Below are 71,646 nucleotides of genomic sequence, written 5' to 3'. Positions count from 1 at the left end.
AAACAGAAACATACACTCCCTACAATGAACTCTTTTTCCTGCTTACTGCAATTCAGCCTAACCACCTGCAGAATGCACACCCGGTTTTTGTATTGCATTGATGCCTGGCTCAGAGAGAGTGGTAGACTCAGGTCCTTTCCAGGTGTATCTGCAATTGTGAATGTCAATAAATTACCCTGAACCACATGGGATCAGTGAAGACCTTTTTACTCGCCTTGAAAGAGCTTGAAGTCTTTTTGCCTGTTTTTATCCATCATAGGATATTGATCTGGAGCTCAAAAAAGGAAAAGTGTTAATGTGTCATGAGAAATTCATACTGCAAGTCAGTGTGCACCATTTGTGTGTTGTTGATTCGCTGATATGAGGCACAGTTTTAAAAATCTCTTGATGGAACATCTGCCTCTCCCTGAAGTGATTGTTGTGCTCCTGGGCCTGAACACCACTTACTTTGGAAGCAAGTAAGTACAGTTCCATTAAAATAATCAGGACAGTACTGATTTATAGTACCTAGGGATCTGCCTGTTCTTTACATAAATAAATGCAAAAATGTGTGTTCTCTGCCCTTGTTTGTCAGTTTTCCAGCAAGGACAGATGGAAATTGTCTGGAAGTAGAGTTTTAACTATATGAACAATTTCTTTATAGGAAGAAAGCTGGAGAAAGCCCATATCTTCTGCATTATTTTCCCCAGCTATTCTCTTGCCACATTAATTTGTACCTGTGATGGATATCTCGGGTAAAGGACTTCAGTCTTTACCCAAGTACAGCAGATTTTTAGTAAAATATCTGTTCATGTGCACATATGCATACGAAGAGAGAGAGTCCTTATTCATGTGTCTCCTGACAGAGGGTCAGCAGAGACAATAACAGTTTTTCATAAATAACAAAACATAATTATCCTAGGCAAAGAAAGTTTGGTGATGCCTGGTTGTTCTATTATTTCTTCACATATTTATGTGTGCTATTTCTAGTGTATTATGAGACCTTCAGGGGTTTTGGCTGACAGCTCTGTCCTCACTTACTCCAGTGTGACTCCATCAGCTTCCCTGGTACTGAACCAATTGTCCTGGGGTGACTTTATGACTTTACACCTGAGCATACCAGTAAACAAATATTAGTTTCCATGCTTTGTTACACAGATGTGATGCAGAGCAGAAACAAACTGATCCTCAGGCCAAACATGTGGTATGGATTGCAATTACAAAGATCAGTAATGAGGACAACACCCTTCACTTACTCCAGTGGTTTCTGGTAAATCCTCCTTTTTCCTCCTCTGTAAAAAATAAAAATACTATGAAACACTCCACTCCTCTTCATATCCTAAGCAGTGAATCAGTACCCACAGATGTTTAATAGAACTGGTGAAAATTTACACTATCAATCACTTTTTCTTGAGATAGGAAGGAGTGTTTTGGTTCTTGCCAGACACAAATGTGTCTCAAGCTCTGCTGCTGCCATGTGCTGCCCCGGTGAGTCTGCCAGCACTTTCATTAAGAGCTGCTGCCTGAAAAAGTGAAGCCTTGGTGCATGTATGACATTTTGGACTATTTTTTTCCCTTTGGCTATGTTTTAAAGCTAACCACAGCTTCCTGTGCAACCTGACCTCTGTGTTTCCAGCATACCTCGGTGTCATTTCCGTGTGACTCAGATCTGGGCTGGTGTTTGCAGCCTGGCTTTCTCCTCGGGCCTGACCCACAGTGCCAGCATGCACAGGGAGTGAGGTCCCTGCTCCTGGTGGTCCAACCACGTGTAGGTCTTCACTGGTACACAGCAAGAGGTTGTCAGAAGTTTGACAACAATAGCACGGGAATATGCTATTCGAGGCTCTGGGACCAGTTGTTTCAGAATGTCAACAAGCAAGGTTTGTATTTGGGTTTGGTGTTATATGAAAACAAGAATATTGAGGAGTAAATAACCAAAAAAAATATTTGGAGAGGTTGCAAAATGCCAAGTGTTGAAGGCTTAAACCAGTCATCATGAACTGGCAGGATGTCTCTGTGGGGAACTATTTATTCTGACCAAAGTTTCTTGCAAGTGTTCCCAAACTAGCACTGTTAGGGTCAGCCTATAGGCTCCACTTAAGCTGCCCACTGGCCTGATTGATTTTTAGGTGCCAAGCTACAGAAAATAAGATTATGTCAGAGGTTAACCCATGACACATATTAGTGACCACAACTGATGTGACAGACATGATGTACAATTGCAGCAGAGAAAGCAAAACCATTTTCATGAAAAATAGAACGTGCCAACCAAGAAATTACTCAGTCTTTGCAGCATTTCAGAGAAAATATCTTTGACATCCTGCCTGTACCCTCATATATACTGTGAATAGTTTAAGACACCCTATCTTGTCTCACAATCTCAGGTCAAAAGGAAATCACTCATTAAAGGAAAAAAAAAATGAAATTATTTGAGCACTTTTGAAAGGTGCTGTGCTGGCATGCCTGTGGTATCCAGAAATCAAGCACAAAGTAGATGGATACATTTCCCTACACTGACATGGTGTTGTTCCTTGCTCTGGTCCCAAAGGATGGCCCCACCTGAGGGTGAGAGCTTTGGCTGAGGACATCAGACAGTACCCAGAGCAGCCCAGGATGTGATAGATCATCCTGGCCCCAGACTGAGCCTGCACAGGCTCCCATCAGCTCTGGGACAACTGCCCCCACCTTTAGCCTCATGACCCCGGGAACTCTCTGTATCCCACTTGTAGGGCCTTGAAACAATACTCCCTCCCTGCTCAGCTACAGGCACTCCCCAGTGCCTGCTCAGCCGCCCTGCACGCTGCCTGGGGGCTCTCAGTGCACACCAACAGCTGATTTGCACAGCTGTTGGCCTCTCCATTTGATAGTCAGCAGCATTCAGCATTCTGTCTCATCCTGGTGACCTGCCCTCTGCCAGGCTGCAGCTCCAGGGTGGAGCTGAGGCCCTACGAGGATGTTTCCTCAGCAGGCAGCCATGGAGGCTGCCAGCTCCTGGAACTGGAGGAGAATTTGGCAGCACTGGTCATCACCCATGCCTGAGGCACCTGCAGCCCCACCAAACAAGGCCTGGTGAAAACACCCTAACCTGTCCTCAGCAGCAGGATGGGTCTAGATTAATGCCAAAGAACAGAAGTGCAGCTGCAGCTCAAGTACAGAAAATACATTCTGCTTATTGTTACAGCTCTCAGTGACATCAAAGCATCAGCTCTTTACTCCAGCCCTCATCTGTGCTTTTGTGCTGTTCTCATCTTATCTATAAAGGTCTTAAACAGATTTTCCATCTCACTTTGTGGTTTTGACACTTGTAAAACAGGTGTGGTTTTTCCTGGAGCTATGATCTCCAAACACAGCACAAGGAAGATGGTGGTGCTTAGATGGAGATCTGGGTCCACCTGACTCAGCCACATTGATTGGTGTTGTGTAGCCCTGTGGTAGCTTGTAGGTAGCAAGCTACTTTGTTACTCTGAAAGAATCTGTCCTCTTTTAGGCTTAAGGTGGGAGTTTTAACAGCCATTTAAGTGGGCTCTTAAGGAATGAGTGATCTCTCACTTCAGTGGTGAAAAAACTCTTCATAACTTCTCTCTAATTTACTCATTCACATCAATTTTGAAGATTATCTGGACTGTCATACCCATATTACAATGAAACAGCACTTAATAATTGATTAAAAAAAGCTAAGCATGAACAGAAACAGAAAAATTACCAGCTCAGTAGACAGAGTACAGGAGTCTGCTGAGTTAGGTATGTGTACAGTTATTTTTAACCCAGTTAAACATTACATGTTCATATGGCATGTTGTGCAACAGATATACACTGGTGTCATGACATTCTGTCCAGACACTTGTTCTAAATTTAGTTCTAAATTTAACCTGAGATGTAGGGCAAATAATTAAATGTCAGCCTTGTGAATCAAACCTGTTGCTTTGTGATTTGAACTTAAAGGAGGCATAAACCTCTGCTTTTCTCTGGTTGCATGCTCAGTCAGTGCAGGACAAGGAACCTTTCTCCATGGCAATATAAAGGACAGTTCATTTGACCAGGGCTTCAGGAATCGTATTTATTCCATACAAATTTGACAGCACACAAAACCAGCACTGGGTAAATAGAGAGGCTGGTGCAGTGTCCTTTAGCACAGCCTATTCTGGAGCCTCTGCTGCTCTTGCAACCACCCATGTCCCAGGCCTGGCCACCTCATCAGGGGAGTGGGCCAGCACAGCAGGATCGATGTGGTGTCCCCTTGCTTTCAGTCTCTGAGCTCCACAGCAGCAGAGTCCCTTGCAGATGAGTTGTCAGCAGCAACCTCCAGCATCCATCCCAAGCCAGGCTGCAGCCCCTCTTTCTAGAGTCCTGCATCCCTCCCCTGGGGCTGTGCACAGGAGGGTCCTGCTCTGCCTTGCCTCTCTGCTAGCACCTGCCTCAGCTTCCCTCCAAGCATACAGGGACCTGCAACTCCTTGGACTTCATTGTGGTAGAAGCTATGGACATTACTGCAAGCTGCTGAATTTAGGCAGGGACATTTTTTGTTTTTTGAGGTCTGTTTATCTGTGGCAAGAGTAAAGCAAAGACAGATCCATATGCAGAAAGCCTCTCATGTTGTTGCAGGAAGAGGAGAGCCATGCAATAGGTCTTACTGCACACAGCAGGCACAGCAGTTAAAAGCAAATCAGTCTGAAAGGAATTAGAGGGTACCACAGAAAAACTCCAAGAGAGACTTTGTTAATAAACTATCCTAAGAGACTAAACAGAGAAGTAAACAGCCATTGCATATATCCAAGGATTCATTTTTAAAACCTATTAAAAACTCTTTTTCCATAAAAATTGCTTTTCATCTTTCCATCAATTTGGAGACACTGTTTTTCCCAGGACCTTTGATATTCACAGCAGCTTGTGTCTCAGGTTGCCATTCCCATCCTCCTGCTCCCCTGCAGGAGCCTCAGAGCCCTGGGATTGCAGCAATATCTCTGAATTTTGTGGATTTTGTAAAGGTCAAGGTAAATGCAAGTCTTCCATTAGAATTCTTACTAACATACATTATAACATAAATTATATTTGCACAGCAAACAGAACCAAATGATAATGTTTGTGATTTCACTCTTCCTCCAAGGAACATGCATTTGTTTATACAGTCTTTGGGTTGTGTTCACTTCATATTAGATTTTCATGTTCCCTCTGACTGATTCTTCTTTCAGGTTGAGTCAGTGGATGTGACCTTATGGTGACATTTGCAGAGTGGCATTGACTGTAGTAGCTGTACACTCTTACAAAGCTCACTGGCAGGGCTGAGTCATTGGATACCTAAAAGTCGTCTTAGGACCTGGATACTGGGTGTTCCCCTTTGTGCTCATGTCACATTTCCAGAGGAGTGAGGACTTCATTTTGATTGGGTTTGGAACAGAAAATTTTCTGTGAGGAGCTACTGTGCAGAGGTGGAAGTCATGCACTGAGGCAAAGTCTACCCTAATTCAGGATGTGTGACAGCAACCACTGAAACTGAATAAATTCCTCCTGAAAGGGGAAATATAATCATGGTAGAATGATCTCAAGACAGCTACATCTTTCCATCAAAGAAGTATTTAGGCAGCAACATTAGTAAGGAATAATGTATATCATATTCATTACCCCTGGGCATGCATGACATCCTGCACCTTTTCCCATACAAGTTCCTCTGGCTCCTCTCCTCTCTCAGAGTATTGTAGCCAAAGCAATCATTAGTTCTTGCAAAGGAAATTGAAACCATTTTTTCTTGTGGGAGTTTCTATATTCTCATTATTTGAAGGTGGGTTGTGTAGCAGGAGGCACAGGAGAGGTGCTTGTGGTTCTGGTGTTGGCATTTAATCTTTGGGACTGCCCGATGGAAGCACAGCATGGCAACCCTGAGTGCAAAGCTCTGCTCACTGGATATGATGGTAAAGGATGTGTACTCTAGCTCTGTGCACTTAGGGAAATGTGCCACTCAAAATACCTTCCTGTCCTTCTGCAGGAAAAACCTCAGACCAGATGTAAGTAACAAGACAACGGTTAGAGGTAACTGGTGCACAAAGACATACTCTGTTCTCAGGCAAGGTATTATGAGGATTTTCTGTGCAGGAACTGTTACTACCAGAACTAGTCAGTATTTTTTTCCTTTCAGAAGAGCCACACATGTGCCAAGTGTTTGGATGCAGCAATGAGTCACCATTGGTAGACACAGGCCATGGACAGCAGTTTGTGCTGGTGCCCATTCTCACCTTCATCACGTGAAGGCACATCTGTGGCAGCTCTGCACACAGTGAGTCATAACAAGCTCACTGGTCTCCTGGGATGCACAAACCAACTTTGTTTCTTCCTCCAGCCTCAGCTGCCAGACTGAGCTGTGTAGCTTAGTAGAGCTGAAGGGCTTAGTAGTGATGACAGGCTAATTAATTCAACTAATGGAAGTAGAGACAAAGGAAAGAAATTTTAAATGTGCTTTTCTAACTGGCTTCTTCTGGCTATTTATTCCATTTGCTTTCACATGGTCATCCTTCTTTTCTCCTCCCAGATTTAAATCTCTTCTACTGTGCCTTGTTTGTGACACCCTAGCTGACTCCCCCCCATCAGCATGGGTTGGCCATTTCCATCACTTCTATTTAAAGGAACAGATCTAATATGCAGTGTCTGAGTTTGAAATCTGTCCCAGAAAATAGTGGAAATTTACATATTTATTTTTGCAGGTGACATTTGTAATCTATTGAAATGTCTCAGAGTCAAGCTGAAAATGCAGATCTGTAACTTTGCATGCCCCAGGGGAAATATTAGCCAATCTGATGCAATGCTAATAAATCATGATTGTTATTATTATGCTTTGGATGTGTTGTAATAAAGCCACAATATTGTTTTATTGGGAAAAAAAATCAACTCCCAAATGTATGATTTCATTTCTGTATAGTATTATTTCTGTAATTAAAATTCAAACTTATATGAGGTTGTCTCTGAGGATTTCACAGATAGTAATTAAATAAGGTCTTATTCAGCAGTCTCTATCCATATAAGTACTCCCATTCGCTTCCCATCTACAAGGAATTTTGGACTGTTCTCTGAAGTTAATACATTTGATTATTTCCACTTCACTAATGTAGAAAATGATGCACAGAGGAGTTAAATGATTTACTCAAGACAAAAGGGAGAGCTAATGGTATCTGAAAATAGATCTTCTGAAGCAGAGTCCCGTGCTTTTATTGGAAAATGGTGCATCAGCATTCATAGCAGCTTCAAATACATCAAGGGTGCAGAGTTTTGCAAGGAAGGCCAGAAACGTGGGAGGGAAGGGAATGCAGTGTGCCTGCTGTGAGTGGCATGGGGAGCCTCCTGCAATGTTCATAGCCCCTGGGACCTCGAGCCCCAATGTCTTTTCATAATCAAACAGGCCATCCTGGAAAACCCAGACACCTTTGCCTTTGCAAAGCATGAACCTGCATCACAGTATCAGCAATTTTTCCTGAGTTCAGTGATCAAGGGTGAGATATTGCCAAAAAGCAAGCAGAAGGGTTAAATGTGGGAGATGCTCATGGTTTTAAGCCAAGGCTAGTTACAATCTTGAAATAGTATCGAGGAAAAAAGGAATGGGTGTTGTTTAAAAGTCACAGAGAGTTGGCTGACATCTTGTCAAGGGTGTAAGAGTTTATCACACTCTTGGTGATGACATTCAGGGCTCCTTCTGTCTGTCACAGTAACTGCTGAATGACTTTAACTTTGGACAGAACAATCCCAGCACTAGATATGAGGGGCAGATCGTTTTTCAGACAGCAGGGAAGGAAGATGTGCCATGTACTCACCATATCATGCTGGAACAAGATGGATTCAGAAGCAAGCACGGAGAGGGAATGATGCTGGTCCTAAAAGACTCTAAAAACAAAGCAGATTAGTTGAAAGGAATCATATATCAGTGGATGATATGTTCTTGCTATGTTTTTTCCCTCTAAGATTGCTCTTGCTAAGCCTTAGATGGGGGTGTTCATGCATTGACAGGGTGCCTTCAGTGAACCTGAGCCTCCACAAGGTACTCAGAAAGGGCTCCAGACCCACTTCCCTCTAGGCTTTATTCTCGGTGTGTGCAATGTTTTGCCATGGAAATGAGTGAAAGAGGAGCTGAAGGAAAATGCATAGGCATAACTTTGATATCCTATTATTATGGTTTCCCTTCATTCATTGTACTAGCTGGACAAACACGTGGAAACCTTCCCAAAGTGAGCACTATTATTCCCATGACCCAGATGATCCAAGGGTCAGTTTTCCTATATGTGCCTGACTCTTTTCTAACTCATCCCTGGATCAGTGCTGTCTCCTCCTTGGCCAGCTTGCCTTCTTCAGGATGTGGGGAAGATGTGTACCACTTCACATTTATGGCCTTGAGAAGTCTGAGAGAGAGGCTATTGTTCACATTTAGGTGGTATGAGAGCAGTCCTTTTCCACTAGTAAGCTCTTAAAAATACTACTTGGAACAGGTTCACAAGTGCTGTTGTCATCTTTTGGAATCCTGAAGTCTCCAGCTTCCAGCCTTAAAAATGTATGAACTCCAAGACATCAGTAAATACCCAGTAATGTTTGGTTGTTTTGTTTAAAAAGCATCAGCTAAAACAAAAGTAAATGGAGGTCACTTCTCCCCAAGCAAATAAAACTCTCCAGGACAGCATATTTTACTTGAAAATTATATGGCAATTTTTTTTTCTTCTTTAGGTTCCAGAAACATATCCATATATGGTCTACTTGTCAGGGACAATAAATAATGATGTAATAGAAAGGTCAGCTTTGTGTCATTTAGCTCCAGGATGTTGATGAAGTGAAGTTCTTCAGATAATGCAACAAAGAAGAACTTCAGGATTGGTACAAGTTTCTGCTGTGCATCTTCAAACAGGAAATCTGAGATTGGGAACAACTTATATTTTGGCTTGTATTCACTGATCATGGGGTGATCCAGAAATAAACTCCAGGCTTCAAAGTGAGCATGTTTCAAAGCTGTCCTGCAGTTGATCGAAACATCCAGGCAAAGCAGGGAGACAAATACCAGCGAGGATTTTCTGAATTAAGACTTAACCAAGGAGATAACCCATTTCAACACTATTCTATATCCTTTTATTTCAGAACAAAAAGGTAATGCAAATCTGCATGTTTTGAACTTATTAAGTACTTTCAATCTCTCAGTTCATTATGTCTATGCAAATATTTATTCCTACAGCAGTTTGTAACCTAACACCCTAACAGTCTTGGGAGCTTTGTGATTTGCTTTTGTTTGTTTTGGGCTTTGGTATTTTTTTCAAATATGCCATAAAACACTGTCTGTTAAACAGAACAGTAGCTCTGTCATTTCCTTATTTTCCTTTTACTCGCAGGTGGTGCCTGTATCTTTGTCCCTAGAATATCTTGCTCAGAAATCAATGCTGTAGCTACAAGATACTGAGGTAGAATGTAGCATGCAAGGCACAGTGTGAAAGAGGAAAGATTACATCAGCAAATAATTTCTTTAATTTTTAAATTTCTAGTTGGCTTGACATGAAGCTAATATTGCACTAATTTCTGTTTGAATTAATATGTTCTGAGGAGAAATAAGAGCTTGCAGGTGTATGATTTCCAGTAAAGAATTTGCACAGAATCATGATTTGGTGGCATCAGGGCATATGCCATGCTGATAGGTGACCTGTTTTGACAGCTGGGGCTGAACATGGGGATTTGTTTACTCAGAGGATTCCTTTGGGAAGCCTGGCTTTGCTCCTTCAGCACTGGGCTAGAACTTGAGTGGTTTGCATAAACTGTCACTACTAAGAATCCTTGCCTGTTGCCTCAGCAGGACAGCTGAGGTGTCATCCTTCTGATGTCTCAGCTCTGGCAGATCTGATGGGCACTGAAATCTTTCTGTTTTTAAAAAAATCATCTGCTTCCTTGTAACAACTATCCAATATAATACCCTTGGAAAACTGCAAAGGTTTATCAGGAAACTGATCTAAAATGCAGCAAAAATGCAAGCACTTTAAGTGGTGAAAGTCAGTCTGGTTTCTGTTGCCCACGGAGGATCTGAGCTGAAAGGTGCCACAGTAAAAGCTGAAGTAAGGCTCAGTTTGCTGGGAAAACGTCCAGCCTCTGTGCCTTCCCCCATGTGTGTTCCTGCTGCTTTCAGAAGTAAAGACAAACATGTGGAAAGGCAAACACGGATCTGCAGAAGCAGGAGCTCAACCATTCCTCGCAAAAGGCAAAATGTGAAGCTGCTCCTCTTCTCTCTGTTTTGCAGCCCCCAAAGACTTGGTTATGTTTTCACAAATGTGGTTTATTGCACCCTGAGCCATAAATAACAAGGTTCTGTATTCAGTTACAAGCTGACTGGAATAAACTCAGCGCAAAGGCAGGCAAAGTCTGGCTCTGTTCCCTTAATGACCTTGTCACTTACCTGCCATCCTTCTCTGACAGAAATAAGTAATTCTGCTAATTCTGCTGCCTGGGATCTATTGGGGGGGGGGGGGGGGCTAAGCTTTTCTTTAAAGAAGTGGTATCAACGGGGACCAGTTGTTTCAAATGCTAATGGTATTGAATTGCACGGTTCTGCATGTTCAAAGCCAGCTGTAATCCTTATTTACGTTGCATCAGGGATCAGAGGCCCATTCTCCTAAGCAGTGTGTTGACAGAGCTTGTAGTCTGAACATAGTAGCAACCTAATTGTGTTTGTCTCTGGCTTTTGCCATCGTGTAGGTGATTACTAGTAGTCCCCCTTGTGAGTAGTACTTTTGGTTTCAGAGATCTGCCAGGTACAGCTGCTCATCAACACAGGTTAGAAGGTCACAGCATGGTCCTTGCACAAGTATTTTATTTCCAACCTTACCTTCTGGTCACTGGATGCATCTAAGTTGCCTCTGTATGGCACAGGCCTGAGTACACATCTGAATTAACTCTCACTTAAATCAGGATGGCAAAATTAAAATCAAGATCAGACACTATGTGGAAATGGTGGTAAGTTTAGATTCCAGAAGATCTTGTCAGACTGAGTTACTAAATGGCAGCACAGACAGCAGAATCCCAAAACATGTCTCTGCCAAGACAGAGCACTAGTGAAGCCATCAGACCTGAAAGGAAAGCGCTCTCTAATAAGTAATATGGGCCCTATACCCAGAGCTTTAAAAATCAGGTTCTGCAGTCCCAGTAGATGCTGTGTGCTACCTGTGTGTGAGGATGGGCTCTTGGGCTGCCAGAGAAATGCAGAGTATAGCCAAATGTTAAAATATTCCCCCAAGATCTGAAGTTAGGATGAAGAATAAACACAGCATTTAACTTTTAAATCTAATTCAAATACTTTAAACCTACAGTAAGCTTGTTTAGAGCAAGGAAATAGATTCAAGATGCATTTAGAAAGACCACTTTGGCCAGATCTTACTAATCCAGACCTGTTCAAATATTTCTAGCAACAAATATCGATTTTTTTTTCATACCTTCATTACAGAAGGTGGAAAATATTTAGCTTATAGCACATTAGCCTAGTGAGTTTTTATAAGTCCGTGGTTGGCAGTTCACTGATGGCCTCAGATGGGGTAAACTTAGCCCTGCTGTGTCAGCTGAGCCAGGCCACTGCCAGGTGATGCCACTGAGTTTGGCTCAGGGAAAGAAGGGTAAACTGAATTAGGCTGTTGTGCATTAGCCTCCAGCCAAGGGCATGTGCTCAGCCTGTTATTGCAGCTCAGCTGTCTCACTGCAGCTTCTCACAGACATAACTCAGACCTGTGCCCCTGCCCTGTAGTCCTGCAGCTTCACACAGAAGCATCCTGAGGTGGAAGGGGACGGTGGTGGCTCTGCTGTGCTCTTCTCTGCAGGGAGCTGTAGGGAAGAGGGCATGTGCCCTGCCTCCTGCCAAACTCAGTCACAGCACACAGGCAAACTGCACACACACACTTGTCTGAGCAAGTGGAGGCAGCAGGGGGATGCAGGGACAGCTTCAAGCCCAACTAGAACACTCTCTGCAGGGGCTCAGGGCAGCCAAGGCTGTCCCTGGCTCTCAGTAAGGATCCAAAATCTCCTGCAGCCCAGGATGTGACCCGTACACCTTCACAGTGTCTGTGCAGTGCCATGGGCAGAATGGAAAGCTTTCTCTATTTTGAGCCCTATGAAGTTTCTCCCTGCAGGATGAGTCAGTGATGGGAGCTGCAGCCAACACTGTTGTTTCTGCACTCTATGGAACTCCTGTCAAAATATTTAGATTAGCGAGGCTCACCAACACGCAGGAGAGGTTCTCCCTTTTCTCTGCAAGTGGGTTGGACCCAGTTAACCCCTACAAAGGATAAGAGGATGAAATAGGAGTGATCCCCACAAATCTAAAATCTTCCCTTTTGCTCCCTTTGCCTTAAGAACGTGTGAAACAAAAGGAGGGAGGGGAAGAAGGTCCAGAATGGGCCTTTATACCTAGATCCATTTGGGATGTGGTGCACAGCTGTATCAGTTAGCTCCTCTGTGCCAGGCTGTGGAGCTGTGTTGGCAGAGGTGTTCTGTACAGTACTTAAAGCCCAGGCTCCCACAGAAGGCACTGCAACACCCAGCTCAGATCACAGCAGCAATGGATTCACTGCCATGAGAATGATGGCAATGGGACTGGGGGGACACAGAGGAGGGATCTGTCCCCACCTGCACTGGTTCACATTGTCCTCAGAGGGGAGCAGCTTCATCTCCATTCTTGCCTTCTCCAAGGATTCACTGTGCATCACCTCCATTAGGAGCTTAAGATCAGATCCTGCCCTCCCTGCTGACGGCTTTGTTTAAGTTTCTGAGTCACCACTGGGGCCAGGTCCCTACATTCAGGCACTGTAGTGCTGGATGCTGCAGACGACTGCTGGATGTTCCTGCCAGCTCCAGCCTGTGATTCCACACATCTGCAGCTCACCAGGCACCACGTGAGTTCCTAGGCTGAGACTGTGGGAGTACTGCCCAGCATGCCAGGGGCTCAGCAAGCCCAACAGCAGCAGAACTTCTGGACAAGCAAAGCTGTGTCATGGTTCCTAGCCAGCTGCTGGCTGGAGAGCAGCCAAAGGCAGGTACTGGAGCAGCGGGGGCACAGGGAGGCTGTCAGCAGGGTGATGCCTGGGCTTGGATCTTTGGGACAGCAAGGGTCATAGCAGAACTGAGGCACCAACTGGAAAAAGGAAGCAACAGCAGTCATGACAGATCTGGCTGAAAATAAAGGGGAAAAAAAAAACCCGATAAACAAAAAAACCCCACCAAAACTGGTTTGCATTATTTACAGCAATTGAAGGTTTTATTTTGGCATTTTTCATGGCTGTAAAATACATCCTCTGTTGTTAAAAGTCATAATGTCAGTCTGAAATCTGCTGGGCTTCCCTTTAACCTGAAGTCTTCCCACTTTTTCTGGAGTGGGCTTAGACCCTGAAGTGGCTGTTGATGTGGCAAATATCACCATGTCTGAAGCAAAAAGCCTAAATCCAAGATTTTAAGTTACTTGAGTGATTCAAGCTCTTGCAATTTCTTCAAACTGTATTTGGGGAGCTGCCATTTCCTCCAGGTCAGGACGTGGCTGTGCACACAGCAGCAGGGGCTGCTGCAGCAGGGCACTTTCCTGCTGGTGTGAGCCTTGTGGCCTGCTGGACCCCTCTGGTTTCACTGTGAGTGCCCAGGAAACCAGGCTGAGCTGGGTACTGGGTGGGGAGAGCAGCTGTGCAGGGCAAGGGAGCTGACAGCTCCCCTGAGGCAGCTCCTGAGCAGTGGGGAGCTGGGTGGTTCTGCTGGCCCCACGCTCATGGCTCTGCTGGCTGGCCCACATCAGCAGGAGCTGATCCTGGGCAGAGCAGGGCTGTGAGGAGCTGAAGGCCAGCCCTGCTGTGGCACTGATGGGACAGGGACTGGCAGCCCCAGGGTGGGGACAGGAAGCTTTGCTGGCAGCTGCCCTGGTACGCTCAGCCAGCCCCTCACCTCTCTGCTCCTCATGTCCCCACAGTCCTCTCCTGCTGGGCCCCTGTCCTCCCCTGTCATGTCCCTGTCCTCCTGAGCAGCTTGTTCCCATTTCCCCTCACCCCAGTGGCCCCTGTTATTTTACACAGTTCTTGCTCAGTGCTTATAAAATCAAACCTATTCTGCACTGGCTGTTATCTTCTTAAAGAGGCAAGCTTTTCCACCTCCTCCCATAAAATAAACCCTTAGCCCTTGAACACTGATGGCCAGAGTGCTCTCTGGCATCGAAATGAGATCCTGCTAGAGCATTGTACCATTCATGGTATCGGTACTTCCCTATCACTGCTGGAAATTCTGCAACATTTTGATTGTCTTTGCCTTTTAGAGTCCTGCAGTGGTGGTTCACTGTCATTCTGTGATTGCAGAGTGTGCCCAATGTTTCCCACTTCGCTCATTCGCATCTCACTCATGACCTTGAACTTTGTTCTGTGAAAAAGCAAAAAAATCAGAAGTGAAACAGACCAGTGTGGTGTTGCTCTCCTCGCTAAGTGAAACAAAGCCACTTCAAAGCATAGCTTTGTATGTTGCTTGAAGATCTCCAGATAAGGTGGAAAAAATTGCAAAGCCTCTTTGCACTTCATGGTGGAGAACCTGTACTTACAGAAAACCAGCAAAGAGAAAACCTCTTCCCTTAATTTCCTTCAATTACAGCAAAAAATAAAACAAACAAAAAGAGATTTCCATTGGTCTTCTCCTAAATAAAATTCAAAAACTTGTCTCTTTAATCTTAAGGGGATTTCCTTTACCTATTTTTGTCTTGAGATGTGGTAACTAGAATAAGCAGATAAAAACTTGCCTTGCTTGCAACAACTCCCCCTTTTTAAACACCAGCTAAACCAGTTATTTCTGTGTAATTCAAGGGAGATAGTTCACTAACTTTACATGCAGATTTTAGCTGATAATATGAAGGATTTTTGGTGAAGGATTTCTGAAGGGTTTTCTGGTCAGCCTAATTAAGTGGCAGACCCAAATGACAGTACAAGACAATTGAGTTTTTTTTTTTCATTTTCCAGATTTTGATGATTACAATTTTCCTTTTACAGGAAAGCAAAGAATTATAAAAATGGCCACGACGGCAGCAAATACTCAAAGGCAAACGATAGGCTGCGAGGAGTACAGTCTGTACAGCAGCCTGAGCGAAGATGAGCTGATAAAGATGGCCATCCAGCAGAGCTTGGAGGAGGACACAGCAGCTCAGCCAGTGGCCCAGAGCCCCCAGAAGTCGCTGGTGGCCCGTGCTGGTGAAGCGGCCGCGCCAAGCCGTGCCAGCCCACACAACCCTCCCTACCGCATCTACCCCTGGCAAAGGTGAGCGAGTGCCCCCCGAGCTCTGCCCAGAGAGCCCTGCCCGGCAGGGGAAAGCAGGATCCCTGTCCCTGCCCTGTGGGGAAAGCAGGCTCCCTGTCCCTGCCCTGCAGGGGAAAGCAGGCTCCCTGTCCCTGCCCTGCAGGGGAAAGCAGGCTCCCTGTCCGTGCCCTGTGGGGAAAGCAGGATCTCTGTCCGTGCCCTGCAGGGGAAAGCAGGATCCCTGTCCGTGCCCTGTGGGGAAAGCAGGATCTCTGTCCGTGCCCTGCAGGGGAAAGCAGGATCTCTGTCCGTGCCCTGTGGGGAAAGCAGGATCCCTGTCCGTGCCCTGCAGGGGAAAGCAGGATCCCTGTCCGTGCCCTGTGGGGAAAGCAGGATCTCTGTCCCTGCCCGGCAGGGGAAAGCAGGATCCCTGTCCGTGCCCTGTGGGGAAAGCAGGATCTCTGTCCCTGCCCGGCAGGGTAAAGCAGGATCCCTGTCCCTGCCCTGTGGGGAAAGCAGGCTCCCTGTCCCTGCCCTGTGGGGAAAGCAGGATCCCTGTCCCTGCCCTGTGGGGAAAGCAGGCTCCCTGTCCCTGCCCTGTGGGGAAAGCAGGATCCCTGTCCCTGCCCTGCAGGGGAAAGCAGGATCCCTGTCCCTGCCCTGCAGGGGAAAGCAGGATCCCTGTCCGTGCCCTGTGGGGAAAGCAGGCTCCCTGTCCCTGCCCTGTGGGGAAAGCAGGCTCCCTGTCCCTGCCCAGGAGGGGAAAGCAGGTTCCCTGTCCCTGCCCTGTGGGGAAAGCAGGTTCCCTGTCCCTGCCCAGGAGGGGAAAGCAGGCTCCCTGTCCGTGCCCTGTGGGGAAAGCAGGCTCCCTGTCCGTGCCCTGTGGGGAAAGCAGGCTCCCTGGGTCTGCCCTGCAGAGGAAAGCAGTCTCCCTGTCCCTGCCCAGGAGGGGAAAGCAGGCTCCCTGTCCCTGCCCTGTGGGGAAAGCAGGCTCCCTGTCCCTGCCCTGCAGAGGAAAGCAGGCTCCCTGGCCGGCAGGGCAAAGCAGGTTCCCTGTCCCTGCCCATGCTCTCTAATTAGCTCTGCCAGGCGGCTCCTCTGCGAGTCTGTCATTAGTGTCAAAGCCAGAGCCTGCTATAAATCCAATGAGGTCAACAATCTACGTGCTCGCAGCGAGAGGAGGATTTGCTTGATGTTGTCTGTTTTAAGCAATAAAAAAAGGGGCACAGCCACAAGCTTTCATGAACAACAGAAGCCCTCCCAAAGCCAGCTGCTCCTTTCCCCCGCTGTATGCCAAGCTTAGGTTTTGTCAGAGAGGGAGCAAAGCATTTGTTATGAGAAAACATAAAAGAGGCACAAAACCCAGGTATATAAAACAGTGAGACCTGACTACCTGTTAAATACTTCAGTTTTTAAAGGATGTGATTATTTCAAATCAGTCTGACTTCAAGCACACCACTCTTAACCAAGAGCAACTCCAGACACCAAATCGTGGCAGCATTCCCCTCCCCTGCAACACTGAGCTGTGGTCACAGAGACCTGCTGACAGTTTCAAACCCAGACATTGTTCCCCTTTCATTTTATAAAAGGTAGATTTCTCAAGGGGGATGGGAATAGATTCCAAAGTCACCTCCAAAGCAAGGAAAAATATCCTTTTAATCTTTTAAGTTACTTTAGTTTTCCCCTTCTTAATAAACTGAGAGTTACTGAAGATCTGTTCCTCCTCCCTTTTCATAACTCGACCACCCTCTGATGCCTTGCTCATTACCACCTGTGGTTGTTTGGTTTCCAAGGCTGGGAAATTGGGGACAATTTGATGAGCAGCAAGCATGTACATAGGTGTGGAATCAGGATGCTGTGTGGCCAGCAGTCCTGCTGCCAGCAAAGGCTGTGGTTTCTCAGTGTGGTTACTGTGCACCTCTCCAGCCAGCTCTCCTGTAGAGACCTGATGCACAGGAGAATAAGGACTTCCCTGGCCATTTGGTCCTGTCCTCGTTGAAGGTCCTTTGACACCTGCTATTTTGGCAAAAAGCAGCATTAGCAGTTCTGTGCATCATCTGTCCTGTCTCAGCCCAGCAGTGTCCGACCTCTCCCCAGAGGGAAAACATTTGGGCTTGAAGCACCAAATCTGTAGCATTGCTGAACTCTTCTGCCACCTGGGAGAGCAGAGATGGAAACTGAGCTGACATCCAGCGGCTCTGGATCCTCCTCTGCCCCCACCTCTGACTTGTCTGCATGGCACTTTGGAGGTGACGAATGTCACCTCCCCTCACTTTGTGCCTGCTTCCTGTGTGGTGGTGGTAGGGTTAACCACACTGTTGTCTTATATGGTCATTTGAATCCCCTGACGCTTCCTCAGAGGGCCAAAAATAAACTCGAGCCGAGTGAGCAGCTGAATCCAGCGCAGAGCAAGCCGTGGCCATCTGCTTTTATTCAAAGCCCTGACCGGCAGGCTCGCTCTGTCTCTGTGCATGTGTGTCTCTGCTTCTGCCTCAGCATGACCTGTTTCTCCTACTCGGAGTATTTCTCCTTGTTTCATTCATGTCATCGCCACTCCAGATTGGCCCAGCAGACAGGCCGTGCTCAGCCGTCCAGCTCGGGGGCAGCCTGGGGGGTCAGGCGAAGGTGCGACAGCAGCCAGCTCAGCACATCCCAGGCCGTGTAAGTGTCTCCCTCTCCCTCTCCTGCTTTTCCCTGCAGCCACAACAAGCCTTGCTACATCTCTCTCCCCGAGACATGTCTTCTGGGTGGTGATGGTGCCTGCTGGGGGGAAATGTGGTGTTCATCTGGAGGAGGTCTCACTGACACCTGCACCTCCCCCTCGCTGCACTCCCGTTCTTCCTTCCAACCTCCCCGCTGCCCCAGGCCATGCCTGTGCCCTTGCAAGTGACCCACCTCAAATATCCCTTGTTCTCTTCTCCCTCTTCATCTCTCTCCATCCCCCCAGTGCTCATGTCCTGGGGACTCTGGGTCAGTCAGAAGCTCTGAGGTGACAAGGACAACAGGGAAGGGATGTTTGCACTGTGGTTAATTTACATAGGCTGGCTCACTTATCAACAGGATAGACGAGGCAGGCAGATGCTGATAGTAACTGCACTGGTATTAAGTTCAGGGCTCAGCAATGGGCAAAAGTATTTTATAAATGCTCCCAAGATGCCATACCTGTTCCCAGCCATACCTGTGCTGTCCAGTCATACAGAGGAGGGCTTACTTGTCCAAGGAGGAAACTGTCTTGGCTGACTGATCCTCCTGGCCATGTTTTGCTGTTGGCAGGGGCTGCAAATAAGCTTAGTTGAACACAGTCATGGATGAGAAAAGCAGACAGTGGCCCAAGCTCTGTCCCAGTGCCTGTGTGTAGTGGAAATGTGTGGACCATGACAGGTTTATTACAGCTCTCTGCCGTGCAGAATAGATACATGCCCTTAGCTATCAGATGACAAGAGTAACGTGTTACAGGCAGCACTTCCCTGTGTCCTGCAGAAAAGCAACTCCCCACCTTTTCTATCTATCCAATAAAAATTTTGTTTAATCCATCTTACAAGTCCCTCCCTGGATGCAGGGACTACCCTTCTTCCTTTCTCCTCTCACCCAGCTCTACAATCTCCCCCACCTTCCCCTGCATACTGGCTGATTCAGACTCTGTTCCTGGCCCTTCACTGGCATTGCACTCCCTGACCTTGTGAAAACCTCTTCCTGCTACAACATGAAGCCTGCCTTATCCTTGTCACCTGCCAGCTTCCCTTGGCCACACTGAAATCACATCCTCTCACTAGGTGCTCTGCACTCCTTGCATGCCTTTTTTATGCAGTAGAAGACTTGAGGGCAGGCTGTTCTTCTCCACCAGGTAGCTGCATAGAGTTCAACGTACAAGAAACTAGCCCTCCTCTGCTGCCAGGTAGAGCAAAAATATAGCTGGGAAGTCCTAGGAGAGCATGATGGCATGACTGGCATTTTTACAGCCTTAGTCTCAGATCTAGGCAGGGATGCTATTTGGCTTCACCTGTGGAAGTGGTGTTCCTTCATCCTGCCTGCATCTCTCCAGACTGTCAGGAAAAGAAAGAGCTTCTTGAACCTTTCCATGCTCCACTGAACCTCTTCTTCAACTCTCAGAATTGACCTCACCATACATCTCATCTGCAAGGGGTATTTATTATCTTGCCTACTGGTCTTCGAAATGCAGTAATTCTTTTGAGTTGCCTATAAGGTTAAGATTTGCTCATATCTTCAAACTTCCTCCATAGTTTTAATGCTAGTATTTTCTATAGCTGATGAAATCCGGGCAGCAGAACGTGGTGGGTTTTTGTAACAGCCAACTATAAGTCAGGCAGAAAACAAGGATTTCACATGGAGATTCATTAAATCTTCTGTTCTGATCTGGAATTTTCTTGGCTAAAGCATCCACAGCCTGGTCCAGCAAACCCCCTCATCTTACTCAGGAATCATTTAAGGTCAAGGAACCCGACAGAAGTTTGCTTCATTCAATATCTGAGGGCTTAAGCAGAATAGTAACTGATTCTTCACACATTTTTAACTCCAGCACAGATCCAAGGTACCCTCCTGCTTTCCCTGAGGTCTCAGATAATGTGATTTACCTTGCATTTGCTGCCAGCCGGCCCATGCGCAGACCCCTGCCATGGCCCACCTGGCATGCAGTAATTCATTAAGCACCAGTAATTATATCATGTGCCCAAATCCTGAGGTCACAGCCCTACATGTGTAACTTGAGCTTTTGTACAGAACAACAGATGGTTTCAGCAGCCTTGTGCAAGAGGTGTTGAAAGATGAAGATACCCCACCTCCGCCTCCTCTCCCAGCCAAAAATGCCAATAGTTGCTGTCAGCAGACTTCAACGAAATGCTCAAACACCTGTATAAAATTCCATTGTATGTACACAATTAGGAATTTTGGGTTTAGTCCCCAGGGTACCCTAAGCAGTATGGAGATACAGCTATGTCCCTGGGACATGCAGCCAGCAGATATCAGAAGGTCAGTCGATTCCTCCCGGGGGAGCTCTGGCCAGGACAGCAGCTGCCTGTTCTAGCTGTTATCTTCTCAGGCAAAATGCCTGGCCTTGTGTCCCATATCTCTTCTCATTCCAGTGTTGCTATTTTTGTGACCCTACTGTCTTGAAATCACTGCTTCCAGCTATAGAGAAGGAGCAGGTGGCACCAAGTACTATTTCACCTGGGAAATGGTGTCTTTTCCCATTCTCTGGCACAAGTGTTGAGATCACCTGTTCCACTCCTGGCCCTGAATTTATCCTCAGAAAACCAGCTTGGTGACTTCTTTCAATGCTAATATCAGTGTTCATAGCATAGATTGTGTGCCTTTGGGCAAACTGAAATTAGTGAGACCTGTGTGAGTTTCAGACTGTTGGTCTGTCCAGCCCCTCCAAGCAACGGAGTTCAGTGCTGGTCCTGTAACTCCCACGAGGTGCAGAGCTTGCACCAGTATACTGCTTTGTGAGGACTCCTGTGCTGACCTGCCCATATTTTTCTGTCTCTGATCCCACTCTGTTGTGGTATTTTAGACTTTTCTCTTGTCATAACTGGAGTTTCTGGTTGTTCCCATCATCACTAGCCTGCGTGACCTCCATCACATGCTGTATTCCTGCCCTGGCAATGGTAATAGACATGCACTTCTCTCCTGCATCTCTCTGTCTTCAGGACTGCAAGATTTTCTCTGTAGAGTTAGTTCAAACCACAAATGCTCCAGTGCTTTCTGCAACTTCTTGTTTTCTGTCTCTGAAACTACAGCCCACGTTCATTTTTTGCAAGTCCCCATTAGAACTGGTAAAGTGTTTCCTTCCTTCGTGCTGAATCTTAGTCATTTAGTGCCTCACAGTAGCAAAGCTGTGGCTGCCTTGTCCCAGCACAGCTCAGCTGGAGCCCAAGCAGATGTCCACACTGGAAGGCACAGCTCACCAGCATGCACAGAGCTGCTGCCCAGCACGGGCGAGGGTCCTGCCTGCCTTGGCTGCAGGTACGAGCTCCCCAGCTCCCTCCCTCTGCCATGCTACCAGCAGCATCAGAAGGGGCGGAAGGAGGGTGGCAGGTCCTGTTCAGGTGCTGCTGACTTGGGGAAAAGTGGCTGTCAGGCAGTGTTGGGACTCCTGCTGTGTGGGGAGACTCACAGGAGCTGTCAGTGTTGCTCTGCAGTGGGATTGGTGTGCCCAGGTCAGCCATGCTCTGCAAACCCTCAGAGAGCTCAGAGAAATGGGTTGCTGCCCGGAGTGTGCAGAATGCATGCTTGGCAGAGGGAGCTGGGTAGGTGGAATTTTTTCAATTTTTCAATCCTCCCTGGATGGAGAAAGGAGAGCCAAGGCCAACACCCCAGTGTTCACATGCTCTAACCAAAGCTCTCCCTACTCCATAAGTGGACTGGCTAAATTCTGAAAACAGGACTGTGTGAGGAAATAAGAAGTATCTTAAAAATACGAGAGTAAGATTTATTGATAATTTCTGTTAAAGCTACCCACAAATCAAATCTAAAAATTTCTTCAAGGATGAGCAGGGGTAATTATCTTCAAAGCTGATCTTATTTGAAAGATCTCACATGGAAGCACCATGCCACATGGGACAGTGTGGTGATGCAACTATCACAGTCATGGACACTCCACAGTGTATAGAGCAATGTGAGAGCCAGCCTTCCATAACTCCTGACACCTAAAATATAAGTGTTTGTGTCAGACATTTGTTACACCTACCTAGTTCCCTTACATTCTGAGGAGAGTGATCAGCACCTCCACACAGTGATTCTTCTGATCTGCTGACAGTAACAAAATTAGAGAAGACAAATTTTACCTTTACAGGCCTTATGGTGTCTCACTGTATAAATACATGCTATATAGACTGCAGGGGTTCACTCTTTTGGGCAAATAGTGATGTTGCTGCAGAAAGCTTCTCAGTAATGAAGGAAGGAATAACCAAGTTTTAATCTTGTTTTAAAGAGAAATTGACCCTGTAGTGGCAGCAATCAGGGATGGAGATGAAAAAGCAGTATTCAACATGATGAAATCAGGAAAAAACCTTTCTGTACCTAATAAGGATGGCTGGATACCCCTCCATGAAGCTGCATACTATGGCCAAGTGGGCTGCCTGAGCCTGTTGCAAAAAGGTCAGTGAAGTTAAAACTAACTAATTACAATAGGGAAAAGAAGAACATGAATAAACTAAAAGGCCAAATTATCAGTATTTCAATCCTAGCCTGGGGCTGTATATGAAGCTTCTTTCCAATCTCCCTGCCTAGATACTAATTTCATCTTCTCTTGGAAAGTAGGTTTCCAGACTGAAGCCTCTAAAAGTTAGGATAGTTGGGAGAAAGTGATATCAGATAGATTCTGCCAAGCCCTACATTTCTCATGCATCCTTGAAGCTGAGCTCTCTCCTGCTATGAGCTGCTTGGCTGCTGCAAGCTGTCAGAAGTAACCCCCTTTTCCCCTGGGGGGAGATCCAACCCGGCATCTCTTTGCTGGTGCTTGAAGTTAATTGCTGTAGTTTGTTTTCAAACTTCAGGTGAAGAACAGTTGCTCAACAACTTTTTGCATGACTAGTGGCCAAAGCTGGACATTTTAATTTAAACTGAAGACAGGTTTCGATACTCAACCTGAGTTATAGTAACATTATATTAGTATACATTATATATATACATTAGTGTGTATATTGTACTATATCCATTAGTATATTCCTAAATTACACTGCTTATGGAAATGAATAAACTAAAAATATGTAAAGTAAAGTAAAAACTGAAACCCTCAAGGACTTAGAAGGGTGGTGGTGCTGCAGATCCTTTGCACTACATGCCACAGTGACTCTGGGCTCCCCGTTCCTCCCCAGCGTACCCAGGCACCATCGACCAGCGCACCCTCAATGAGGAGACAGCTCTGTACCTGGCCACCAGCCGGGGCAACCTGGACTGCCTGCTCACCCTGCTGCAGGCTGGGGCTGAGCCTGACATCTCCAACAAGGCCAGAGAAACGCCGCTCTACAAAGGTGAGGAGCTGCTCTCACAGAGGTGCCGAGCTCTGCTGGCACCACCAAGGCAGAACTGCAGGATCTCTTGTGATGAGGTGCTGAAAGTCAGTGATGAGCTCTTGTTTTCTGCTTCCCTGTGGTAGTCCTCTATCTCCTGTGCCTGACCTGCCATGCCATGGCCCTTTATCTCATCCTGTCTCTGTAGACAGAAATAGCAGCTGTCCTGCAGGCTGTGATGGGGTGCTGAGAGTGAGGGACATTCTCAGTGGGGCCCTAAGCACAGCAATGTCCCAAACTTTCAGCAAGCTGTCCAGTGAAGGGCTATGTATGCTCTGCTGAACAGTAGGACCTAAATAGCTGTTAGATGTACAAGAGATGGGCAATGTGGGGAGGATTACACACACAGTAACTGTAGACATGCCAGTGATTCATATACCGTGGGGGTCAGGCCAGGCTGCGTGATATAGGAGAGTCATAAAGTTATAAACAATTCAGTGAGGTAGATAAAGTGTTTAACACAGACATATTACTTTGCTGCTGGTTGGAAAGAACACTTTCTTCTTTTAGCAGACTAGCAATATATCCATGATATCACAAACACTCAGAGGAGACCTCTCACACCTTCATGTCTCCTTTGCTCACTCTAAAACATTAAAACATATATTACAGGTTAAAACAGCAATCTTGCCTCCCGCTTTGGATGCCTAGCATTACATCTGCTTTTAAAATGCTTTTGTTTTAAAATACTGGCTTTTAGTTGACATGGGAAAGGCTGTTCAGCTGTGCATTAAAGACACAGTAATGACTGTAGTAGTAGTAGTAGCAGTAGTAGTAGTGCTCATAGTAATAATAATCACAACAACAATGATATGAAAACACCCTTTAGCCAGAGAACTGTTACTAAGAATGGGCTAGCCTTGATGCAGTATCTTCTACACTATCCTCCAAGAACAACAAAAAAAGAGTTAAAAAGACTGCCATAACAAAATAGTCATTATATAATATGTAAGCAAATGAAATCATATGTAAGCAAATTAAACTCTGCAGAGCTATGGATAGATAATTAGAGAAATGTCTAATTACATAGTTGCTTTCAGTATATGAGTGACACCTGTTTATGGGGGAGAACACTATGGAGCTATTGCTAAGATGAATCAGAACTAAAAGGCGGGACCTCTGTGAGAAAAAGACACTATTATTTCAAGGAAAAAACTGATTGCTATGAAATATGCTTCTCTTCTGTACACTTTACAACAGATGCTAACTGGGGTTTTTCCATGTAGCTACCCCTATGTACCTTTAGGTTGGAGTCCTGCCATTAAGGTGCAAGGGAGGCCCCAAGATTTGGGATTCAAAAAGCTATGGGCAATTGGTAGAATAAAAATCAACAAAATTATATTAATTATTAAGAAACTATATTTAGTTCAGGACGGTCCTGAGCTATAAATTGAGAAAGTGCTACTGACTCACACAACTGTTGATTTGAGCTTTCTGTATTTTCTTGTCTACATGGAGCTTTATCTGCAGTCCATGGCAGTAAGAGAAAGAGTCCGTTTGCACAGAATTTGGAAAGAAAGTGTTCAGGTCATGTGATTTCTCTAACATATTTGTTCTTCATAAATTACTTCCTGCACCTTATCACCCCACTGTGTCCCTGGGGTTTCCTGTTGGTACAAAGGGGCTGGGCTGGATTCCCCCAGTACCAGACTTGACACAAGCCCTGCACAGGACACTTAGCCAGGTCCAGTTGAAGACTGGCTTCACTGTCACATCCTTTCTGAGCCTCAGACAATATCACTTGGCAGCAGCCTTTGCTCTCGTGTAGACCTAAATGGATCATTGGTCTTACTGTGGCCCACTTGTATGATGCTGCCTGGGGCTGCATGAAACAGATACGCAACACGCAGAGTATTTTCAAAAGCCTGTCCTACTGTCTTTCCTTTTGTTCTAAAACAGCTTGTGAGCGCAAGAATGCAGAGGCTGCAAGACTGCTGGTGCAGTTCAATGCAGATACCAACCATCGCTGCAATCGGGGATGGACCGCGCTCCATGAGGCTGTCTCCCGAAACGACCTGGAGATCATGGATATCCTGGTGAAAGGGGGTGCCAAGATTGAGTCAGCAAATGCCTATGGGATCACTTCCTTATTTGTGGCAGCTGAGAGTGGGCAGTTGGAGGCTTTGAGATACCTTGCAAGATGTGGTGAGTGCAGCTTACACACATCTATTCATTTAATTCTTAATAATTCAGAGTTTCCCGGTAATTCTCCTTGGCTCAGTTTTTCTGTCTCTGGAGGCCAGGCCTAGCCTGCAGAGGCACTAAGACCCTGCTGCTCCTGCTGGTGGAACTGGGTAGGGTCTTTCACAGAGCATGATCTAGACACATGTGCCTCTTCAGCATTCATTCATGGTCACCTACTTTGAGAAGTCATGTGGTGCTGTCTGACTGCATTTCCTAACAGCTTTCTAAACCCACACTGCTGCAGACATGTAGCCCAAAATCCAGTCCGTCATAAAAGGCAGCTGCAGGTGGTAATAGAGGGCAGAAGCCAACCCCATCTGCTCACGAACATGTGCAGTGATGGGCAAGGTTAGCTGTCCTCATAATGTATTGATAAAATACTACTGTCGAGTTTATGGGTTTATATCAAATAGAAGCAGACTCACTCTCCCTATGTGTAAATGTTCAAACATATAAACAGAGTGAATTTTAATCTAATTTACTAAACCAGTCATGTAAAACAGCTTTACAATAAGCACAATAACTTCACTACTATTCTGAAGCATATTTTATTTTCACAATGGACTATTATCTTCAATGAAGGTAAGACTTGGGTCTTGCACTTGCAAAACAAGAGTTTACCAGTAATGAAGATAAGAAAAACTTTTGAAAAAATTAGTATGATTAAGAAAGATATGAGAATTGGGAACCAAAAATTGTGCTCTGCTGCCCAGCTAGTCTTGTCAGAGAGTTTTGTATGACCAGTTAGTCCATCATGATGCCTATGACTTAAGAAACTAAGCCAGAATGTGATTTGTGTTTCAAATTAGATAGATAGTACAATTTCCTTAAAGTTCAATTTTGAGAAAAATACACAAAAAAAAATCCAATAAAACTGTCCAATTTTTTCAAGCTCTTCAAGCCCTGAATAGCTCTTCTGAGCATCCCAAAAATTATATCATTCATTGTTTATGATGAACAATTTTTCATCATAAAAAGGGTTTCTTTCTCATTAGGAACGTAGTTCCTGTGTTATGTTTTGTCACTGTAATTCTCCTGTTGTTTCCAGCTACAACATCTTCAAAGGGCCAAACACAACACAGATGTTTCAGCTTAGGGTGAGAGCCCAGGGAAATGTTCTCATTGGCAGGGAGTTTTCATGATCAAACAGAAGACTGATCAGTTTCTTTATTGGAGTTTAGAAGCGAAACTCCAGTGAACTGTCATTCCCATTTAGGATACACATAGAGCAGCCTTCCTGAGAACACCATGGTTCTGTACATGACAGCCAAAATTCAGGCTTAAGGGCCTTAAATATCTACAGCAGAAAAAGTTAGATTCCATATTTTTTATGGCAAAAAAGTATTGTCTTAGTTTATACTTGCATGCTATTTATTAAGCAAAGTACACATTAGAGCCCAAGAAAGAAATTACCAAATAGTCTAGTAGTTTGTTGGTAATATTCCTCTTTTTTGTAGTAAAACTTACCATTTGAAGCCTAACTCCAGCCCTCATGAGGTGAAGGGATATGGCCTAGGTGCTGAGTTTTGAAATACAATAATCATTGATTAAGGCTCTCCCAAATAAAACCTTAGAATTGTTGATCAGCACCATGCAGATGTCATTTTATAGAGTATTATTTTAGCCTGGATACATACTAAAATTAAAAAGAAGTATAAATACTATAAATCTGTGTAACACAGTGTGACTATATAGAGTATAAATGATAAATATAAATAAATATGCAGTATAAATAGATATCCATAGAATTTTGGAGAGCACCTATTGAGATAATCTAATCCAAACTCCTGCTCAGGAATAGTATATATACATAGTGTAAGCACATAAATATTAATGGAATTGCTGTGTTTGAAGGAAAGGCCATGCCATATAAAGAACAGCCCAATTTAAATTTTTTTTGACCTTTGAGCTGAATAGAGACTGGATTCATGACTGGGACCTAATAGCTGCCACCATGATAAACTGTCCCTCATAAAATTCCCATCATATTAGAGACCAATGTAAATCTATGATATAAAGGTGTAGAACTGATATGACTGTGCCACCTGTGATATGACTGTTTTCACATCCCCATCCAGCACACTTCATAGCTCCAGTGTCATGGAAATATAAGTGTTCATTCAAAGTATGTTCCTCCCATCTCACTTTAACTTTTTGGTGCTAAAAGGGTTTCTTCCTTCCTAGGTGCTGATATAAACACACAAGCCAGTGATAACGCCTCTGCTCTTTATGAAGCCTGTAAAAATGGACATGTGCCCATTGTGGAGTTTCTTTTGTCCCAAGGAGCAGATGCTAACAAAGCCAATAAGGATGGCCTGTTACCTCTGCACATAGCAGCCAAAAAAGGGATTTGCGAGTAAGTTTTAGTTCATTTCATGGTTTCATCTTTTAGATAAGAATCCAAAGTCCTTACAAAAAGGAAAATGGAATGTCCCAGAACCAATTCTGAGCAATGTGAGCAAGGCAGGTACCAGCTGAGAAGTGGGCTTTCTGCCTGCAGAGCTCAGGCTGGAGAGTGTGTTTGGAGGTTGGGATGGGATGGGGTGAGCAGGAATGTGGGGTGAAAGATTCCTTTAATTTTACCAAGACATCATCTATTACAGCTAAATAATATCATATGTCTTGGAAGTGGATTGAACTGAAGTCCTCAAAATATTCTTAAATATTTATTATTTATTATAATATTTATTATTTATTATAATAGAAAAAGTATTGGTGGGGAGTGTTAGTCCTTAATAGCATTTGCAGCATGGTTTGCAGTAATTTTCCTACATGGGCCCATTGTGATTCTTCTGCACAAGCAGAAGATGCTGGATTCTTCTCTGGTGTGTTCAGGTTTTAATAACAATAATTCAGTTGCTGACAGTAGGAAGTGGTTAAGTGAATCTCTAGGGCATTAGTGAGATTGTCACTAGAATATGGTGTCCAGTTCTGATATCCTTCCTTTCAGAAACCTTTCAGGAAATTGTAAAGGCTTCAGAAAAGAAGGACAAGAATTTCTCATGGTCTAGAAAATATATTTTATTAGTGAATGATCAAATAACTCCTATTTGTAACAGACAAATCCATAAAAAGACCCACTGCTTTCTTTCTGAAATTAAATGTGTTTGGGACAGAGATGAGTGTATTTTTTAAACAGGGAGACAAGTAACTAGTGGAAAAAATAAGTAGAAATCAGGTAGAATTACCAGTCCTCTGAAACAGAGATTTTTTTAGGAAAGTAATAAACTATATCCTATGATAAAGAATATCAATTTAGAAGATGCTATCTGGGGATGGGATGTTGCACTGTCATGTAAGTAGTAACCTGGGACATTGCAGCATGCTTCTGAGCCTGAACTCCATAGCATTTACTTCTGATCCTAGAGCAAGTTTTAGTTCCTGCTTCTAATCCCTCACTGCTGGAAGAGTAAGTGACCCACAGCTAAGTTTTTATTGCAGTAACAGATCCCTGTGGTGACTGTAGAGGACTCTTCTGACTATCACAGTTTCTACCAAAATGTTTCTACAACAGGCAAATGAGAGTGTCTGTCCAACTGCAGTGCCTGTTTCTGGACAGGACAGCTGTATTTGCAGAGAACTGCTCCAGTGGATTCCTACATATTTCACAGTCTCTGAGGAATAAAAGCTTTTAACATCACGACACCTTCCCAAAATGTTTTTCATTCTAGAATTTAGATTTGTTTTGCAATGCAAATTAAGCTTCTTAAACCACTTTGATAGACCTGAGGATATTAATATTGGTTGGAGTAGGCCTGGTTCCTTGTGCAAGCTGTGTATTCTAGAGGGCAGCTCAGTGTCAAGTTATGTAACAGGTTTGTACACTTACATCATGTACATGAACACACTGCACTGACTAACACGTGCACGATTCAAAATTTTCTCCAAGGTTTGAGTTATAAAGTCATTTTCAAGTATGAGAGACAGAACTCAGCTTCAGTTGTTCACTTTCTAAAAAGTTTATCTGAAAGTACAGTAAGTTGATATGAAATATAAAGAGTATGGGTGAGCTCTCTTTTCCTCCCCTCAGTAGTTTCACACTCTGACCTGAAAAGAATTTACATGGAAACTCCACAACTTAAGTTCACCCTGGGTTATGGAAGGAAGGGCCTAAATCAGGGCTCATATCAATTATTCCCAACAACCAGCAGCATAAATGAGACCAGAATTTAGTTCAAACTCTGCCTTCCTTCATTTGTAAAAGACTGAGCACAAATTTTGCGCATAACTGCTGCAAACTAAGTAGAAAAGAAAGTCAAAAGAAAAATATATTGTCTTATAAATATTTATCTAAATGACAAAACTTTAGCCTGTTTGGCTGATCATTCTTAATTCCTCTGGTATTCAGTAAAATAACACCCTTCATGGTGACCTCTGTATTCCTGCAGATTTAGTACGTAATTCTACAGGAATTCCACACTTCAACTTTTTGCCAGAGCACGAAGGCTCCCTACCATCAAAAAGCCAAGAATGTGGTCCCAGGGCTCAACTGTCAACTCTTGTTGCTTGGTGTTTGTTTATTTTAAATGACACCTTGTCAATTTTGACCTGAAATTCATAAGGGTCATCTCATAAGCTGCAAGCAGTCATTTAACTCTTTCCCCCTTAGAACTGAGATGTTGAAAAGGGAAGACTTCATGAAGTGGGGGCAGATTTATTAAGTAAATATAAGTCAGTAAACTCTTGGCATGCTCACACTAAGGATGCTCTGCCTCCTCCTCCATATAACCTCTAACAAATAGAAAACACAGAAGCAGGTGTCAGGGATTAGGGAAATCTTGGCACTATTTCAAAACTGTACATGAAGCTCATCCCTGTGACAGACATGGGATGTGGTCTGACTTGTCTGGCCTTGGCTGCCTTCACTTGAGTTGCATTCTCCCTCTAGAGAAACAGGAAATGCTCCAGAGGCACCATATTACTGAACTGACCCACTTTGGAGGGTGAGAAAGAGAGGTTCAAGCTACACAATTAAACTGGTAACAATTTGATTCTTCCTGCTTTTCACACCAAAATAAATGTGGGCTACAGGGACTGTACTGAGCTCTAGGACACTGCAGCATTTGGATGCAGAGCCTCAGCATGTCACCCGTGCAGTGAGGTCCAGGTTCCCCTTGCAGACAGAAATGATCCAGTGCCTCTTTAAGTCAGATGTGAAGAGCTGGCTGAAGCACATATGCTGGAGGGAAAGAACAAAACAGACCCTTAAATCTTCAAAACATTTGATCATGGGATGAGTAATGCTGGTACTTGGCGCAGTGTCCTCACAGTGCTCTGTGCCCTTTTTGTTATTAGGCTCTTACAGAACATTTGCTGAGGGTGGGAAGTTGCCAGCTCACCAGCACCCAAACCTCCTGCTCCCTGGCAAGTGTCACAGTGCTGGAAAATTAGTGTGACTGCTTGGAGAAAAAAAATAAGTGCTTAATTTCCCAAGATATTTACATAATTTAAAAGCCTTTTTGTTTAAAAATGAGATGTAGAGTAACTTGGAGACATCAACAGTACCTCACGTAAATAGGAACATAATCCTGTAAAATTATATCTTCAACCCTTATTTCAGCTCCTGGGAGCGTTGGAGGCTCAGTGTTTCACAGGATCACAAGATCATCACAGACAAAGGTTTTACTGGCTTAGCTCATTATGCAAATATATGTTTGAGGGCCCAGTATTGGGACCAGCTATTGCAGTCGAGCTGAAGATATGCAGCATTTTAAAGGAGGCACACTACTTGGTAGGAAAGTGAGCTTTGCATGTTTGTCTGTCAGCAGAGCTGATGACTGCTGGGTAGAGTAGTCTGCATGGGAGGAAAGGAGGTGGAGAAGGTGTGCTTGGCTTCCCAGCTCACACAAGTTCCTATTTAAGATATCCCTCTCTACACAGATATTACAACGGGAGTGTGGGCAACTCCTGACACAGCAGGCAGACTCAGGTTGGATGAGCTGTAAGCTCTTTCTAAAAGTAAGTTTCCTTGAGGTGACTTGTCTATTTCTACAGAATCATCCTAGAGCCTTGGCTACATTACCCAACTTCATAAGCAGGAAATGAAGGTTTAACCCATAGGGTTGGTCATGCAGCTCCATTGACACCCGTGCAGACATAAAAGTGATCATGGGTTTGTGACTGCAGGGCTCCTGTGCATCATATATTTGAAATTCATATTAAATATTAGAGCAGCTTGATTTATGTTGGTTTGTTTGAGACCACATCACGCTTTCCAACAGCAATCCCTCATTACTGGGGTTTAGGACTTGGCTACACATGTTCTCTCCCTCAGCTGAAACATGGCAACCAGCCTGGAAAATATTTTTTCTTCTTTTTCTCCCTTTTACTAATTGTCTTTTTGGCTCCCTGTAATCTGGGATGGACATTGATAGCCCCATGAATTTGCCATGGCCAAAAGCTGCACTGTGAAGGCCTACAGGATAAGGACCAATGCAGGCTAATAACTGAATTGTAATAGGGAAGGCCTGGGAACCAAATCTGTTGTTTATCCTAGCTCAGTCCTCTAGACATGGGGTTTCACCTCCTGTCTGGTGTCAAGCCTGTTACTGTGGCTGTGACCCACAAAACCTGCCAGCACTTTGTGTTGGCACCCTTCTCTGCTGAGCAGTAAAGCAAAACCTGAGAAGGGGAGATGCATTCTCTCTGCTGGCACCTCAGGCTGGAGATTGTGCACCTTTTCCTCCAGTCCTACCCACAGCATGATGGTGAAGGTGCAGAATGTCTGGTAGCTCCTGGCTGGTCGTCTGCCATTTGGGCTGTGGAACCTAAGTTACAACAGGGTGGCTGAGTGCCAGCATGTCATGTCTTCCATTGCAACTGTCCCTGTAGCTGCCATTACATCACAGAAACTGGGTAATAATCTCAAAAAATGTGTTCCTTCATGAAAGAGGAAGGTCAAACAACTCATATTTTTTGCAAGGTCAGTGCACAGGGAGTTGCTGACAGGTTTGAGGTTTGCAGTCTGGTTTCTATGAGTTGTTCCCGAGTTAGTGGGCTCTGCCGTGGGGGTACAATCATAAAGCTATGAATAAAGCTTGCTGCAGGTTTGTAGATCCCCTAGAGCTCACTGCTGCTCACTGAGTCTCCTCCTGGCAGGATTGTGTCCATGCTGATCCCTGTGACCAGCCGCACCCGTGTCAAGCGCAGCGGCATCAGCCCCCTGCACTTGGCGGCCGAGCGCAACAACGACGAGATCCTGGAAGAGCTGATTGAAGCTGGCTACGAGGTCAACACCGCCCTCTCTGATGAACGCTCCTGCCTCTACGAGGACAGACGCACCACCCCACTCTATTTTGCTGTTTTTAACAACAATATCTACGCCACAGAGCTGCTGCTGCAAGCTGGAGCCAACCCCAATGTTGACCTCATTAACCCCTTACTCATCTCCATCCGCCACGGCTGCCTGAAGACCATGAAACTGCTTCTTGACCATGGGGCAAACATTGATGCCTATATATCAAGTCATCCCACCACCTTTCCAGCTACCATCATGTTTTCAATGAAGTACCTTTCTGTGCTGAAGTACCTCCTGGATCTGGGCTGTGATGCAGGCTCCTGTTTTGAGTGTCAGTACGGAAATGGCCCACACCCTGCATTAAATTACAGGCGGGAAAGACTGAATGATCCTCAAGTGACCAGGGAGCCAGCTGTAGTACAGGTAAGCACTGCCCAGTCTACCTGCAGGACTTCTAAGGACATCTCCTACCAGTGGGTTCTAACAACATTAGTGTATTTTTTCTTCCAACTTTTTTGCAAGAGAAAATCATAAATAAAGTAGGGATTGCCAGCAAACATTCTAAGTTTGTGTCCAATGACTGCAGGAAGGTAGAGAAAAGCCACTGTGGCCGTAGCTTGAATTTACAGTGAATTGTATCCATCCTGACAGTCTTACTGAGAGTTCTCCAATGCTCTTTTCCTCTGGACCTGAGGTGCCAAAAGTGAGGCATATTTTCTTGAAAAACATATGGATGATAGCATATGGGAGGTAGAAACCTTCTTTTTTAACTTGCCCTGTAGGATTTGTTTAGTCTGATACAGAATGTTAGCCACTGGTTACATGAAAACAGTCTAGTGCTTCACTCTGTGAGGGTAAACCAGTGAATGTGAACAACTGCAATTTCTGAGTCTACTGGAAAAGCAGTCATGGAGAGAGAGCATAAATTATTACATTAGCTATGTGACTGAGTTATATTTGAAGATTTCACAAGAGATTAGGAGATTTAGGTCTATGATTTAATATTTTTGAAGCCATTTACAGGCTTTAGATATCTACATTTTATACAAGTATCTTTGCAGTCCTTTCTAAAATGCAGCTGGTCTTAGCTTCTATTGAGCTGGAATGGGACTCTCAATCCCTTAAAGGACTTTGCAGAATTTCATATTATACTTTTTTTTCTGATTTCTGTATCTCCTCTCCTTCCAATGTATCTCAAAATCTAATGCTCCACTCAAAATTTTCTGTCCTTCAACATGCTACTCAAAAATGAAATCTCAACATGGCAGTTTTTTTATTTTGCAAAAAATTGAGGACAAAATCAATCAGCTTCTATCTAGTGTAAGTGCAGCTTTGAGGGATTCAGCAGAATCCCAAAGGTATGGTTACCAATATATGTTCTTTTATGGTGTAAAGAATAAAGGAAAACATTAAATGATTCTAGGAAATCTTGACCTTTTTATCAGTCCTGTCTTCTAAAAGACTTTACTCTCAGTTAACATATCTGGGGAAAAAAGCCAATTGAAAAGAAAATCTTATAGAGAGAATTTTAGGAGTCCATCACAGTACTCTCTTCTCCTAAAGAGGACTTTACCCTCAAGAGTCTTTTGTCACAACAAAATTCCTCCAGTATACTATATTTTTTATCAAAGAAAATTTATAAAATACATCATCTCTAGTTCTTGATCTGTGATATGGTAGCACACTGAGTGAACAGAGAGATGGAATTCCAAGAAAAGTAGTCAGGGTTTGTCTGTAGCCCTCTATGGTATCCTAGCCACTCAAAACCAGTTCCTTCTGGATCTCACCTGAAATAATTACCTAAGAAAATATTAGGTCACTCACAAAAAGTCATTGCCTCAAAGGTCACATCGTATGAGGCAGAGAAAGAAAAAATTGTATAAAAATTTATGTGTCCAGAGAGAAAGCAGTGAGGAGATATGCACACAGAAAAAAAAAAAAAGTAATCCCTTCCCTCTAATATTGTTTTTTATTTGCTTTGCTTTTACTGCTAGGGCTAGGATTTTGGCTAATAAAAGTGAGGTTCCTGTGGTAGCTTCATAATATGTAGTTATGATATGATTTATATTCTGAAATATGGAGGATCTTATGAAACTACAGCCTTGTCCACACAAAGGATGTTCTTCTATTGTGTAAGATTACGAAAGGATAGTAAATCTTAATTATTAGTCTTTATAAAGGCCACGAAGTACTGTAACTGGGTTTGGAAAATGCACAAATATAAATAATAAGTGATGCTACTAAATGAATGTGTCCTGGAGAAAGTGAACACAGAAGAATGGTTGCTGACCCTCTCCACACCTGGGGAGCTGCTGCTGATGCCGGGCAGTGGGGCGGAGGGCAGCGGCGTCCAGCCACGAGAGGGCATTCGGGTGTCTGCCGAGAACGCAGCCTCAGCGCCGCCGGCCCCGCGCCAACCCCGCTGCCTGCTGCTGCAGCTGGGCAGTGCTCTTCTTTATTTTGCTACGCTTATTGTCCTGCAATGTGTTTTGAAACGTGCTCATTCCAGAAGGTGTTTTTGTAAACCGAGTTTGTGCACAGGGAAGAGAGAAAAAAGGCAGGCAGGGTGTCTGGTGGAGACAAGAAGAGAGCAAGATCCAGTGTTTTATGGCCCTGCATGTGTCTTCATTTCAATTCTCCTAAAGCAGTCACTGCAAGGAGGTGATGTGCAGGTGCCTGGTCCGTGTCTCACACGGGTAACTGCATGGCAGTGACACAAACACTGCAGTGACAGCCAGACAGACAAAACTGCACTCCCTATAAGCAGCCCAGGTAGGAAACTGGGTTGTCTGCTGCCATCCTTCTGACACTACTGTCTCTAATTGTCCTGGGAAACATTACATGGTGATGTTTGGTGAAAAATAAGAGTCAGAAGAGTAGTAAACACCTCTGTAAATGTTCTCACCTTGAACAAAATAACCTTATTTTCCACAGCTCTATTTTACTAGGTGAACTAATAACATTTTACTTCTGAATAAGAGTATCCACACAAGAGTTTAATGATTTTGAGTTAGGACTCATGCATGAATAATCAAATTTGATCTAGTTAAAGGAATTTAAACTGAGAGAGCTTTAAGCTAGTGCATTTCCTTTCCTGTTTGATGTGGGCTTAGAAGGTGTTTGCAGACAGGCTGAGTGACTAAATTGATGGATGGTGCTTCAGCCACCAGCATTCAATAGGGTTCAGCCCTGTGCCTGAATTCTCATCCACACAGCATGATTTAATTGATGTTAAACTTCCTGACTGCTTGCATGCAGATTTTGTCCACAGATATCTTCACCATATGCAGAGCCCTAAGAGAGACAGATGAAACTGACTGGTATAAAATACATATTTAGATTAAAGTGGGCAGATTTTTTTTAAAAATGAGACTGCTGAAAGTCATGTTCTTAAATCTGTTCTTCAGTATCTCCATAAGAAGCCCTCAATGCAATGAATTTTGGTACTCTGCAGCTCACACTGGAGACAATAGAAAATTTGCATGATCCAGAACTGAGCAAGGAAGGCACCCTCTATAAGGCCAAGGATAGTTCTCACACGAGTGAGTAAAATAGCCAGGAATTCATCTGTGCAGAGATTTCTCCACACTTGTTTCTAGTAAGATGTTTGGTCCCCCAAGCTATAGATACAAGCAGGTCCACAGGAAGTAGGAGGTGCTGCATTCTTCTGAATCTCCCTCTTTCCCTAAGATTCCATTTTACCTCCCAGAGCCCCACCCAAGAGGGGAAAGGACCCAGCATGCTATGTCACAGGGCCCTGGACTGCATGGACCTTCCAGTAGCCCCTGACTAGCTTGGGGCAAAGTTCCTCTTTCCTTGTATTTCTGTGGAAGTAGGATCTTGGGACTTGCAAACAATTCAGCATTATTGCATGCTCCAGAGCTCCTGACTTTGCCAGGGATTTGTGTCATCCTATGATTGCAAAGAGGGAGTTCTGCCCTCAGCTGGAAAAGAACAGGCTTTAGTTGAAGTTTTCTGAAGGGAAACTGGTGATTGCACTCACAGCTGGTAGAAGGAGGGTACCATCAAAGCTATCAGGGCTATTGCAATTGCTGTTTCCACAAGTGCATTTATGTCCCACTGATGGTAGTCCATCTGTTTTGCCTTGAAGTTTTGTGAAATGGTGTCTACTCCAGAGATAAGTCGCTGGGCTGGGCCGATCATCGATGTTCTTCTGGATTATGTGGGAAATGTGCAGCTCTGTTCCCGGCTCAAGGAGCATATTGACAGCTATGAGGACTGGGCTGTCATTAAAGAAAAAGCAGGTATGGTCTCCCAGAAGAGAATCCAGCACAAACAGTCCCACTGTTGGATTCAAAACCTCATTCACCATCTCCTCTTAGTATTCATCCCATAAACTTGAAATCCTTGAAAGGATTTCCCTTCTGTGACTGACCAGGTATGAGTGTCAGAAATTTCTGGCATGTCACTGGCCCTGTGGTGAGAAATGCACATCAGCCATCGATCTGACCCACTGGGAATGAGCACAGCAGTGCAGAAAGGCCCATTTGGATGTAGCTGGGGTTCAATCAGATCAGGACAGGTGGGCAGCACAGCCATCTCCACAGCAGCCTAGCAGGCACCAGTGGCCTTTAAAGCCTTTATTAATATTCCACTCTCCTAATATCCTTTCCCTCAGGAAAAAGTCTTTCATAGATATTTTCAGAATCAGTTTTTTGGCACCAAGCTAAATTTGGTACCTATTGCGTTTATTTTCATTGGGAAGGCTAAACACTTTGAAGTAGCTTTTTAAAATCCTCCTAGAAAGCCCATTGCTATGGCTGAGATGGGTACAGCACCCCATCCTCCAGGCCCACATCCTTCCCCATGTCATGCCTCAGTATATATGTTTTGCCACCGGACATATTATCCCTTCATTACAGAAAAAACCCTTTTTTTCATTCTTCCTTCTCCCATTTTCCTCCTGATACTCCCCTGCCCAAGCTGAGCTCAAGTCCCTCAAGTTAAAACCCGTTCTGCTCATGTTTCTGACCCGCCTGTCTTTCAGAACCTCCACGACCTCTTTCCCACCTTTGCCGCATCAAGGTCCGGAGCCTGGTTGGAAGGAACCGCATTAAACTCCTGGACACGCTGCCCCTCCCCGACAGACTGATCCGCTATCTACAGCACGACTACTCACAGTGACCCCCCAGCACACTGGATGTGCAGCAGCTTCCCAGCGTGGCACCCAGCGTCACCACGGTGGCACAGGTGCACAGCAGGGAGGAATTGCTGCTGGCTTGGTCAAGCACCCTCCCGTGACTAATCTGAGAGAAATGCGCTTTTGAAGCAGGAGTGAGCAGAAAACGGAGGAGACAGCTAACATAGGAGACTGCTGTTAGGTTTTTCAAGAGAAAACACATATAATTCACCTCAGACCTTAGTCTGCAAAGAAGAATAAATGAAAGCCAATACTTACAAATGAGTAGTGCTGAAGCAAGTATCAGTGAGGAACTCAAAAGTGTCCTGAAGCTGTGGTGGAGCTTAGCATCCTTGATGTGGTCACAATTCAGAACTTGTCAAGAATCAACATGTTTGGGAAAGCAATCACATTACCTTCACTGACTGAGATTTTTATTGTAGTTTCTGTTCTATTGTTTGGATTTCTGCTAAGTGTGTTGGTTGCTAATTCTCTGATATTTTGATACCACCTTGCTAACACCTTTACTTCTTTTTTTGTACCTTTCTTATTAAGTACTTGATTTATGAACCTTCAAATCTCAGAACTCTTTAATAGACTAAAATCCAGAAATGCTGAATCCTTTAAAAGTCAAGGAAAGGTTTATTTAAGGAGGATGGAAGAATTATATTTGCACATAGTGAGCGGAGTTCATTCTGTATTATATTTGCAATAGGAAGTAAGTGAAATTTTGCTTGAGAGAATTTCCTAGACTAGGGATTTGAAAGCAACCCTTAGCTCTTTCAGGTTTTTTTGGTGTAAATTAGAAGTAGCTGCACTGTAAACAGTACGTTTATGCTTTCACGAAGCTGGTGTCAGAACAGAACAAAGCCCTAGAGGAGCAGGAACAGAGAGAGTGATATGAAGGAGAGAGGCAACACTGCTGAACCAACTTATTCTCTTCCTCCCCCAGAAGATCTTATCTCTATAAAACCCAGCTCTCCAAACTCCTTGGACCTCTGTGGCTGTAACAATACATGACTGAAAGTAAGAGAAATTATTTGAAAATTATGGAATTCAAACTGCAAAACTTATGGAAATGAATACCCAGAATTAGGTTTCCAAATCCTTACTCAGATGCCGAAACAATGGCAAGTTGCTTGCACCAGGTGTTGTTCCACTTAAACCAGGGGAATCATATACAGTGTCAGATATTACTGAGGCAGAATAAAAAATCTCAGAATTTAGCCCTGAATTTTCTGACTTTGGAAGTTTGAAGTATCTTTTAGCTTCCTTTGACACTGATGAAAGTTATTATCTCAGCTTCTTTGAAAATTAGGGCACCTATTTACAGCTCAGATCCACAACTGATTTATGGCAGCTTAACAAGTCACCATCTATCTGCTGAACCACTATAATTGTCCGTGAAATTCTTTTATTGAAGTTTTTAACAAGTCACATTCCCTCACAGCTGGGGAGGCCAAGGAGCCCATGAACAGTTATTGGCAGAGACTACAGATCCCTTGACAGGTGTGACTTGGTGAACTGCTTTGATGAGTGCTTTATTCTTCACTAGGCACCCAAGAAAGAATGGAAGAAACTAAATTTGGAACTACATCTTTGCAGATCTTATGCTAGAAGCACACTCCTTACCTTAGGTGACAGAGGAGCTGTGCACCATGGCCTGCTTGGAGTCCCCACCAGAGACCTTACAGATCTGGTTTTGTTTGTTGGTCTGCATACCATCCACGGGATATGACAGAACTCTAAGTAGGGAAAATACATTGCACTGAGTTTTATTTGTGTGGAGTTTTATACCTTATCACAGGACTAAAGTGTGTTGCACAAATACAAGTAATACAATCTGTCTGGGCACACAGACTGTGATGACTTTGCATGAAATGTCATCACTTGTGGGACAGGATGTGAGCAGAAGAAGCACAGGATTACAGGATTGCTTACTCTGTCCATTGCTATCCCCTCTAAAAATGCAAAAATTGAAAAACCAACAGAGTTTCAATTCACACTGAACACTGCTCTTGTAAAGCTTTGAAAGAAAGTCAGGTGAGATTCCTCCACTGGTGAAATTTCATCCAGTAACTTCCTTTACTGCCAGTTTAAGATCTACTCCCTTGTCTCCTGCAGGGTGAACAGGGAATTGGTTTAGGTTAGAAAAACATTGGGTGGAGAGAAAAGGAACAAGAAATCACTATATCAGTTCTGCCAGTGAAGGCCCTGTATTGGTAAGCAGTACCTGGAGAAATAGGAAATCACTGTGGAGTTCATGCATCTCTTACTTTTGGGGGCTGTGCAACAAAGGTCTGGGTCTTACATTGATATAAATCAGAAGTCCTTGAAATAAAGTGTAAAAAAGCAGAGTTGTAGAGGGGGATGGATACAGACAGAGCTTGGTGGAGGCCACTTCAGAGTCTGGTGAGCAGTGACAGCCCCGGAGACCCTGGCAGGTAGAAGGGCTCACAATCACCAAGTACATAACTCCAGAAGTGGGATTTCATAAGCATCCCAAACTGGGAATTTCCCCATAGCCAACATTTTTGTGTCCACAAAAGTCTGGCAAGTAGCAATTTCTTTTTATGTCCTTGGAGAAGCTGAAACTGGGTTTGAACAGGATAAATATGGAAAGCCCATTTCTTCTTTCAACCAAGAGACCTTTATTTCTATTGGGAGACCCATGTCCTAGCTGCTGTCAAAGATCTGTCCTGAGCAGGAGTCACTGAGCCAGAGAGCACTGGTCTGATGGGAACATAACACAACTGTGGGAAGGATACGTGCATGCTGTGCACAGAAACTGAGGTGAGAAGAGTCCATCTGTTAGAGGGGGAGTCTGGTAATTACAATGTTATTAAGTTCTTTCTGCTTGATCTTTAAAGCAAACCTTCACACACTCAGTTTACATTTATTTGCACTGAAATGGAGCCCACTACCTCTCCACTCCAGTCACTGACATACTATTTTGTGCACAATACTGAATCTGCACAAATTCAATGTGCCTTTAATGCATCTATTTACATTTACTGTGAAAAGAAAAATACTCCAAAACCCAGGCAAGCCAGGCTTTGTAAGCAGATCAGTAATTCTAGTGCAAGGTAAAGTGGCTTGTTTCACTGAGTGTGATAGTTAGACTCCTTCAGAGATGATGACTTTATGTGAAATGCTCTAGGAATATTTCATGACCAGGTTACTGTACTTTTTTTTACTGCAACATGTGCAATTCACTTGATGTTCTTGTGCACTTTTTTGATTTTTTTGTTTCATTTTGTATGAAAGTTTTTTCATTTACTTCCCCCTTCCCATTATTTATAAAAGCTGTTGTGTTTTTAAAAGTTTAAATCTGCACTGTTCTAGTAAATAGCAGCTCTCAAATGTTATGTTTCCATCTTTCAAACAATGTATGAATAAACAAGTAGATTCTTAAGGACTATCAGCTGTCCTGAATAGCAACATCAACCATCAACCAGCCAAACACAAAAATATCCAGAAAAATTCTGAATCAATCCAAGCTTGAATAATTAATAATTCCATTGTTAATCTCAGGGATGAGAGAACAGTAAGTATTGCTAGAGAGGAGACAGAGTTGCTATAATTTGTAAACCTTTTTCAAAGTCTCACACATCCCCATTCAGGGATTTTGAATATACTTAACAATTGTCCTCTGTTCGTTTGTGTTTTACTTCACTGCTGCTCCAGTTCAAAGCCCCAGCAAGGGCCATTGCCTGCCTTGGGCTGGGGGGGGCATCTTCCATGTCACAAAGGATTTTGAAAAATTAACATTAGTTTAAATCTGAGTGTATGAGCATAAATATTTGAGTCAGAGGTCATTTAGAATGGTCTGTTTCAATCCTTTATCACAACTTTAAAACACATTATTCTACTACATGGAGAATGTGGAGCAATATACATTCAAATAAAAAGGAGTTTTAAAAAAGTAAAAAAAAAAGAAAACTAGGAATTTAATATTCAAAATATAGAAACTTGGTTTTAACTCTCTTCTTCCTCTGGATTTCTCCAGAAATAAAATTTATATAGAGGCTATCCACTTTGCCAAGTATTTTAATTTTTACTGAAGTCCTTATTCTGGTGTGATCCACAGCACTTAGAAATTTCCCTAATGAACTCAAGGAGGAACACTTAAGCACAGCAACTACTGCAATATCACAGTTCATCCCATGACCTGGTCTGGCCACCCAGATGGAAATCCAGACCAAGACCAAGGAGGCTGCTCTGTATTGATAGTACTGAAACAGAGTTCAGCATCTGGCTGCATCTGGATTATGGCAGCAACACAGAGCTATTGATGTGAGAAAAGCCCCCCCCCATTTCCATGTAACAAAATTCCTTACCTACAGGACTGTAAATGAAAAGCTGTTGTTCTCCTACCTTTAACTTCAATGGCTCTGGCTTTTGTTACACCCCTTTTGGAGAGGGACAGCTTCCTCATGGATTTTTTCCAAAAAAGGGAAAGGCATCTAAATATGTTTCTATCTTTACTTCTGGATCAAGAGTTAACCTGAAGTCTTTGGCCCCTAGATTGGCTCTTTAGCTCCTCACATCTTGTATTTAGTTGCAGGTATGTGCTACCAAAGGCATTTCCTGCTCTCTCTCCTACAGTCTATACTGGCTTGATACAGAAATCAAGTGCCATAGTGGGGAGAAAGCAATGAAAGCCATCTCTATTTCTACTGTTTGCCTGCACTACAAACACATTGTTTCCATAAAAGTGAACATTGGTGGGATATGTGAGGTTTAAGGAAAGAGTAAACCACTTTTAGCCTGGGAGTAGAATCATAGAATATTTTAAGTTGGAAGGGACTCACAAGGATCATCAAGTCCAACTCTTTAATGAATGGCTAATAGAGGGATCAAATCCACAACCTTGGCATTATTAGTACCAGGCTCTAACCAATTGAGCTAATCCCAGTGGTAGTTCATATCCTAATAAAAGTTGCAACCTGGTTATATAATACCAAGGCCATTAGAAGATACAAAATGATACTCTTCAATTGCTTCAAATGATATTTTTTTAAATTACTGCAATGCATTCAAATGAAGCATTTTCTGGTTTTCCCCTTGTAGAGGTATCAGGAGTCATGGAGAACTATGCTAGTCACAGACCAACCAACCAAGGCCACTTTTTTATTGAGTCCTGGGGGAAGTTCCCATTAGCTTCAGCAACAGCAGATTCAGGCCCTGGAAATCATGGGTGTCCATTCTTTGGCCCTTTTTTGTCCCAAAATATACTTTTCTTGACTTCAGTGATTTACTCCAGTATAGCCAAATAGACACATATACCTGCAGTATTAAACCTCTCATATCTCATTTCTGTGTCTTAGTACCACTTTCTCCATGGGCTAAGAGAAACCTAACTTAAAAACACTTCCTAATAAATTCTCCAATGCCAATTTGCTAAAAAAAATTAGGAAAATGCTAAGCAAAACATTTACAGCCAGGTCTTGTGAAAACATCTTAAAATCAGGCAAAATAAAATATATCTCTCAGCCAAAAATCAAGGCAGTCTATTCTTTACTTTTTTCTTCCATCACACCCAATGGTTTTGTGTTAAACTAATAAGATTCCTTATTTATTCTGTTGATGCAGAGCAATTCCTGATGTGGAAATTCATCCCTATTTCATTTGCACCAGCTTAGCTCTGGCTAATTACTTAATAATTAGCTAAGATTTACTTACAGGAAAATTACTTCTGATTTGTATAAATCTGAACAGGCAGAGATTTCAGCCGTCATATCTCCCCAACAGTTGCAAATCAAACCCATGCCTACCCAGTGGGGCAAAACTAAGACTGCATTTGCAGAATCACCAAAATAAAATTACCTTTTTTCTTCCCTTATTTTTTTTCCTTTAATTCTGTCAGTATTTACATACAACAAGAGCTTGAATCAATCACAAGTGGGTTTTATATCAAATACCACCCTTCCAGTCTCTTGCATGCAAAACGAAATGACCTGAATATCTTGACTTCTCTGGAATTACTTTAAAATACAAAAACTCTTTGAATGCGTTTAATTCATTCCATTTCACTGCTGCTGCCGCAGGGCAGCCCCAGAAAAGATGCTCCCACGTGGAGGAGGTCTCCTAGGTGTTACAAGTGCAGCTAGGAACGGCTCGCAGCCCCGCTCGCCGCGGCTCAGACTAAGGCCCTTCGATGAAAGAGACCAGGTCATGCTCCGTGCCACCGGCTTGGCAAGGTTTATTCCCGATTCACCCCCGTGCACAGAGAGGAGAGTGTGCCCAAGTACCTTCCCAGCAGTTCCTAATTCCCTGCCGCCCGCCCACGAGGCACAGGGTGCGACCGCCGGCCTCCTTCCGCTGCCGCTCGGCGCTGCCAGCAGCTCATGCCCGGAGGCTGGCCGGGCGTTTCAAACCCCCCTCGGGAGCTGTCGTGTTCGGCATGACTCCGACTCCCGCCCCGCTAAAGATAGCCAAAAACATTGAAGATGGGAGGGGGGATGGCGGGCTTGGTGGGGATGGGTTTCAGAACCATGGGCCTGTAGAGTTTCTGCCCCGGGCCATCGGCCTCCTTGCAGAAGGGCGGCACCTCCGCCGGCAGCGTGGCCGCACTCTTCCTCCACAGCCCCAGCCCCGGGAAGGGCGACGGGGGCAGCGCGCCCGGGGGCTGGTACACGCCTGGCCCGGGGCAGGGGAAGGGGCAGCAGGTCCAAGCACCCACTCGGCCCGAGAGGGCCCCGGCGGGGTCCTTGTCCCCGGCATGTGGCGCAGTGTCAGGGTGGCTCTCCGGCCCAGCAGCGTCTGGACTCCGTTTGCTTTTCTTCCCCTCATAGGGAGGAGGGTCTCTGGGTGCTTGCAGCCCCTCAGGGCTGGCAGCAAAGGCTCTGGCCGTCAGGCTCTGGGCCGGCCGTGGCTCTTCCCAGAAGGAGGCGGGGAGCTGTCGCTTCCTCATAGGCACCTGGTCGGGTCGGGCAGCCTCGGGTTTTTGTTCCTGCAAAACCCGTTCCCCGGTGAGGCTCTCCTCTGCCTCGGCTGCCTGCATCACTTTGTCGGCGGCAGCCCCGCCGTGCGGGCTGGGCTCAGGTGCCTCGGGCAGGGGGCCGCGGGCCCGGTCCTCTGCCCCCCTGCGCCAGCCACACTCAGGGGCTTTGCTGGGGTGACACCGTGGGATCCGTGAGTACTTCTGAGAAAACCGCTTGAGCTGCTTCTGCAAATATTTTCTGTGGTCAACTGACCGGCGACAAGGAGCTGATTTATCCAAAGCCGCTTTGATGTCGCTCGAAGCCAGGTTAACGAAGTTCAGTAGAGTTTTTACCTCGCTGTCCGATGCCATCTCACTGGATGCACCGCGCAGAGTTTCCCATGAAAAGTTTATAATCCTTCTTCAGACAAACCTCGGCAAACCTGCGAAACATGACAGGCAGACTTTTGAGCGAGAAGCTTTGGTTCAACCAGCACTAAGCAAACGGAGGGAGGACATGTCAAACTTCTCAGCCACACAAACAAGTTGTCGGTCAGCTCGCTGCCATGCAGGGAAGCTGCCGTGGGACCGGACGCGTCCCCGCAGCCCACGGCCCCGCACGGCTGTCCCGGCACAGACCGCACGGGGAGCGGCTCACAGGGACAGCACGGCTGCCCCGGCACACACAGACCGTACCGGGAGCGGCTCACAGGGACAGCACGGCTGCCCCGGCACACACCGCACGGGGAGCGGCTCACAGGGACAGCAGATCAGCGCCTAATCTCGTTAGGGAGCGCTGAGCTGGACAGAGCCGCGGTGGCCGCCCTGTAAGCGAGCACGGACACTCACCCGGCGAGCGGCAGATGCTTTTCTCACCGGTGCTGGCGGCAGCGTCGCTGCAGAGGAGAGAGAGGGAGAGAGAGAGAGAGAGAGCCCCTTCCCCGCTAATCTCGTTAGGCAGGTTACACACCGCCAACCTCGGCGGAGGCAGCCGGGGCCCGCCAGTGTTTGGATGTAGTTTAGCAAGCACTTGAGCAAGCTGAATGAATATCGACTCCAGCGAGTTCGGGGCTCTCCCAGGCCAATCAGAAGCCACTTTGCCAAATACAAAGCATCCCAATCAGGCATCAGCCTCCCCTCCTTGCATTCTTTGCCATCACAAATTGTCTCCATGGGGACAGCCGCAGAAAGACAGCTAATAAATACAATCATTTCCCCATGATTTCTACCATTCTCCCTATCCCCTTCACCCCGATGGAAACCTTTCATTTTAAAATTACACAATTCAAAGCGAAATTGCTGAAGAACAGTTAGGAAAGTTTAGACACCCTTTTCTCTGCATTCTCGAAAGCTGTCTGGGGGCTGATACTAAACATGCTTCATTGGCACAGGACAATATAATACGGGGGACTGGACTAGCCTACATTTAACTGTTCCCCATCGGAGCATTTTTTTTTTTAAGGGTAGGATGATGTCAGAAAAAGGTAGGAAAGGAACAAATCTCTAAAGAGATGTGCAGATATCCATGGAAAGGGAGCTTGAGCGCTCAAGAATCTTGTCTTTATGTTTGCCCCCTCAATTGAGTTACACAAAAGCTGAATTACCCATTCAAACTACCCGAACAAAAGGATGGAGTTGGATAGTACTCTTGCATCTGTAGTCAAACAGTTAGAGACTTAAATCGAGTCGTCATGATGGAGAAAGAGTTAGACAAAGCCCATAGAATTGCCATCAGCAAACATTTTCCTGTGTCATATTAGTGGGTCTCCATGACTCCCCCTGGCCTGGGGACAATAGCACAAGTTTGCACACTCGACTACTGTCACCCTGCCAACGCTGGCAAGGAGCAGAAACAGGACAATCCTTTAAGGGGAAAGCATGCCCGCTGCAGGGAAGGTAAGAAGAGAGGGAAGAAAAGGCGTGTGAAATGCTAATTGAACTGCTTCCTTTACTGATCCAGAGTTATGCGAGCCCTCTGCCTTCTCGAAGGCTTGTCCCTAAGGGGTGACAATTACTTAAAAGCACAGTAAAACCTAGAGCTAGAGGAAAAGGAGAGCAGAAGAGCTGCCCTTGGTGTGCAGTGATGACACAGAGCTGGCAGCAGCGTATATGCCAGCCAGCACCCGCTGCCTCCCACAGCTGAAGAAGCTTTGCTCCTGCTCTCTAGTCCCCAGTACCCTGGAGATGGGAAGACTGGATAGGGGCACAGCACCTGTGCACCCATCATCAGGGAGTTACTGCCAGCTCTGAACCAGATACAGATGTGTATTGAGGAAAGCAGGGACTGAAGTCCAAGACATTTTGCAAGTAAAATCTGTTTTACTATTATGAAGCATCAAAGGCCTGAGCACTGAGGGATGAAAACAGCCACATTTTACATGTATTTTACTGACTGTTATTTTATTTTATTTCTGTTTATTCGATTTTCATCACAGGAAGGCAAGATCCAGACTATGCCATTATATAGAAGTCTGGGCAGTGGCCTCAGGGATGACTCTTCATGATCCTTGTATTGGTGCACTCATCCCTACTCACACCTTTTCTCTCAGTCTGGCCTGAGCCCTATGTGGTGGTGCCCAGGCTGAGGTGTTTCTGGTCTAGGGAGACCCTGGGTCAGGAACAGAATGTGCTGCAGAGCTGTTGGCAGCACGGTGGGCTGTAGCACAGTGGCTGATTTGCTACTTGCAGGTGTGCCTCTCTCCTCCTAGTGTCTGTGTGGCCTGCACAGACACTTCTGTGCAGCTAAGGCTGCAGGGAGAGGTTTTGTTTAGCTTATTCAAAGAGATGCACACCAAGGGGTCATGTTTCTCTTTGCAGGAATAAACTGACTCCTGTGCTTGAGGTTTCAAACCCAGCCTGGGACACCATATTTCATGGTGCAGTCTCCCACTAGAGGTAGTTGGTTTCCCAAGGTGGAAAAAGGGAGAGATAGATAAGTGGCAGGTGCCTGGGTGACAAAGATTATGTCAGGATATTAATGAACTATGTCCTCAGAGGCCTGGGAAACTCGTGCCATGTATTATGAGACCTACATCCAATCATGGTGGCTCCAGAACCCTGGGCTGTGCTCTGGGCCTGAGGGCTAGTGGGTTGCTTGGATTGAGGAGGGTGGATGTGACTTGCCTGCTTACTGGGGGATAACAGACCTGCACACCTCCAACACACTCACTGCAGGAGCCCTTTCTAAGCTCCTGTGCTACAGCCATGCCCATCTTTTCCCAGAAGGATGCTCGTGCAGGATGTGGCTCCTTGGGCACTACATAGCAGGGGTGGAGGGGCTCCCCACGCCTAGCTATGCTCTCTGCTCTGCCATCCCATTCCCCTGCAGCTGGAAACAGTGGGGTGCCAGAGGGGAATGAACCAGCAAGCAGGATTTAAAAACCAGAGCAACCCACCCTTTCAAGGTCAGACTCAGGTTGAGCTGCACAGGGTTTTCTCTAAGAGGCCACCGGAGCCCTTTTGTTCCTCGCTGCTCTCGCCATGTTCATCCCAATGTACATGTGAAAGGAACAATTAACAATAGGGCACTCCTCTATGAGGATCCAATGCACTTTGAAGTGTCCACCAAGCAAAGGCTCAAGAATGATACATCATTTTCCACTGTGAACATGTCAAACTAGTACAGCAATTGAAAAAATGTCTCCACATGCCTTCCCAGCATGCAGACAGGGACCAGCTGGAGAGCTACTTCATATCCGACATGTCACCTCCTGACAGCTGTCTTCTTGGGAATTGTTGGTATGTAAAGTTTTCTAACTCCTTTTTTTAAGTAAAGCACAAGAATAAATTCATTCACTTGAAATTGCAGCCAGGCCTTTTCTAAAATGAAGCATTTCCTTTGAGACTAAATGAAGAAGAGAGGAAAGAAGATCTTCTTGCACAAATATATCCGCAATTTTTTTTTTAATTGGGTCACTAATCATAAGCGTTGTCAACTTTTAGTCACTTCTATACCAAAATCTCACAAAGTTTTTTTCCAGAGTGAGGGGCCCATTTAGCAAAGGTATTCCAGCATTAGGTTATCCTGAGCCATGTGAGCACACCCACTAACCAAAATGCACACCATTAGCTGGGGCAGGGATCCCTCCCCATTAGTGCTACAAGCATTTCAAATAGCAGGAACACCTAAATCATGCTGGTAAAGCAAAAGGCAGCTCAGTGAACGACTGAGCAGTACAGAGGTGATACAGAGGAAGAGAGGAGAAAAATAAATTCCCATTGTTTTATAAATTTTTTAAACTATTTTTCCCCAATTGGGTGACAGTACTGTTACTCCTTGTTGAGCCTAATGGATGTGGACTTTGAAGCAAAGAGAAAATGGGGCTCCAACTGTTTTGAAATGTTAGAAAGTTAGCTGGAACATCTCAGATGTGCCACATGTGAATTGTTCCTTTTCTTTGTCCAGTCAACTATGGGCAGTTAAAAGCAAAGATAATTCAGTTGCATGATCTGTTTTCACTCACCTGCTGCCTCCTAAGTCTCTGCTTTGTCTTCACACTTGAAAAGGAGAGCCAAGAACCTGAGGGGAGGTGATGGTGATTCATGGTGAAACCAGAAGTACTGGCCTGGAGAGTAGTAATATTGGGATGGAGGAAGGCCACTAAACCTCTTCCTGTGGAATCCTGATTTTAGATTGCATGTTGACAGTGACTGAAGTGGAAAGACATTAATGATGCACTGATGGCATAAAAATGGAAGATGTTATTTAACATCACACTGCAAGAACTGGGTGACTGGGTGAATGCAATGGGAGAGGAAAGGATTGCAGTGTTCCTGAGCCACATACCTCAGGAACTGATAGCAGGAATTTCTGTCATGAGGAAAAATGTTATTGTCTGTAAATGAGAAGGGAAATCAGGTCATAGGATAAAAATGAATTTCCCTTCATCTAGTCTGAGCTTCAAAGTGTGGGCAGGGGAGAGGGATGAGGGAGAAAGGTGGTGTGGTACTGATGGCACTCAGGATCTCAAACTGGCTAAGAGCCTGGCCCCTGCCTGGGATGGAAGCTTGTCCATTCCAGGACCTGCAGGTTCATTTGAAAGTGATGTCTGACAGTGTGTGACTGCAAAGGGGTGCAGCCAAAGGCCTTACCATTCCTTCCTGCACCCAGCACACAGGCGCTGCAGACAGCAGCAGGGACATCTCTCCCTGGCACTGACACTCACACAGCCTGGTGCTGCCCCAGAGCTGAGTCCTCTAAGCTCAGGGAAAAAGAATATGGGATTTCTCCCCATTCTCGTGCTATCCAGTTGTCCCCTTTCCTCACCCTCCACACCTTGTTGAAACTAACACCTCTGCTCCCAAGAGAACAGCAGCCTGGCACTCCAGCAGATGAAGCTTTGACTCTTTCCCCACCCTCCTTTTTTTTTCCCCTCTTGACAGTCTGCTTTGACCTGAGTGACATCCTCTCTTTGCTTTCAGTCCCTGATTTTCTGCACTTGGGGACAGACTTTGAGCAGGCAGTAAGTGTTGAGGCCGTGCAGACAGCACGGGGGGGCTGCTCTGCCCCAGAGCCTGCCATTCAGGCAGATGGTGGAGGGGGCCGATGTGAATAGCTCCTGTCAGTCTCATAGAGAGAACTTTACAATTGTGCTACGTGTTGGACTGCACGTGACTAATGCCATTCTTCTGCAGGCTGCAGGCAGGACACAGCTGTTTCTTTAAGGAGAATTTTGTTTTTCTGGGCAGAAAAAAAGCACCCATGACAATATTGTAACCATGTATCCAATATTATGCTCCATAATTAGGTATGATCAAAGCCCATCCTGCCTTTCTCTGTCTTTCTTTCTGGTAAATAAGATAATGCTTTTTAAAAAAGCATGGCCTTGGTTTGGTCCTTCTGAAGGTTTAAATTCTATCTCCCCACATGGCAGGTATGCACTGAAAAAAAGCAACAGGACCAAATATAGGTTTCTTTACATAATTCTGAAGTAAATAAGTATTTCAAGAGCAGGGTGAACTCCATGACAAATGGTACAGGGTGTGTCTGTTGAGGAGAAACAGAAATGCAAAAAGAATTAAAAAAATACAGACATTAATATAAACATATGAAAGGGTGGCAACCTTCTGTTAAAAGCTGCAAAATAAGAAACACGCAATGGGCTTTGGACAGGGAAAGAGAGTGCATGGTACAGAAGAGCCATGCCAGACCAGAAGGGTAGTGTGTTCCTCCTGCCCACATTACAACCAGGCTCACAGCCCCGCTCCCTGCTCCCCTCTCTTTGGCAAGGCTTCTCCCCATGGGTATTTCTGCACTGAAATCCATGCTGGGCTCCTCAGCCCAGCAGCACACTCCTGACACTCCTGCACCTGCATTCTCTTACCACGGGGCATGGCCCTGTACCACAGCCCAGCTGGGGCTGCACTCACACTTGGCAGCCTCAGCACTTGGACAAGGTGCAGGCAGCCCCAGGCAGTGCTGCCCTGAGCCGGCCCCCATGCCAGGATGACCATGAGGCTTCAGGCAGGCACAGTGTGTGCTTCTATCCCTAACAATTCCTTCTGGCTGCCTCCCTTGCTGTATTTCCAGACACGGTATCTGCCCCTAGCGCTGGTGAATCACCCCATGGACTGTGGAGCAGGGCAAGAGCCTTGGTTTGGCTGGTGTCTGAGCATCACCCACAGATGTGTGCAGGAACTGGCTCAGCACAGGGGGAGTTCAGAGAGGGTGAGCTTTGCTTAAAGCACTTGGACCATCCCCTCTAAAGGGCGAGCCAGGAGATGTCTGAGCAAAAGGGTGTCTTTGATCTCTTTCTTCTCCTTCCATTAAAGAGCCACTGAGGCTGTAACAAGCTGCATTTCTGTGGCATAGCAGTCCCAGCTCAGAGATTGACCTTGGACCGACACTTGTTTGAGGTATTTCATACATAAGATTGATAGAGACAATAAAAGCTAATACTAGCTACTATTTTAGTTTCTCTTCGTTGAGAAACAGTTAGAAATAACAATGGTCATTATTGACAAACCAAAAAAAAATGCCTTCCTTACCTATAATGACAGAAATAGCTGATGAACTACAACTCTCTTCTTGGACCAGATCTTCAAATTCTCTTGGTGGTTTGCAGTACAAAAGCTATGGGGGAGCTCTTGCAGTCCCAAATGTCCTACTGGAGGGATGCTAAGATGAAAACTCAGTATCCACCCTAGCTGGGCTGAACTATCCATGCAGAAGGCTTAGACAAAACTCTAAAGATCTCTAAATCTTCTCTACACCTGTTGTCTTGATTGGTAACTTTAGCACTATTCATGGTTGGGGAATTCAGCCTCCTTTGCAGTAGGCAGCTGTTGCACAAGGAAGTAGAACCAGAATGTACCAAGTTCGATGTCATCCCTCCATCCCAGTTTTGGAAGTGTCCTTCTCTAAAACTGACCTTATGCTTCAAAGGAATATGTGAAGGTGACAAGGGCTGCAGCAGTTTTTGAGGGTCCCTGTGGGAGCCCCTAGAACGGTCCATAGGAGATGAGTGCCAGGAAATGAGAAGAGCCAAGTGCACACTGCACTTGATGAGCAACCTGGGCACAAGGAGCTTTTCAGGGCCTGCCATTCTGCAGGTTGAGTATACGGAGAAAGTTCCACAGAAAAGGCAATAATCATCATAGAGACTGAAGAACCAGGCACTTCTCTGCAGTGCCAGCTGTGGCCACCCTCACTTGCCTTAATGGTCTCCAAGTGCGCACCCTTGAGCTGAGCACCGAGGCTAACTGGCTATGTCGGGTCTGCCTCTCAGAGTGATGCATTTGATTCCTAGGCTCTGTTGCCCCAGGTAGGTGGCCATCGCCTGTAGGAAACGCCGGGATCAGCCAGGCCGCCCGTGCGCCCTTCCCGGGGGTGGCTGGGAGAGCCCGAGGGGGCCGTGCGGCGGCGGGGCCGCGAGGGGGCGCTGCGGGAGCCCGGCTGGGCCCGGCCGCGCTGCCACGAGCGAGACCGGCGCTCCTGCTGCGCGCCCGGCGCCGGCGGCCTGCGCTCCTGCCGCCGGCCGGCCTCCTGCCCTGTCTGCCTCCTTCCCTGCCTGCCTCCTGCCCTGCCTCCGTGCCTGCTGGTCTGCCTGCCTGCCTCCTTCCCTGCCTGCCTTCTTCCCTGCCTGCCTGCCTCCGTGCCTGCCTGCCTGCCTCCGTGCCTGCCTGCCTGCCTCCTTGCCTGCCTCCTTCCCTGCCTGCCTCCTTCCCTGCCTGCCTGCCTCCGGGCTGTGCTGCTCTCTGGCCGGGCAGCCGCAGTCTTTACTCCGGCCAGAAAAGCCAGCATCAGGCGTTAATTGTTATTTATAACAAATCCCCTCCCCTCTTCTCCTCCTTCACTCGGCGTTGCGGAGTGCGGTCGGGAGGTGCTCTCCTCTCCCCGCACGGTGCTGCTGTAAAATGCCCCAGGGGAGTAGGAGAAACCATCGCGGGCGAGCAAACAAGCTTTTGTGTCCACGGGTCCCTTGCTGGGCAGAAGGTTCAGAGACGCCTGAGCAATCCAGCCTTAGAGCTCCCTCAGTTCAGTGGTGCCTGAGCAATCCAGCCTCAGAGCTCCCTCAGTTCAGTGGTGCCTGAGCATGCTCAGCACTTCCCAGGTGCTTGAATCCAGTTCCTCGGGACCAATCCTGCATAAAGCATCAGGAACATTGACAGAGGAAATTTGGGTCTGCAGAACGTACTGCACTGAAGAAATTGAGCAAATCACAAAGCCAATATTAAAGTATTGATGATCAGAATCAGTGTCTGCTGGAGTCAGTATTTGCTCTAGTTGTTCTGGGCTCATACTGAAGCCAAATTTTAAATGAGCATGGATTTTTACAGTTACCAAATTAGGTTCCATCATGAGCTTTCATTAAAAATACAAGAGCTGGGTACTTGGAGCAGATTAGCACTCTGCTTTCCTGGGATATAGGAGTGTTTATATCCACTGGGATCCTATAGTGGGTGTTGATGGGAGGCAGCAAGGTTTGGTATGTGCTTCTGCAGAATGTAATGGACTTAGAACTCTAATATGGTGCATTAAAAAAAACCAAAACCACCAAAACAAAACAAAACAGAATCATGTTTATTTGCCTTAACAAAGTCTTTTTAACCATCTTTTGCAGAGAGAATTCAAATAAAGAAAAAAAAATACTCAATTGTTTATGACAAATAACAAGAATACATTGTCTAAAACCTAATTTTTTCAAGTCTGATGTTAGGTCTGTTATTTTTCTTTTTTCTTTCTGCCCTCAATGAACCTGGTACATCTGTCAGTGTTGCGCAAGCTAGATCTGTGCACGCAATTGCCAGGCATGAGCAGAGCTTCATATGAGAGACAGTGATACTGGGAGTCCTGGTCTGATCCATCATGAAAACCAGGGAAATTAATCCAGGTAGATGGTGCTTTTAAGCAGTGCTTCACTCACAAAATTCTATAATAAGTAGCTCATGGTGAATGAGAAGATTTGTAGCTATTTCTGAGAGTAGCTTAAATGTCTGTTACTTGCAGTGTGATTTGCACCTTGGCAATGTAATGTAACAGGCTTTATATCTGATGAGACTTTTATATCTGAGGAGGCTTTTATACTTAAAACACTTACCAGAATTTGTATTGTTTTCTTCATGAAAGCATATTGTGAAGCTCACTCAAGGACAGCAGACAGTGATACAAGCATTACTTTGGCACAACTTTGGCAATCCTCAGCCTAGTGACTGCTGTTTGTTCTAGCACAGAGGGATGACACAAAGTAAACTAGAAGAGACTCACCAGTTTGCCAGCCTGACTGAAGCCAAGCTCTGCACCTGCTTGTTAGAGAAAGACCTGTAGACTATAGAGCTGCCTGTGCTGAGAATAAATGGGGAAAAAAGGATGAAAATGCAACTTGCTGTCCTGCTAGAAGTCTCCTCACTTATAAGAAGAGGTATAAGCATATTATGTGCATTGCTCCAGATCCCACTTCAGGGAAACACATGAGCACAGATTTTGTGCACTTTACTGATGTTAGCACAGACTTATTCACATGGACTCTACTAAATGAACTTTTGATTAGCAGCAGTCAGTTCTCCCTAACCCACTTCTTTGGTACAATACAAAAGGCTACTCCACTGCACTCCCATGCTCGACAGAATGCTAATTCTTGGATACTGAAGGAGTCCCCATACCTGAGTTCAGTCTAGGTGTACAGGACCCTTAGGATTAATTTTGTTGGAAAATGCAAAAGGATGACATTTCTGATAAACAGGTAATTATTCCTGCATTGTTGCCAGAGCTGAAGCTTTGATGGTGAGGTGGAACAACTGTGGGCAAAGAGAATCACAGACAATGTCTGTAAAGCAGACCCTTGTGGATAAATGGACCCAAGCCAAACAATGAGGACAAAATACCATCCAACTAAGTGTGCTAAAAGAGCTCAAATATGAAATTGCTGAGCTACCAAAGCAGAGCTTAAACCAACCACCATCTCAAGGAGCAAAAGTGAGTAATGTGGTAGGTAGTTGTATGAGTGACAGAATAAATAAAGCAACATTTTCTCTGGACTGGTGGTAAATTTACAAAAGGCGTTTCCAAGGACTTATGTTGGGCTTGGTGCTGTTCACCGCCTCTGTATGTGGCATGTCAAAACGTGTGAATATTGGCAAAGTTTGCAGATGATACAAAATTATTCACAATAATCAAAGCTAAAGCTGACTGTTGCAGAAGGAGCTTGTAATACCAACTGACAGTGAAGTGCCAGATGAAATTTAATATTGACAAGTACAAAGTAAGGCACTTAGGGAAAAAATAACTCTACTTATACATGTGCAGTGACAGTCTCTAGATAGAAACACTTAAGAATGATCTTAGGTAACTAAAATTAAGATATGAGGCTTTTGAAAACATCGCTTACTGCCCTGCAACAGTCAAAAGGCAAATTGGATTGTAGGAGTTGCTGAATGAGGGAACACAATAAAGTAGAACAGAAAATAATATTATAGTGCTGATCTGATAAGTTTCAAAAAGATATAGAACAGGTAGCAAGGATGGTCATAGTTTTCTAACAGTGTATTTTTCAGGAAAGACTAAATTAGAGCTTTTCAGCTTGGGAAGAAGACTACCTGAGGGGATTGATATAAGTGTATAAAATCACTAATGACATGGAAAAGGTAAACAGGACAAGGTTTATTTGTGTTTCTCCAATGCAAGAATTAGGGGTAACAAATTGAATTATCCTACAGTAGATCTAAACCATAAGGAAGGAATTTTCCACATTATGCATTAAACGATGGAACTTGTTGCCAAAACAGCAACTTGTTCTTGCACAAATATGTTTAAAAAACTTAGACAAAATCATGTCATATAGGACTAGTATTAAGATGAAATATCCACCTTTAACCTGTAGCTCAGAGGTTCCTGAAATTATCAATCATCAAAAGCACAGACCATTGTGTACTGACTGGCCCTGTCCTTGTGCACGTCTTTAAATATCCACATGGGCTGACATCTGAGGTCAGGTCCTGGACTGTAGAGACCTTTAATCACAATCAGTAGAGCATTTTCTTTTGAAGGAATGGGAAAATGCATCCTGGATATATTATAAAGTAAGAGGAAAGGGTATACTGGAACCATACAAAAAACAAGGTCCATTTCTCTCTACCTACTATTTAAAAGTTTGTTTGGGACAATTTTGCATTGATAGCAATTTTGTTTTGATCCTCATAAAAAGACATCTGCAACTCAGAAAGGTTTAGTTATGATTTCTTTAGAAGATTAAGCTGTTCTAAGGGGAGCTAACATAATTCAAAGAGTCATCTGTCATGAAAAAAATATTTTTTGAGAAGATTTTGTTGTTGCTGTTGTGTTATGGTCTCAGTCACAGCATCTTTCTTTACACCAGAATATCCAGTACTAAGCCCATCAAAACAAAATTCCCAGTCCAGTTCTGAAAGCAGCAACATCCTGCTTACCTCTGAAGCCTCTCTCCAGCATGGCTGAAAGTCAGGGTGGCCATTCATTTCCATACACTTGAGAGTGTGTGTGTGTCTGTGTGTGTGTGTGTGCGCTTGCAGATTTGTGGCACAGGACAAAATCCAGGCAGAGAGAGAGAAAATTACATTCTTATTTGTTTGTTAGCAGGCCCTGTCAGGGGTTCAGATGCAGTATCTCAGTAGCACAGTATCTGCATCCAGACAGAATGTGGGGTCTAAGACAAAAAGTAGGCAATTGTTGAGGGCACCACACAGTTGCCAGCAGCCAGATGTGGGCTTTGCAGTAGGAGCAGACAAGCTCCTGGGGCAGCACAAATTCAATTTTGTTCAACTTGCTGAGTCTCACGTTGCACTGCCTGGTCTGCAAACACAGGAGGCACATTCCCAATGGAGATAAAACCACTGAGATGGAGCTGTTCCTGCTGTCCCACTTTAACACACAGATTTCATGACCGTATTTGAAGACATATTTGACACCTAGACAAAAGCCAAAGACTTTAAGATTTCCTAGAATGAGACAAATACCCATCCTCAGCCCCACGAGCTTTCAGATACTGCAATGAAGTGTTTGGTAGAAAAACTTTGGTTGCTTTCTGTTCCAAACAGCTCAGCTTTGATAAATGCAGCAGGATTGATCTGTGCTGTGCATCCCTTAACTGAGTTACATGTATAATCCTCCCTGGAACAGAACATTTACATTTCACTGACCTAGTTGAAAAAATGCATTAATTTTAATTTATGCAAAATTCTCCCAATAGAAGAGTGAGAGGAGAGAGGCTATGTCTTATTTGCAGTCCTTGCCTGCTTGGAGCTAGAAGTGAAGCCAACTTTTTAATCAGGATTTTTTGAAAATGCTGAAGCATTTCAATGGATGTCTTGTTCATATAAATCCAGACAGAGCTTTTTTACCTCCCATGTATCTCATACGGTCACAAATACAAAATGTGCCATTAACCCATTTCCTCTCCACTGAATGGTGCCTCTCTGCCTCTGGAGACCCTGGGGCAGTGGTGCACCAGGGACAGTTTAACACAGACTTCAGCCAGACACCTCATTTCAACTCCCCCTGTTGCACACCTCTCTGGAAACTGAACCCATATGAAGATGATAGAGAACTTTATTGTTGAAGAAGGAAGTTAATGGTGCATGTTCCTATGTCATCTGATCTGAAAAGCCCCAAGAGCATAGTTAGCCCACAGCCCAGCCCCAGTGCTGCAGCTCTGTCAAAGGATAAATGGCCAGTAGTGCTTGTGAGAACTGGTTGTGTAGCTCAAAATTTGACTGTAGGGTCACTTCATCTCTCTCAGTAAGTCAAACACAACAAGTACATGTACAAAAGGGACTGAGTGGAGGGCGGTTTAATGTTGCCTTAGCATGAAAAATCAGAGGGATAGATGTCCTCATGGTAGAATTCCCTTTACTAAGGATTACTTTGGGGTCTTGACTCAGAAATGTTGCTGCTACTGCAGCCAGCCAGCCCTGTTTCCACATGGGAGGTTGTCAGAGCAAGGAAAAGCTAGGAACCATCATTTTTTGCTCAGCGGGCTTTTTGGCACCTACCAGCATTGCTGTAGTCAGTGTGAAGTAAAGCAATTAAGTAGCTTTTCATGCCAAAATGGCCCAGGAAAAGGAGAGCACCACAACAGCTAAGTCATCTTCTTTCCTCCTGCTTAAAGGGTAGATGTGGAGCAGGTGAGCACGAGGTCCTTTCTCTGTCCCTGGAGGCTCAAACCCAGCCTGCCTTATTCATGCTGACAGCCCAGCTGTGGCTGAGGGGCTTTTCTCTCTGTGCCCAAAGCAGGAGCTCTGAGAGCCTGAACAGTCCCAGAGCTGTCCACCGGAGCCTGTATGTGACCCAGGGGAGCAGCTCAGAAAGCCACTGATCGGGGGAGATGTTAGATCCAGACTCTGCCATGAGCCCCCCCGGAAACATCAAAGGCAGCCCGTGCTCAGGCAGTTTTGCTGCACAGCGTGTGGTCTCGTGTAGTCCTTGACAGCTACCGTGTAAACACAGGAACCACAACCTGAGCAAGGGAGAGGAAAAAAGTAAACGTAGAGGTATCTGCAACTGTGTAATTCTTCCATCTCCTTATCATGTAGTACCCCTACTGTTTGTAGTCTTGCATCTTTCTTTGTTTCAAATTCACCTTTGTTGTAACTCTAAGAATGAGAAAAACGTCCCTTGTAGATGCAAGTAAGCATCTGTGTTTATTGGAATATCACAGGGATGAATTTTATTACCAATGTGTAAGTGCAAGAGCCACCATGCTTTCAGGAGATTGCTGCCCACCTGACGTGGTATTTTTTCGTGGTTGGTGGTATCTTTAGCTTACAGTAAAGCTCATTTCAGATGGAAAGTACTGTAGATGCTTCGCTCATTACCAATGGAAATGCGATGGTGTGTTCTCAGTAAGGCTCTGAATGTGCTTATCTCCAGCTGTTTAACACAGGTATTGCTGAAGAAGGGCAATCCCTGCACTAGACTGCAGCTGCTCTGAGATATAGTATCATAAAATGCAGACAGCAATTTGTGGCAATAGAGAATTTTTTCTTCTTTTCCCCAGCGAAAAAGCAGTCATTTTGCACTCTCCTTTATGCAGAATGAAAAAGCTTTTATGAAAAGTAACTTCCTATTTTCTAATAAATGAATACTGATAACATTAGGGGTACAGTATCAGGCAGGTATAAAGAAAGAAAGGCAAGGAAAGCAGGAGGAATAGTGCCCAAAGAAAGTACCCCATCAGCTCCCAGAACATTTCCAAAGATTTATTTGGTAATTAAACCAGCAATATTAATTTCAGATATTAGAACCCAGTTGTCAGCTTCTCAAGCTTAGATAATTCACAAGCTGTCAGATGTCCTTTGGAATGCACATCCTCTCTCACAAACTTACATTTTCTGCAGCTGGACCTTGGAACAGTCTTAGAACAATTGCTTCAAGACAGAAATATGGCTCTGCAATGATACAACTTTCGCTAAAAAGAAAGTAAATAGAAATAAGTAATATCATCTCTCTGTACAATTTGGAGAACTCTGTCAGGACAAAGAGAATTTTATTAACCATTCTTCCAGGCAGGGAAGTGTTGAGAAGAGACCAGAATGGTTCACTAGCATGAGTAGCTATGGCTTGGTAAAAGCAGTCTGCAGGTGGAAATATTCTTTCAGAAGAATCTTTATTTTCCATGGAATTGCTCATGATCTTCAGGAATTTGATTAACTCCTAGTTTATATGGATTTGCTATTATTAATCTGGTTTAAGAATCAACATGTTATTCTGTAATGTCACTCTAGAGGCAAAGCTGACCAAAGACTTGCTTGAGAGAGAAGATTGTTCCGAGGTTTTGAACACACCTGGTGCATCTCATCCAGACACTAGCTGAGAAAGCTGCACAGAATCACGGCTGTTCTCTGTCACCAGGTAGGATTGCTTCAAATAGGTGTAGTGCCCTGTGCCATAGCCTGGACCAGACCCTGTTCTCTGCACAGAGTCTCTACCAGTACAAGCACTTGGCAGACCAAACTGGAGGTGCTGGGAAATGTGTTTTGAAGGAAGAAGTGATCTATCAAGAGACTGGCAAAGTTTTTTACATGAACTGAACTGACCCAGTGTGATCTCACAACATCTAGGAACAAAACTATCCCTAAATGTGTGTTTTGTTTGACTTTTGTTTACCACTTCTAGGACAGGCTTGGTTGAATACTGCAAGGGTTTCTGGCATGGTAGCTTCATTGGCTTGATGCACATGCATTAGTTCTTCTTCAGGCATTCCTTTCTTCTCTGCTTGCTATTACTTTAGTTCATATTTATGTGAGCACACTGGACAGAAACTCCTTCAGACTAAAAAAAAAAAGCTTTTTTTTCTTTTTAATAAGAATTAATCAATAATTATCCATTCATTATTTCCTGGACCATTTGGGTTACCCATGTTTAATCTAATGGGTTAATTGATTTTATGTCAGTTCAGCTGTGTCACATTGTGTCATGTTTCTTGATTGGGTGACTGAAACCTTTGAAATGGGATGTAACAAGTAAGGAATACCTTGTTCATGCAGTAGAGTCATTCTCGGGTTTGTGACTGACTGTTCAAATGATTACATCCAGGATAATGCAGCCAGCCACCAGCAGGGTGAATGCAGCATGTCAGCTGCACAGAGAGTAAGTGGAGTTTGAAAATGTCATGGCAGACCTGGTCCCACTGCTTTGAATGAAATATCTCCTTTTTACAAACCTTTTGTAAGAAAAAAAGTTAACTGGCCCTACAAAATGATCAGCAATATCATCTCCTTGTTTGTTTTTATGTAACGGTGACTTTCTAAAACCTTTTAAATGCCTGTTTTCACTACTGGACTGAGTCTGATTTTGTTATCTGAATGCACTTCTCAGGAAAGCAGTTACCAAAAAAAAGGGAGCAAAAATGAAGAAAATCACCGTAAAAAAAATTCAATTGAACAAAGTTAAAAATTGAAAATTGATTCAGAAGGAGGTTTTTCTAAATTTGTTTTTGTATTTTAATGCACAAGCATGCCCATCAACTATTCATCCTTATTTCAGCAATTATAGTACACAGAAACCTTAACGGGCCAGGACTTCATTGTCCTTTCCTTTAGTCTTCTGTCCAGGCTGAGCTTTAGCTTCTCCTCTTTGTATTTTCCTTCATCATAGATTCGTTTTATTTCTATCATCATCTTGCTAACAGCTCTTACTTAGATGTAGAGAAAAGTAGGATCTCACCCATATGTTTATCTTGCTGGGAATTATCTGAATAGAAAATGAGCACAAGCAACACTCATTTAGCATGAAAAAGCAAGCTGGAAAGTGTCAGAGAGCTGCAATGAATGAACTCCTCTTGCTAATGACTAGCTGGCCTTGTTATTAATATGGTTATAATAATGTTAAGCTTCTCTACTAAGCCAACAGACAGGGGCTATTGCTTACACTTCATTTCTAAGAAACAGGCCCATCTTTCAATTATGCTGTAATTCATGGTGCCTTTAAATGCCTGGAAAATGCAAGTTCAAGAACATCTCATTGAAGATGCTGCAAAGTTTAACTAAAAGAAAAATCTCTGTTTAGAAAGACCACATTTGCTGGCTTGTGATTCACTTCTTCCCTATTCCCAGATGAAGGGAAGAAATTGATTACCCCTGTGCAGATTTGGAACAAAAACTCATAACAAATAAAACTGAAAGTAAGTGAAGATCATTCTGAGGATGTGACTGAAGTTGTGTTCTTAAAAGCCTCTGCCAGAGCCCTCAAAATGCTGAGTTACCTGGTTATGCTCAGCAGTCACATACTGGTGTGCAGCTGAAATTCTGGGCAGCATCAGGGGACAGGTGTTAGAGCACCTTTATCTTCCTCATGCCTCTGGTCCAAGGGTCCATTTTCAGTCCCTACCGATTTCTGGGGCCTAGATATGGTGCAGTCCATTCTGGGGCTGTGGGCCTCCCAGGGGAGCAGGGCAGCAGGATACTCATGTCTCTCAGGTTTCCCAGGAGTGTAGGGAAATACTGTTACCTCAAGGCTGCTCCTGGACAGTGATGAAAGCAAAACTCAGCCCATGCTGTTTGCATCACTGTACACACACACACACCGTACATATCTGAGCTCCCAGCCTTGCCCAGGTCCCAGCAGCCCTACTGCCCCTTCCTGCAGTGCACACGCTGTGGGGCTGGCTCCAGGTACAGCCTGTGTCACCCTGCCTGCTCGGGAGGGCAGCAGAGTCTTCTTCCCTCTTGGTGTTCTTGGCAGGCGCTCTCTGTCTCTTTCTCATGTTCTTTCTGTTCGTCTAATGAGATAGCTCAGCTCCTGCCAGCATGGCAGCAGTGATTTACTGTTCACATTGTGGGTAGGGACAGGGCCTGAAGTATGTCCCTTATTCCCCCATCTCTTGATCCTTCAGCTCCAGTGACTTGCACTGCACTGTGGACATGAGAACACCTTTGTTTAAGGTCCAGCTCTGCAGGACTTACAGGAAGAGCCCTGGTCCCAATGGGGGCTGTTGTTCAGTAACTGTAGGGGTCTCTGTATTAACAGTGAGCATTTCTGACACTCTCAGGACAAAGCACTGGCTGCAGTGACATTTTCAGCCTGTGACATTTCACCTCCCTGTTCAGAATGAAGCAGTCTTTTGAATTTGATAGTGACTGATATTCATGACCTTTTCATCTCAGAAGTAAAGGACTGTCTTTAAAATATGCTCTGCCTGCATCTTGGGATGTGCAGTGAATTGACCTGCCCTTGAAAACAGGACTTCAAAGGACTTCACTTCCTAGGGTCTTGGTCCTGTGAAGGGAAGTGAGTTGGGGTTTGATCATTCCAGGTAAGAAGTTTCAGTTTCACGAGGGATCAGGGATAGGCAGTTTCACTTTCCATCTTGCTCAGCTGTGACCAATGCCAGGGCATCCTGCATCTCAGGCTGCTGATGGCAGTAGGGCTGGCTGCTGGAGGGGACATGCCAGAGCCTGTGTGCAGGTCCCACCACAGGAAACAGGACAGAACTTGCCCTAGTGCCAGCCAGGTTACAGTGACGTGTAGCTTGTTGTCCTCTCAGTGTGTCTTGTACAGAATTCCCACCATTTTGTGGTGGGAATTGCCTCACCCTCTGACAGGGTTTGAGAGCTCATGCTGCCAACAGTTTGTCCCACTAATGGATTTGAAACCACCTGAGTGGTCATGAGGGTTGGAAAACTGAAACCATGTTTTGTAGAGCCACCAAACTTTTGCAGTTGCCACAGCAAGAGGAGCAACCCCTCTGTAAGGTGCAGGGAAATGCTTCCTTAACAGGGATGAAAAATTAATTTATGTGCTATCTCCCTGCACAGACTTATAAAGGCAGCATGTACAAATGAAAAAGAGGTTTGAGGTGTTTTAATCACAGCTACAGGGCTCTTAATTTCCTACATACCTAAATACAGAATCTGACAGGTTTAACTGTGGGTCTGATTCCAGTTCCTTGCAAGTAATAAGGCCAGGATTGCTGCTTGCAGGCTTATGAAAATTACAGCAAGACACAATTCTCTATTAAATGATTGAAAAAATTAAAAAATAAATAGAATGAAGGAGTTGGAGAAGATGATCATAGCAATCTTATGATCATAGTGAACCTTTTAAGTTTTAAAATTATGATACTGTAGATATTATTTTCTATGCTATACAAAAATGTCTGCTAAGCTTTATTATTTTCATTATATCACTAGTAATGCCTAAACCAAGGCAGAGTTTGTTTCCTCTCTACATAGTGGAAGTGAAGTCCGGAGAACTGCAGAGGTGCAACTGAGAAGTAAATTAGGTTGATGATATTTTTGCAGCTTTTGCCTTCATTTAGTGTACCTCCTTTTGCATGAATGCTCTTTTGAAGCTGGAGCTCTGCAGCTGTATGTAGGCACAGGAAAAAAAAACCAAGAAAACTATATCTCAAGTATATATATTATCAACTAGTCTTGAGGCTCATCTGAAGCTGTTGTACCTACTTAGGCAGTGTTTGAAGAGCTTTCAGATCATAATGAATTCATGCACCCTACTTCATTTAAATACACGGAGACGCCTTTTTTAAGTGCATAATCCTGAGCTCTTCTGTTTTGTTTTACACATCAAACAGGAAGGTAGTTGGGATCAGTCCCTGTTCACACTGCCATTATGAGGGAATAAAAACTATTTCAGTGAACTCACTGCAGGGGTGACACCTCAGGATGCAATGTTAGGGGCAGTGAGAAATTTCCAGGGGATTAATCCAGGGACCCTGATGCCCAGACAGGCTGGGGTTTAAAAGGGGAAAAGCCCACTGCAGACTGTGCCAGAGGTACCTGAGCAGGTCCAGCTCACTGCAGATAAAGCAGTTGTGGGTGATGGAGAGCTGACAGAACCGCCCTCTCCTGTGCAGGGGATTGTGGATGGTGAACTGTGTGGAAGGGGAGGCTCTGGAGCAGCGTCAGCAGAGCCCATGCTTGTGGCTGTCAGTGACCACTTCTGATCGTGTACCACCTGTGGCTGATTTGTGAAAGTGAGTGCAGCGCGCCGCCCGTGCGTGAATCACAGAGTGTGCCTTCCCCTGGAATCTCACCAGCCGTAAATGACGAGTCACAACCAGGCCTGCCCAGCATTGAGTTCTGTGAGAGCCCTTAGACAGGGTCCACACCTGACAGACCCAGGCTTTGGAGCATTTTGAACACACTCTTTAAGCTTTGCTGTCCACAGCTTGGTGTTTTGCCCTTGGCAACCTGCTTGAAGAGGTTGTCTAAAGCACAGCAGGTCTTCTTCCCTACATGTGCCCCAGTACTCTCTTTTTGAGCTAGTGATATCCAAGCCTTCCCAATGTTTTTCAACAGACTTTTTCTCATCATAAAAATGAAGGATAGGAAGTGCTATTTGTCTGTACATTAAATTAAAAAATCAAATAAAAATTAAGTAAAAGTTAAATTTAAAGGTGCAAAAAGTAAAAGTGCACCTCAGATCTAGACAGACTAAAGTCATTGCGCTTGTCAGGGGACAGATCGAGATGAAATCTCATCCATGCAGATGAGGCTGACACCTTCCCTGTGATCTGAAGGGAGAACAAGGCTAGAAGATCTCCTGTGACAATGACACTAGGAGCTGGCAAAGCAGCAGCAAGTCTGGCTTGCACAGGGGTGTGCATGGTGGCAAGCTTGCCCCAGCAGGCCAGTTAAAGCCACCTCAGGTACCCCTACACAACAGGGCTGGCATGCCAGGAAGCTTCACTCTTTTGAAACAGTACTGACTTCAGCTTGCCCCTCAATCCACACTTCAATGCCCTCCTTCTAATGGAGAAAATCCTTTCACAACCTCCTGGATCCCCTCCCTGACACTGCCCCTTGCTGGTAATTAAATAAGGGACTAATGGAACATGTCATGATGGTAAGTGCTTAAAAGATTTATCTTTCTGTCTTCATCGGAGACATTTTAGTATCAGCTAGCAGTTTCCAGCCATCATGATAATTTATTTAAATGATTTATGTGGAAAAACAAGACATTCCACAAAACCTCTAAGACACATCCTGGAGCGTGGCTGTTGCTGGCTAACATGGCCTCTGGGAGCAGAGGTACTCATTTACACCTTGTACTTCTCATCTCTGCAGGGAGGTGATTACCCCTGACAACACCACCCCTTGCCAGGGATTTTAAGCATTTCTGCTTGAACAAATATGAAGCTACGTGGAATTTAAAAAGCACAGTGCACAGGAACAACATGGGAAAGAATTATTTCAACAGTGCTCAATGCTACAAAATGAAACAAAAAGAAACAAAACAATGCAAACAAACAAACTTCAGGAACAGATTTCCCCAAAGTAAAACCAAAATGTATTTAAAGACTTCAGAACAAAAAATGGAGGAGATGGGGACTGATTAATCTGTGGCAATAGTCAGTAGACTCTGCCCTGTTAAAGCTTTCAGGAGCATTGACTGAGAGCTGCTGCAGAAAGTACATTTTTGACCATAAAGCACTAGCAAGCCATTCTGCAAAAACATGTGAGTAATTTATGGGCTCACCATTGCCTCTAGAACTGCCTGGTTTATCCATTTGCAAAGAAATATTGCCAGTTTAACATGACTGCGGTGTACTAAAAGTTGACTTATCCTATTCTGAAGCTCTTCAGTGAGCATGCCATCTGTTCTTCTCTGGACTCAGTGATGTCCCTGCAAGTTACATTAATTTGCAGTCTGGGAGTCCCATCCCAGTCACCTCCAGCTTTACTACAAATGCCTTCCCAATACCAAGGATGTGATATATGCAGACATATTATGACATCCTTGTCTGCATGCACAGAGCTAAGGAAATTTTGAGACTCATTCTCCTGGCCAGCTGGAGTCAAAACAATGTTTAGCAATTTCTGCCTTGCAGACACTGGGAGCAGGAACAGAGTGCAAGAGGCTGGCTTTCCTGGACCTGGGCAGGGAGGTAGGCTGAGTGGAACAAGGGGCAGAGGCCAGGGTCAGGATGCTCAGCTCACACCAGGGCCCAGGGGAGCTCTCCCATGTACCCACAGATATGTGTGTTCAAGCTTGCTTCCAGTATGGCTGTAAGGTGACAGTTCAAACACCACATCAGAGGGCTCTGGATGCACCTTACCCAGCTGCTCTCTGTGTATACGTGTTTTCCAAAAGTCAGTGAGTAAATTAGGACCTTCAGCAGGTGGCTGTGACTTTATTAAGGCCTTGAGCCTGTGCTGCTACAGTAGGAAGGAGACAGGCAAGAGACCCTCCTACATGCACCCACTGACCCCTTTCCCAGAGCACTGGTTGCCTGGCCACTGGCACACAACTCATTGGTCCAGGAGGCAGAAGGGAGCATTCCACCTTGCTCTCTGTTTGCAGTCAGGCCTATCAGGACTGAGGGGAACATAATAAGTAGGAGTATTCTTATATCTAAAAAGCAAGTTATTTTCTCCCAGGGACCAGGAGGTCTGTTAAGTGTTACAGAGGGCACAGTCTGTCAAGTCAATCAGCAGATGCAATGCCTTGCCACAAACTCTGCCCAAGAAAGGGATCTCCACACCAAGCACAGAGAGCACAAGCCTGAAGGGAGCGTGTCCTTGTTCTCCCACTCCTTGCTGGTGTAATGGAACTATCAAAGCTTTACTGCTACAACCTGAGCCAGCCCAGCTGGTGCTGCCTAGGTGGTAACATGCCCTGCAGCTTGGGTAAATGTTTGCCCTGTGTCTCTCCCCATGTTCCCCCCACCCCCAACCCTATTTCTCTAAGAAATTTCCACAAAACCACCAGCAATAAGCTTGCTAGGTAATACCTGTTTCCCAAGGCCACTGCCAGTGTGAAAAAAGTTAAACAGCCTTCCATCCAACTGGAGACCTTGTCTCTGAAACACTCAAGGTTCAGGCATTTGTTCTCATTACACTTTGTAAGGCACAGGCTTTCTCAAAAGCAAAAGGTTTTTAATAGACTCCTTAGCCTTGATGAAGTGATGTTTTTTGATAAATAATAAAATACCCAACTCAGAAATAGCTATTAATTATTCACTGAAATAGCAACTACAGCCTCGATTGCCTCATTGCCAATTCTCCGTTGCAGTCTACAACCTCCTTGTGAGGGGAAGAGAAGTGGCAGATGGATCTCTTCTCTTTGGTGACAGTGACAGGACCCAAGGGAATGGCCTGAAGTTGTGTCTGGGGAGGTTTAGGTTGAATATTAGAAAAAGACTCTTTACCCTGAGGGGGTCTGGACACTGGAACAGGTTCCCCAGGGCCGTGGTGACAGCACCAAGCCTGACAGAGTTCAGGAAGAGTTTGGACAATGCTCTCAGGCACATGGTGTGACTCAGGGATTTTTCTGTTCAGAGACAGGAGCTGGACTCTATGAGCATTGTAGGTCCCTTCCAACACAACATATTCTTTGATTCTGTGAAGAACTGGTCTCTCTGTAAACAGATACTCCCCAGGTGACCAGATCATGATCCTGTTGATTTAGTGGGGTTTTTTCCCATTTAATTCAACAAGAGCAGGAGGAACCACTTTGTTCATTTAAGTTACACTTTCAGACAGATCTACTGACTCCATGGAAGTTACATCAGTCTCTGATGTCAGAACATTTGATTTCGTGCATGCTGGCGTAACTCAGCAATAATCTGAGTAAGTAGGTGAAGTCCAACTTATGTCCATTATTTGCAATGATAAATACCTGCATTATTTGTCATCAGAACAAAACCAGCTGAGTTTATAGGCTCAAATGGGCAAATCACTAGCAATAAAACATCATTATGCCTCTAGCTGAAAGTTTGATAGCTGATAGGCAGTTTGGAATTTTAACAGTGCAAATAAAAAGTAAAGAATACTCTGAAGAGACATCCTAAGGACAACTCTGGACAGACACCAAAACGAAATCAAGAAATAGGTACTAAGCAGGAAAAGAAGTAGGCCTGCTTTTACTATTAGCAGAGTGTTTTGATTCAGATGCAGTAATAAAATGACATTAAGAGGATGGATAAAAACCTGAAGTTCTGGAAAAGGGTATCCTAGGTGTCAGAAAGGCTTGTTGATTCCCATAAGAGTCATATTCACCTGTAAAATCTTATCATCCTAATGTTGTTTTCTTTAATAAACACAAATGGGTTTTTTTACATTTTTAAACAGAATTCATCTTTTATCTGTAAAGACTAATAGCTGGTGGAAAACTGAGTGATCTCAAGGAATACAGGCTGTAGGGAAGGTCCAGAAGGTAAACCAAAACCACAATTTACTGAGCTCAGAGTGCTTAGTATTATTCTTCTGTTTGCATACATGGCCATAACTGGCTTTATCTTCCTTTAACACACTACAGCCTATGAGATACAGCACTTTCCTCTCACCATGCTGTCTCCTGAGCACAGACAATACTGGAGATGATGACTTCTAAAAACTACTGACATGGCCTAAATACCGTGGAATGTTGTATTTTCTTTGTCCAAACCAGGCAGAAAGTCAGGATTGAAGCAAGCTGACATGTCTGGCTGAGATGGGGTGGTCCTGCTCATGGAGTCTGGACTGACAAAAGCACTGAAGGGAACCCCAAGTAGAAAGCATGTGATAAATTCATGCCCACAAAATTGTTATCAAATAACAGCAGCACTGCTGTGTTCTCCAGTTTGGAAGGAAATCATATAACCACAGATTTGATTGAGCTTCTGCTGGGAAGTCAGTGTAATCATCACCTTCAAAACAGGTCTGTTGTCTGTCGCATGGAGACAAATTGCTTATGACACTTTGCACTGTTCAATTATTCTTACTATAACAAGATTGAAAAGTTTCTCAGGGTGCTTTTTATCCCTTTCCTTCCCTTTGCAGCACTGGCGAGGGTGCTTGGCTTTTTTTTTTTTTTTTTTTTACTCTTTGTGTTGAGGAAGTTATCCTTTCCAAGCAACTGGGCCTGAGGCTTTTTGCATCACATGTTGCTGCACAGGGACCTTTGGGAGCTGGCCACAGGCAGGTCAACATGAAAAAAGGTGGCAGAAATCTGCAAGATGTCATTGGCTTTAGCTCTTCTATCAGCACACATTACACAAAGCAGAATTTGCCCTTAATATTCTTTTGTTGTTCTTACATCAAAGGGCTAACTTATGCCCACTAATACGTGTAAGAGGCTTTTCAGTTATCTTTCTGATGCAAATTATATCATTCTGCATCATCCACTGATTATCTGTGGTTTGAAAAGTACCACAGATGTTGAGCAAAGCCTGTACATCAGTTCTCTCCTCCTCTGAGAACAGCATTCAAGTAAGCAAAATCGAAACATTCCTGTGGGAATTCTAGTTTAGCTGTAGCTCAAGAGGGAAACCACTCTGGGCTTCAGAAAGTTTGTCAGGTATTTGATGAAATTGTGATTAAAGGACTGGGTGTGCCCAGCTCAGCACCTGAATTTATACCAGGTCATCTCCAGCACATACATCCTCTCCCCTTGCTAGATGCCCATATTGAGCACAGTGCACTGTTACATTTAGCAGGTGCTTGAGGTCCATTAGATGACAGCCCAGTGTGAGATCTGCCCTCAGCTCTCATTGCACAACATGGAATAAATTGTATTTGATTGTGGCAACATGCTGACAATGCCAAGGTTAATGAACTAACAAAGAATACTTAATGCAGTCAAATTATGATTGTTTTACTAGGTGGCATTTAGGATTTAGAATAATCATTACAAAGTAAAATCTCTACCCACCTCTGACTGGGCTCTTGCAGAGGTGCATAACATTTCAAAATGCAATTGAGCTGAGAAAAAGCAAGCACCCAAAAGGTCTGCAAAGCAACATCAGCCAAACATGATATTACTTACTGTTTTTAAGGAGCAGTGACAGGAAAGTATGGGGGCAAAGAAGGAACTATATAATGAGTCTGCCTGGTGTTATTATCATAATGTAAGTAGACCACCTCTGGTTGTGCCTGTGTTAATTCTCAGTAATCTGACTTATTTGCAAGTTCAAGTTTTTGTTATTCTGTAACATAGCCTGGGACTGTAGTCTACAGTTATTAATTTAATGGTGGTTTCTGGACCATATCTTATTACCCAGTCAGATATATTAAATTATGACAGAAGACTTCTCCAGAAGTCCACTGAGGTCACTCACAGAACACTGCCAGATGGTCAGACATCCAAGACAGGAAAGAGTAAGAGGAGCCTTTTCACCCAATCCCATTTATCCCTTTGAAAGTGTGAAGTTCTTTCAAACTCACCCATTCCTTAGCTTGTGAAAGATAGGGAAGATGTGGCTTTGTAGGACTCTCCTTCCTCCTCTGCTGAAAACCCTACAAGGTTGCAATGGGGCCATAGGCAGGCCTTGATCACACATCAAAGGGCACAGTATGAAAGGCACCTGCAAGAGTTAGAAGAATCAATGTCAGCTCTTTTTCTTTGCCAAAAAGACAAAGTATTGATTCTCTATACTTACTCCTGTAACTTGGCTGACAGGTTCATAGGACAGCAAGAATCTCAGCTAACAACAGTGCTGCTTCAGCCAGTTGTTCTTAATAACCCTGCCAAGGAAAGAAGATTTATAGACAGGATCTGAACAAGGCAAGAGAATACTTTTTTTTAATGTAAGAACATATTTCAGGACATTTTGCTTGGGTACCAGTTGTCTCATTCTTTTCCACAAAGCTGCAAGAGCAAGTCTTTGTGGAGTGTTTGATGGGTAAGAAGTGATGTATGAAGTAGGGTAAGAGGATATACATAAAGCTGGTTGGTCTGTGTGTTCCTTCATATAGCAGCAGCTGTACAATAGCAAAGGTTCTTAAATCATCACCTTCTAGACTCACAACTAACACATTTCCCCTTGAAGTTAATGAGAACACTCTTGCTGATCTGTATGCAGGTTATATGCTTAACACAGTCAAGGTTTGTCCCTCCATACATCCTCTTTACCTAGGGCCACCCTCTTGTTTGGCTATTATTGACATGAGCACACTTTCTTCTTCAAAATTAATAACCAGCTCTTTCCACATGACCTCTCTTCTTTGTCAGACATCTGTATCCTGACCTGCTGCTTCAGAGACACTACCAAATCTGGCACAA

At 44.5% G+C, this 71,646-nt stretch overlaps 2 protein-coding genes across 2 annotated transcripts; one reads left to right on the top strand and one right to left on the bottom strand.

Moving 5' to 3' along the window:
- Window positions 1–14,992: 14,992 nt before the first annotated feature.
- On the top strand, window positions 14,993–37,812 carry ASB2 (ankyrin repeat and SOCS box containing 2). The gene is made up of 9 exons (XM_066552700.1): window positions 14,993–15,237; window positions 17,776–17,877; window positions 22,166–22,332; window positions 23,052–23,207; window positions 25,146–25,391; window positions 27,615–27,786; window positions 32,529–33,090; window positions 36,779–36,932; window positions 37,676–37,812. The coding sequence occupies exons 1-9, from the start codon at window positions 14,993–14,995 to the stop codon at window positions 37,810–37,812; spliced, it is 1,941 nt and encodes a 646-aa protein (XP_066408797.1).
- A 5,839-nt stretch (window positions 37,813–43,651) lies between these two features.
- FAM181A (family with sequence similarity 181 member A) lies at window positions 43,652–45,694 on the bottom strand. The gene is made up of 2 exons (XM_066552511.1): window positions 45,582–45,694; window positions 43,652–45,175 (listed from the first exon to the last, which is right to left on the bottom strand). Exon 2 carries the CDS (start codon window positions 45,102–45,104, stop codon window positions 44,235–44,237), a length of 870 nt encoding a protein of 289 aa, XP_066408608.1. The 5' UTR covers window positions 45,105–45,175; window positions 45,582–45,694; the 3' UTR covers window positions 43,652–44,234.
- Between the last annotated feature and the right edge of the window lie 25,952 nt (window positions 45,695–71,646).

This window comes from Molothrus aeneus, chromosome 6 (genome assembly GCF_037042795.1).
Source record: "Molothrus aeneus isolate 106 chromosome 6, BPBGC_Maene_1.0, whole genome shotgun sequence".
NCBI classification, from domain to species: domain Eukaryota; kingdom Metazoa; phylum Chordata; class Aves; order Passeriformes; family Icteridae; genus Molothrus; species Molothrus aeneus.
Note: the sequence above shows the minus strand (reverse complement) of the source record. Positions and strands in the feature narration are given on the sequence as shown.

Bases quoted from the DNA above. Each gene is read 5' to 3' on its own strand.
- FAM181A (XM_066552511.1), bottom strand. From the start codon at position 45,104: ATGGCATCGGACAGCGAGGTAAAAACTCTACTGAACTTCGTTAACCTG.
- ASB2 (XM_066552700.1), top strand. From the start codon at position 14,993: ATGGCCACGACGGCAGCAAATACTCAAAGGCAAACGATAGGCTGCGAG. The intron at 33,091-36,778 runs GTAAGCACTGCC...TTTGCCTTGAAG, and splicing joins GGGAGCCAGCTGTAGTACAG to TTTTGTGAAATGGTGTCTAC. The intron at 36,933-37,675 runs GTATGGTCTCCC...CCTGTCTTTCAG, and splicing joins TGTCATTAAAGAAAAAGCAG to AACCTCCACGACCTCTTTCC.